Source organism: Eretmochelys imbricata, chromosome 15, assembly GCF_965152235.1.
Source record: "Eretmochelys imbricata isolate rEreImb1 chromosome 15, rEreImb1.hap1, whole genome shotgun sequence".
NCBI classification, from domain to species: domain Eukaryota; kingdom Metazoa; phylum Chordata; order Testudines; family Cheloniidae; genus Eretmochelys; species Eretmochelys imbricata.
The window spans coordinates 29,463,419-29,521,120 of NC_135586.1; the positions used below are offsets into that span (position 1 = coordinate 29,463,419).

At 42.0% G+C, this 57,702-nt stretch overlaps 2 protein-coding genes across 2 annotated transcripts in view; one reads left to right on the forward strand and one right to left on the reverse strand.

Annotated features, from left to right (window-relative positions):
* DAO (D-amino acid oxidase) overlaps positions 1–13,161 on the forward strand; it is a 13,975-nt gene extending 814 nt beyond the window's left edge. Inside the window, exons 2-10 of the mRNA XM_077835217.1 lie at positions 824–938; positions 1,337–1,413; positions 2,050–2,115; positions 5,958–6,012; positions 6,791–6,895; positions 7,517–7,599; positions 9,411–9,528; positions 10,829–10,927; positions 13,030–13,161. Coding sequence (XP_077691343.1) covers positions 824–938; positions 1,337–1,413; positions 2,050–2,115; positions 5,958–6,012; positions 6,791–6,895; positions 7,517–7,599; positions 9,411–9,528; positions 10,829–10,927; positions 13,030–13,161 — 850 coding nt within the window. The remainder of the gene's footprint in view (positions 1–823; positions 939–1,336; positions 1,414–2,049; positions 2,116–5,957; positions 6,013–6,790; positions 6,896–7,516; positions 7,600–9,410; positions 9,529–10,828; positions 10,928–13,029) is intronic.
* An 8,729-nt stretch (positions 13,162–21,890) lies between these two features.
* SVOP (SV2 related protein) lies at positions 21,891–51,997 on the reverse strand. The gene is made up of 16 exons (XM_077835088.1): positions 51,963–51,997; positions 43,718–43,878; positions 40,992–41,077; positions 39,702–39,800; positions 37,688–37,759; positions 36,978–37,102; positions 33,830–33,893; positions 31,999–32,124; positions 30,759–30,887; positions 29,540–29,613; positions 29,148–29,224; positions 27,354–27,461; positions 26,486–26,597; positions 24,928–25,009; positions 24,599–24,688; positions 21,891–22,141 (listed from the first exon to the last, which is right to left on the reverse strand). The coding sequence occupies exons 1-16, from the start codon at positions 51,995–51,997 to the stop codon at positions 21,935–21,937; spliced, it is 1,647 nt and encodes a 548-aa protein (XP_077691214.1). The 3' UTR covers positions 21,891–21,934.
* Positions 51,998–57,702: the final 5,705 nt, after the last annotated feature.

Here is a 57,702-nt window from a genome sequence, read left to right on the forward strand (position 1 = left end):
CATTGGCACTGCACTGATGGCAGTCCCCTGCAAGAAATTTGCCTGGAGGAGCTGAAAATAGAAATCCCACCTTCCGCCAGCGCTCTGCCTCATGAACAAAAGTGCTCCAGAGCTCAGACATGGGCTCTGAAACGGGGCACGTTGCCGACAGACAATCCCACAGCAGTTAGTTACTCAAATTGAGGTCAGGGCATCGATGGAGCAGAACTTCCTTTGTCTGGAGTCCCAATAGCCTCCCCTAGCCCCAGCTCTCCAGACTCCAGCCCAGGCAGGATGCTGCTGCTCCATATACAGGACGCATCTCCCCCGCCCTCCAGTCTGACTCAATGGCTCCTAAACTCCACCAGGAGCTGGGCTCAGCTTGCCAGTTGTTTTAATAAAGCCTTTTGTGGACTTGCCTCTGCCACCTTCAGGTACCTTGTCTGCCTCCTGCCTCTCTTCCTGCATTTGGCTAGCACCAGCCTCTTCCCTGCCCCTTCACCTAACCTCACCAGCCGTAGGCGAGAGCTTGCCTCTCTGCAGCTCCCACCACTTGCCTCCTTGCTCATTTACAATCCCAGAGGAGTTCATCTCTTCCCCACCTCCCATCCCCCTGGCTGGGCCTCTTCATTTCTCTCTCCCTCTGCTATGATTTAATGATGACTCTGGAACTGTAAATCCATATTAAAGGTGTGATGGTCTAGCCCTGCAAACCCTACTCAGGTGAGTAGATTGCCATCAGTCGAAGGGACCTGGGAGGAAGGGAGTGCCGGTACACGCACTGAAGCTGGTATGTTTTTAGGATGCCTTCTGAAAGATAAATCTGTGTGATATTATATTTTAGGCTCTGGAACAAAGAGACATTTGATTACCTGTGTGGACACCTGAACTCACTGGAAGCAGAGGAAATGGGACTCTTCCTACTTTCTGGCTACAATCTCTTCACACAGCCAGTTCCGGTAAGCAGATACAGACGAAAGGGACCAAGGGTCAATGGCTCAAGTCCTGCGGGGCAAACCTGTGGTTTTTGTTTACTGGAGTATACAGCTTTACCAGATCAGCTGACAGTTCATCTTGTCACCAGTTTGTCTGGACTGTGCACTTGCTGCACAGTCCAGTGATATGTAAATGTAAATGCCGGGCTAGCCATCATCTGGTGTAAACCGAAGTAGCTCTGTTGACTTCAATGGAGCAATGACAGTTTCGACCAGCAGAGGGTCTGGCCCTCCATTCCTCTGGACTGAGCCATGCGCTGGTGTCCCATGTCATCCTTCCCATGTTCAGCTACATGGACTCTAGGAATGTGTTATAGTGATTAAATAACGTTAACGAGCCTGGAACATTTTCCCCTCTGCAGAATCCACCTTGGAAGGACATTGTCCTGGGATTTAGGAATCTGACACCAAAAGAGCTTGAACTCTTCCCTGGTTACAGGTATTATACAATGCATAAATATACCTACACCTCCAGGAATCCCATGCACTGCACCATACAATAGGTATAGTGTACTAGACATAAAGACAGTGAGAAGCAGCATGATCTAGAGCAAAAAACAGGTGACCAAGACCCAGGACTCCTGGGTTCCATTCCTGCCTTTACTACTGTCCCACTATGTGACTTAATTTTTCCATGCATCACTTCCCCCGCGGAGGATAGTCATACTACCTATCTCCCAGGGATGTCATGAGGATTAAAGTGACAGAGCCGTGGCTGGCATGATTTAGTTGGGGTTGGTCCTGCTTTGAGCAGAGGGTTGCACTAGATACCTCCTGAGGTCCCTTCCACCCCTGATATTCTATGATTCTGTGAACGGGTTCAAGTGGATGTTAATAGGTAAGTGCGAAGCATTATTGAGTTATTATGGAGCTGTAGTTCTTTTCCATAAATAAGAAGGTGGAATCAACTCAGATAAGACAGAAGAGAGGGACATGTGGAGTTTTTCAGCTCCTTCCTCTGCTAAAAATATTTCAGGAGATGCCCTAAAAAGAGTAGACGTGAAAGCAAATTCTGTGCCAATAAGACGAGATCACGTGACGTTGCACGTCCATTTTTCTCTTCCTCTGGTTTCAGCTATGGTTGGTTTAACACAGCACTAATCTTAGAGGGCAAGAGCTATTTGCCTTGGCTGACCAAGAGGTGAGTGCCAGCCTATTATCTTTCTTCTGTTCTGCTATGAGTGGATTATGCCCCCATTTTCAGACGTGTGCAGTAATCTGTAGATTTAAGGGTGAATAAAAAACAGCTTTCTTTACTCAGTTCACCAATCAGCCTACTTATAAATAATTTTGAAAATTCCATTTTCATTCAGACAAAAGGGGGAAAAACACCAAATATTATTCAAGATTCTCCTTTAACCCGAAGTTGCTGGATGTATTTTAGATGGTAGTACTGCCAATGGTTAATGTTGGCTGACACTGTTCGTTATAAGACCTTGTTACAGTTGCTTGTAACTTTTCCCGACTTTAATTGTTTGGGATGAAATTTTCCATGCTGGGGTGTCTGCCTCTGGCTGAATATTTTGGGAACATTTTAGCAAAAACAGTTCAGCCATTTCTAAGGATGAAATTAGGGAAAAACATGTTGCTTTGCCTATGTTTAAAAAATGCATACATATTAGGGTCCAAATGATCAACTTCTTTTTCTTTTCTTTTTTCCAGTTTGTTCCTTAAAAAAATTAAGAAAATAGTATGTGATCATGAAATTAAAGACTATATCATAATGCAGCTTCTGGGGGGGCTGAATTAAGGTTGCATCGGGAACCTTAATTCTGGCATTTCTTAACTTTGAAGTGCTTAACTTTGCAGCTTTCACAATGTTCTTTTAATGGAGCTTTCTTAAAGGTCATAAGAACATAAGAGCGGTGTCATAAATTAAAGGGAAGGTTTCAGAGTAGCAGCCGTGTTAGTCTGTATTTGCAAAAAGAAAAGGAGTACTTGTGGCACCTTAGAGACTAACAAATTTATTTGAGTGCATCTGATGAAGTGAGCTATGATGAGATATAATCTATGATGAGATTACTGGTTCTGTGGATGAAGGGAAAGCAGTGGATGTGTTGTTTCTTGACTTTAGCAAAGGTTTTGACACGGTCTCCCACAGTATTCTTGTCAGCAAGTTAAAGAAGTATGGGCTGGATGAATGCACTATAAGGTGGGTAGAAAGTTGGCTAGATTGTCGGGCTCAACGGGTAGTGATCAATGGCTCCATGTCTAGTTGGCAGCCGGTGTCAAGTGGAGTGCCCCAGGGGTCAGTCCTGGGGCCGGTTTTGTTCAATATTTTCATAAATGATCTGGAGGATGGTGTGGATTGCACTCTCAGCAAATTTGCGGATGATACTGAACTGGGAGGAGTGGTAGATACGCTGGAGGGCAGGGATAGGATACAGAGGGACCTAGACAAATTGGAGGATTGGGCCAAAAGAAATCTGATGAGGTTCAGTAAGGATAAGTGCAGGGTCCTGCACTTAGGACGGAAGAACCCAATGCACAGCTACAGACTAGGGACCGAATGGCTAGGCAGCAGTTCTGCGGAAAAGGACCTAGGGGTGACAGTGGACGAGAAGCTGGATATGAGTCAGCAGTGTGCCCTTGTTGCCAAGAAGGCCAATGGCATTTTGGGATGTATAAGTAGGGGCATAGCGAGCAGATCGAGAGACGTGATCATCCCCCTCTATTCAACATTGGTGAGGCCTCATCTGGAGTACTGTGTCCAGTTTTGGGCCCCACACTACAAGAAGGATGTGGATAAATTGGAGAGAGTCCAGCGAAGGGCAACAAAAATGATTTAGGAGTCTGGAACACATGACTTATGAGGAGAGGCTGAGGGAACTGGGATTGTTTAGTCTGCAGAAGAGAAGAATGAGGGGGGATTTGATAGCTGCTTTCAACTGCCTGAGAGGTGGTTCCAGAGAGGATGGTTCTAGACTATTCTCAGTGGTGGAAGAGGACAGGACAAGGAGTAATGGTCTCAAGTTGCAGTGGGGGAGGTTTAGGTTGGATATTAGGAAAAACTTTTTCACTAGGAGGGTGGTGAAACACTGGAATGCGTTACCTAGGGAGGTGGTAGAATCTCCTTCCTTAGAAGTTTTTAAGGTCAGGCTTGACAAAGCCCTGGCTGGGATGATTTAATTGGGGATTGGTCCTGCTTTGAGCAGGGGGTTGGACTAGATGACCTCCTGAGGTCCCTTCCAACCCTGTTATTCTATGATTCTATGATCTATACGCAGTATTCAAGATGTGGGCGTGCCATGGATTTATATAGAGGCAATCTGATATTTTCTGTCTTTTTAACTAGCCCTTTTCTAATCATTCCCAACATCTTGTTCGCTTTTTTGACTGCCACTGCACATTGATTGGATGTTTTCAGAGAACGATCCACAGTGACTCCAAGAACTTTCTTGAGTGGTAACAGCTAATTTAGACCCCATCATTTTATATGTATAGTTGGGATTATTTTTCCCCAATGTGCATTATTTTTCTTTTATCAATATTGAATTTCATCTGCCATTTTGTTGCCCAGTCACCCAATTTTGAGAGCTCCTTTTGTAGCTCTTCACAGTCTGCCTGGGACTTAACTATCTTGAGTACTTTTTTGTATCATCTTCAGATTTTGCCACCTCACTGTTTACCCCTTTTTCCAGACCATTTATGAATATGTTAAATAGGACTGGACCCAGTACAGACCCCTCAGGGACACCACTATTTACCTCTCTCCATTCTGAAAACTGACCATTTATTCCTACCTTTTGTTTCCTATCTTTTAACTGGTTACCAATCCATGAGAGAACCTTCCCTCTTATCCCATGACAGCTTACTTTGCTTAAGAGCCTTTGGTGAGGGTCCTTGTCAAAGACTGTCTGAAAATCTAAATACACTACATCCACTGGCTCCACCTTGTACACATGCTTGTTGACCCCCTCAAAGAAGTCTAGTAGATTGGTGAAGCATGACTTCCCTTTACAAAAACCATGTTGACTATTCCCTAACAAATTATGTTCATCTATGTGTCTGACAATTTTGTTCTTTACTATCATTTCAACCAGTTTGCCCAGTACTGAAGTTAGGCTTGCCAGCCTGTAATTGCTGGGGTCACCTCTGGAGCCCTTTTTAAAAATTGGCATCACATTAGCTATCCTCCAGGCATTTGGTACAGAAGCTGCTTTAAATGATAGGTTACAGATGACAGTTACTAGACCTGCAATTTCACATTTGAGTTCCTTCAGAACTCTTGGGTGAATACTTATTGCTGTTTAGTTTATCAATTTGTTCCAAAACCTCCTCTAATGACACCTCAATCTGGGACAGTTCCTCGGATTCGTCACCTAAAAAGAATGGCTCAGGTTTGGGAATCTCCCTCATATCCTCAACCGTGAAGACGGATGCAAAGAATTCATTTAGTTTCCCTGCAATGGCCTTATCATCCTTGAGTGCTCCTTTAGCACCTCGATTGTCCAGTTGTTTAGTAGGCTTCCTGCTGCTGATGTACTTAAATATTTTTTTGCTATTACTTTTTGAGTCTTTGGCTAGCTGCTCTTCAAATTCTTTTTTGGCCTTCCTAATTATATTTTTACATTTCATTTGCCAGAGTTTATGCTCCTTTCTATTTTCCTTACTAGGATTTAACTTTGTATTTTGTATATGAAAAGAAATAAAATGGAGTAAGTTAACAATGCAAGATTGCAAATGGTGCATCGTTGCAGAAAAGGGTTTTGTTTGTTTTAAAATGTGTAATGAATGAGCCATTTACAATACATGTGAAAGTCTGGAATATGCTGTATGGTTTAGCATGATTAGTATGACTGTCAATTAGTGGTATCCCAGTGCATTAAAGAAATGAGGTAATGATTGGAGACCATTTAAGAGCCATTGAGAAAGACTGGGGTATATGGTAGTACATGAAGAGTAATAACCCTTCCCTGGTGGCTGGTTTGAATTGTTCTGTTGCTGTTAGTTGTCATTAACAAATGAACTTTGTTCTTACAGGTTACAGCAGAGAGGAGTCAAGTTTTTTCATAAGAAGATTGAATCCTTCCAGGAGGTTGGCCTGGAATTTAATTGGAGACAATCTGCCGGGGAAGGGCTGGCTGCACATTTAGAAAGACAAGTCCGAGACTCCTGAGTTGTGGCGGGAGGAGAGGAAGAGCATTTGCCTTGTGCAGGGGCAGGGCAGGGGAGACACCACACTGCATGAATGCCTTATTAACAGCAACCATGGTTCCCACAGCTGTTGGGGAGGCAACACTTCTATCTGGCGTGTAATCTGCCAGGCGCTCCAAGATGCTGTGGGGAACTACTTGCCTTCACTAGAATGCAACAGTCAGGGTAGAGAAGCAGTCTTAACTATCCCTGAGCGGGAGCCTCTTTCAGGCAGACCCTACTCCCTTCGATCATTGGACTGTGCTATGTGCATTGCAAGGAGGGGCTGGCACAGCACGCAGGAGAATATCAAATGAGCCGAGTGCTCTGGCTGTGCTGGAATCTCCTTATCCCTTTACCTGCGGATAGGAATTCAGTTACCATAGCCATCCCGGTCTCCCCTTCAGGGGAGGCTGTGACAGATCCCGACCTCATGTGCACACATGGGATTTCAGTGAGAGCTGTGCCTGAGGATCTGAGTGCCGGATTTGTCCTCTCTGCTTTATGGACTAGCGCATTCATTACTAGCTGAGGGTAGCAGTTCAGGTGCTTGGCTTGGCTTTGCCACCTGGAAGAGAACTGCAGAACCAATGGTAGGTGCTCCCCAAGTGGGTCTACGAGTTCCTCTGCCTCCCCAGATTGCATGTCCTGCTCATGGCTGTGCATCTCTCCCTTGTTAGATGGTTGCCAAGGGCGTGGATGTTATAATAAACTGTACCGGGGTCCATGCAGGGGAACTGCAACCAGACCCAAGGTTAATGCCAGGCCGAGGACAAATCATAAAGGTGAGGATGGTACTGGGGGGGCGGGTGCCAGATTTTGTTTCTTTTGCTGGATGATTGGACTCACGAGGCCCAGCTCATGGGATGTATGAATGTGTGTGGTCTGGTGGCCAAAGCACAGGACTAAGAGTCCTGGTTCTGCTGTGGACTCAAATGCCACCATGGGCTGGTCCCTAAACCTCTTTCCCCAACTGTAATGTGTGGGTGGTGGGTTTAAGGCTCAGTTGTTCATATATGTAACATGCTGTGAAACCCTTGGCCAAAGTCTTGAAGAGTTATTATTATTATTATTCTGAAAAAACACAGTAATATGAGGTGGGAAGCACTTGTACTCATCTTCCCACCTACCTACCATCCATCTGCCCCTCTGTCTTGACGCTGCATTATAAGAAATGCTGATGACGTGGCGTAAATATAATATAAATGTAACAAAAGAAATTGCGTGGCAGGACCCCTGCTCCTGGTGTTTACTAATGAGTGAACATTTCTTCCTTTTGTGTGTCTGGGCCAGGGGTTGACTTTCTTTGGCCTGTTCAATTTTCCATCCACCTGGGCAAAGAAATCCCTAGATGTTCAATTCCAATATCTGTGGATCTATATTGCTCTGTTTTCTTAATCTCTTAGGTCCTGGCCCCTTGGGTGAAGCATTTTGTCCTGACTCATGATCATGAATCTGGAATCTATAACTCACCATACATTATACCTGGGTAAGTAACAGTTAACAGACTGTCCTGGGATCCATCAGGTATCAGTAATGTTTCTACCAACGTTGCTTATAGAACAAAGATTCTAAAATGGCTCCCCACTGACATCTATAATGCAGAAATCCTGCAAGAGCAAGCCTCTGAGAAGAACACTTTAAATATTAAACCAGGGCTTAGATTTGTACCCTGCCTGATGTTCCTTTTATTAGGTGTGTGGGAGGAGAGCTGTGGGCATGCATGGAAAAAGCAAGGCAATTCCCAGTGTCTGCACTGACTTAGAGGGCTGCTTGCACAAGTTCACAGTTAAACTCCCCTCGGTCTAGCAAGGTTCAGGTTTGGCTCTGGAGCTTCCTGGGCTGGTAGGAGCTGGGGACACCAAGAAGCATTCATTGCACCTGCACAGCTCTTTGCCAATAGGCAAACCCTGCCGTCCATAGTCCTTACTTCAGCAGAATTTTGCCAGATCCTGAGAGGTGCTGAGCACGCCCACCTTCCATTGAAGCCCAGGCACTTTTGTGTGGAGCCTGTTCTTTTTCCACACTCCATTCAACACTTGTGCTCTGGGTCCTCGTTTTCTGTACAGCGCTTCGAGCAGTCACATACCCATTAACATCAAGGGCAGGATTGGCAGCATTCCCACTGACTTCAGTGGGAGCAGGTTTGGGCCTTTAACTGGTTAATAAATTGACTTCCCTAGAATTTTGCATTCCAACTACAATGAGAGAAATGTCGTCCATTCCACACCAGTCTACTTCGCAACATTTAAATTGCAGCTTTGGCCATTTGTTCTATGATTAAGGGTCTCCACCACTGGCAGAGATTTGCTTAGCTTACGTAACTGGCTTCCCTGTTCACTACCAGCAGGACCAGAAATGAGCCCTTGGGACAAACCCCGCTTGTGTCATCGTCTCCACATCAGTGTGAAGTTCTGAAATCTTCGCCTGATCCTGCAGTCGCCACTCAGCCAAGGTGCTGAATTCAGTGACTGGCAGGCCTTGGCCTCATTATACATCTAAAATCTTAGTTTTGTGCATGTAACTTGCACTTCCTAAGTGGCTCCGGAAGCGGAGTGTTCATGTGGATTTGGAAGCTAATTTCATGAGTCTGGAAGCTGCACACACGGAGAGAACTAAGCCTCAGGATAAACAAACACATGCTTGTTACATGGTCTCCACTTCTGCTGGAAAACAGAGACCTGGCCCCACTTTGGGAGAGGAGAGCTTTCTTAGCTGTAATCTGAATGCTACATTTCTGGGTACTTTCTTGTGCTCTAATATTTCAAGATTAGCCATAAAACCTCTGTGTAAATATGAACTTTGAACAACTGTGGCTCCCAAGTAAAGTGTTCCAAGGGGTGTCTTATCACCAGCTGCAGGTGTAATTCCTTCTAGTGGGTTTATTTCAGCTCTCAGCCATGATAGCTGGGGGACAAGGCAGAGTTCCAAGGGAAACAGCAAAGGTTTAAAAACTAAGAATAACTGCAAACTGTGGAGCTCTGAACGGCAGGTGCAGGTTCCAGGGAGAGGACACAGTTTACACAGTCGCGAAAGAACAGTGCCTCTGTTTCTGAGAGTACCTGGGACTAAGTGCTGTCATACTGATGAAGGGATTCTGGAGGAGAACTAGGTCTGACTAACCATTTGTGTTAAACTGTCCTCAGTATCTGGTCCTAGTGTGGACAGTCTGGTTTCCCTTGCACCAGCTGTAGAAGCTGAGCAGGGCAGTTGCTAGTAATATGGATGGCATCCTTGTCTGTGGTACCAGGCCACTGCTGAGCCCTCACTGTAAACCCTTTCCCTCTGCCCTTGTTCCAGGAGCAAGCTTGTGACCCTGGGAGGGATATTTCAGCTGGGAAACTGGAACAAAGAGAACAGCCCCCAGGATCACAAAACAATTTGGGAAAATTGCTGTAGGTTGCTCCCGAGTCTCCAGGTACGTTATATCGTCCAATGCTGATAGAACAGCTGTTGCCTTAAAAAGCTGATTTGTGTGTTGTGGCATATGGGGATAACGTAAGTATTAGACAATGGGCCAAGGAGAACTTCCCCCCATGGTTAAGCTGAATCCCCTGGGAAAGTGTTTTGAAGATGAACCTCTCAGTATAATTGTTATCTCAGTAATGCAAATTATCAGAGATCCAGCTTCAGCAAACTGGATGGACTGAATGGATTTGTTCAGGTGATCTCCCCTTATAAAGTAATGGCCATCTTACTTTCAAACTCATCAGTACAGTGTCGTAGTACTGTGGAGACCCTGGGTCAGTGTCTGATATTGCATGAGGGCATATCATAATATTATACATGTATATGGGATTGTACAGGATCTGAGAAGCAGGAGGCCAAAACCAAGCTAACAAAACAATATGTCCCCTTTAAGAAGGCTTCCAAATCAACTCTAGTAGGTGGAGATCTTGGTTCTCTTAGTGCTCTAGGAGGCATGCAGGCTTTCTTCCTTTCCCTTAAGCATCAGCTCTGGGGAGTAGCTTAACCCTGTTCATAAGGCCCTTTCTGCAGAGCCACCAAACATATGGTCAAAACCCAAAGTCTTTAAGGCTCAGGTCAGCCCAGTGATCTGGGACATGCTACCCATAGCAGCCTGCATGGCTTCTGCTCTCTAATTGCTCAGCTTCCTTTTCCTGTTTATATAGCCCAGCCCCAGAGGCAGGACAGGTTGCTCCTTGATTGCACCCAGGCTGTCTTGGCTATCGGCTCCTGTCTGGCCCTTAAAGGGGTAATATGCCCTGCTACAGGCCCCTTTCATCACAGAGCTCTGAAGCACTTCACAGACTTAAACTGATATGCAAGGCCCATCTCTGATATTACACGATGATAGCTGTGTTTCAATCCCCCATGCCCCTTTGCGGTGCTGTGTTAAGGAAAGTCTGAAGTTTAGATGTGGCAATTTGCATCGACTCACAGTAATGCTGCCAAATTACCTTGGGACAGCATGAAAAACAGCTCAGGGCACTGGCTGGCTCACACAATTGGTAACAGGACCAAGAGCCTTTTGCGTCTGTGAAACTGGCTCTCAAGTAGCCAAGACTGGTCCTGATCAAAAGTTATTCCTGTCTGATGGCCCTTGGCTGGACTACATGCACTGAGTTAGCAGGTAAGATTCAGTTCTGTTCCCAGTGGACAAGAGTCCACAAAATTCCTCACTCCAATTGGTTGTTTAATGCAGTTGTGTTACTGACATTTAACTGCTAAAACCAGTGACATGTTATCATCTCCAGAAGGCAAAGATTGTGGATGAATGGAGTGGCTTCCGCCCTGTGCGTGACACAGTTCGGTTGGAGAGGGAGGCAGTTCGTCATGGACCTTTAAAATCAGAGGTACACAGCATTCTGTACGTAGAAATCCGCTGGAGTCCTGAGTAATGGCACTTGAAGCAATACGTTTTGTCAGATCAATCACGCAGCTCCTCTACAGAATAACCGGTTAGTGCAAAACTAATTTAGCAGCTTTCATTTTGATGATGGTAATGAAGCATCAACATTCCACGCACATTGCTTTGTTTTCATGCAGACTACAGAGGTCAGCTCTGCTTTAAAACATGCAGGGTTGTTTATATTTTTGTGTTGAATCTAGTCCCTTAATGCTGAAAGTGGGTGTGTATACTCAGGGGCTGATTTTACAAAATTGGAGCTCAAAGCCTGTGGCATTTTTGCATGTGGACCTTATGTCTCCCGTCATAAAAATCTGACCCTAACCCAGCTGCTCAGGGTCTCAAGGATCATTATCCATGTTACCAACTTAAATGCCATGAAACGTCTGTTGTAAGAATTATCGGCCACCTTCAGATTTCTTCCAGTGATTCTCAGTTTAAAACACATCTAGTGGCTGAGTGGACAGGGACCCAGTTTACTCGAAATGTGGCACAGAATTGTAAAAATAAATGAATGAGAGTTGTAGTTACTTAGCACCTCTGAAATCATACCACTTTAAGTGCCTAAATGTGGAGTTAGGTGTCTAATTTTGGGCACTCTAGTTTCTAAAATTTGGCCTGTGTGTTAAAGGTTCACAAGGATAACATCCCTTGAAATGTACCTGCTTATCTGCATCTTGTGATAAAGGAGCTCTAGGAATCCAAGTTTATATGTGCCATCTGTTCTTAAGGCCCTCTGTGCAGCCCCATTTTGTTTATGCCCCAATCACTCCTCAGTGATTTCATTTTAATTTTCGTTGGTAGGTCTGTATTAGGACTCTGTGATTTGATTGGGTGTGTATGTGTGTAAAGCTCTGCAGAAGAGATTAAAGTTCTAATAGAGACGGCAACTGTGAAATGTAATTAAATTTGATTAAAATATATTCAATTTAGCTGGAGATTATTCCAAGTTAGGATTCTTGGAAAGAAACCAGCATATTAATTGAGACCCTTAGCATGGCGCAAAGCAGTGCAGTATTAAAATTAATTTATAGATCTCTCTGTTCTTTTATCATCACATCCTCTCTACATCATCTTGATAGAAGACAGACGTTTGGCTATCGATCCTGACCCTGAGTCATTCTCCTGCTGAAACAAAGTAATTTACCTTGGCAGGCACAAATAAGAAGTCGGGTATCACAGTTTGTACTTGCAGGAACATGACTGTAAGTGCCGTGGCTGCTGTTGTGATTCTAACTGGTGAAGAGCTGCACTGAGGGTAGCTGGTAAGGACCTGATCCAGAGCCCTCAACAGGACTCTCTCGTCTTCAGTAGGCTTTGGATCAGGCTCCGGTTGTCTGTGGCCAAGGCTATTGTGACTGCAACCAGGAGATTGCTGAATAAAACTGAAAACAGAGCTACATGTTGTGAACCACTCAAAGATCAGTTGTTCCCCTGCCCAAAACCAGATGCTGGCCCAATACATGGGGAGGGAGGGAACTTGCAATGAGTGAATTCACTATGCATCCCAAGGCTTCCAGATTTAAAGAGCGGTTGTAGTCAGGAAGGTGATTCTGACATGAGGGCTCTGTGGTAGATGCAGGCCCTGGGGTGAGGCTGGGCTCTCACCTATGCGGGACATCTCTCCAGAGTAAAAACAAGGGCAGCTGCAAGCTGCTCCATTTTATGTAAATTGGGTACAGCCCCCAGGCTCCTGGCAAGCTGCCACAGTAGCTCTCAGCTACACAAAGGCATCCCTGCGCTAGGCCATAGGGCCAGCTTGCAGCACTTGGGGGCTTAATCACTTTCAGGTGATGACAGGAGAAAGAGAAAAACTACTAACCGAGATGTGCTTTTACCTAGTATCCAATTCTGGTGCATACTGATGCAGTCCAGACCCTGTCATGTGCTGTCGTCCTCCTGCTGTGAAGCTCTCTTGGCCTCAAAACTATAACTGCTGATTGGACTCCTCTTGGACAGGTCACTGTTTTGCAGGGTTACACTGTGGCATCTGAACCCAAGTGTTTAGTTGCCAGGGCTTTTCCACATCCACATTTCTGTCTCTTTTAGGTGATACACAACTATGGCCATGGTGGTTTCGGACTCACCATCCACTGGGGATGTGCCATGGAAGCTGCCAGGATCTTCGGAAGGATTCTAGAAGAAAAGAAGCTGGCCCGACCACCACAGTCCCACCTTTGATTTAACAGAAATACTCTAATGATCAGCCACATTTCTTCCATAGCAAATCTGTGATAGCCCACAGCAATACTGGAGGGTGGATGGGGAGAAACTTGGTTGTGTGCAGGAATCACCCGTCCTACAATAGCACCAGTAGCTCAGACGTCACGGACAAAGGCAAAAAGAAATAACTCAGTGATGCATGTTTGCTGTTTGATGCCCTCAGCAGCTCCAAGACGGGTCTCTAGGGTACAGGTTTCGGATTGTTACCAATTAACTCCCTGTTGCTATTGTTTGCCAGGTGGCTGGCTCATCCTTGCTCTGTTCTCATATAACTACATCATGGAAATATACATAAATCCTGTGTTATTGTAAATGGTCTCTAGTGAAGCACCCAGACACTGCTAGGTCGGTCTCCAAAGGGCAGACGGAGTTCAGTTAACTCTTTGCTGGCCTGCAGTTCATCTCTGAGATGTGTTAGCATTGCTGGACAGGACCTGAAGCTGATCCAATGTCAGTTGAGGTCTTAGCTTGCTGTTCAGCCAGCCAGCACACAGTTAGATTTGTAAGCCTTGCCCAAGAGATAAAAGCTCCTTAATAGAAAGAGGCTCTTGAACTCCTGTGAAAGTAGCAGCGGGTCTAAGATACAAGCTGAAGGCAGAGGAGTTTTTCTTACATTGAAGTTGGGGCTAAAGCATTTGGCTATTGTACACATTCTACTGCTAGACATGTTCCCAAAGACGGGGTTTTCACATAATTTATACAGCACCAAAGGGAACATCCTAAGGGAACTCAGGCTGTGTTTGCCAAATTCTACATATAGCAGAGATGATAGGCAGAATAGCTGCACCTGCATCTAAAATAGACGTTGGCACTTCAGTCTCTCATTTCCTTTCACCTTGGTACATCGCTGGAAACATTAGCTTGTGAAAAGGTCTGACTCTTGTTAGCTTGCACCTGCTGTACAAATTGCATATGGGCTGCCAGGAAGTTACAAGGCCTTGGGATGGGGTATATCCTGTGCAGGAACTAGGGCTGTCATCAGCAAGGTGTTGTGCAATGAGTTGGCTTGCTCCGGCCTGGTCTCTCCTCCCTCAGTTTGGTCTGGTCAGGGTCCAGATCAGGAGGCATAAGAAGCAGGAAAGGTACCTTTTGGTCTCTTAGTGGTCAAGAGAACATGCCCCCAACTCAAAAGACCAGAGAGTGCTCAAAGGAGAGCACTCCCCAAGAAGGCTGTGTCCAGCATTCAGAATCACAGCACGAAGTCCCCTCAGAACCCAGGTCTGCTGCCTTGTCTACAAATATGGGGCCCTTCCCATCTTCAAGACTATTCCCAGTGGTTGCCATGGTAATGGGTAACCCCATTAGGGGTGTGGGGCTCTTCTCACTGTAATGCTGTCAGGCTGCATACTGCCAAGCCTAGCCCATTGGGTTTCATTTTTCATGTACATCTTCACAGTGTGGACCAGGGTCTCGTGGGTCACCGTTTACCTCCTTTAACTTAACAGTAAAAAATCTGAGAGCCACCAGCTCCCATCCCACGCAACACAGCTTGTTCAGGATGCCGGTTAGGCTTGTGCCACTTGACAAATGCAGGGCCGGTTGCTTTAAGACAGAGGCACCAGAACGTTTGAAAGGCATGTGGCTACAGCTCTGCCTCCTTTCTCTTTCTCTGCCTCTTTTAAAGGCCTATGCATGACAGAGTCACACGTCCCAGGTGGAGGAGAACAGCTGGATGTAATAAAAGATGCCTTTGATGGAGCACTCCCTTTGGAGAGGGAGGAGGTCTGAACATAGGCCTGGGAGCTAGGAACTTCAGCTCTGACACTAACTCCCTCCATCCCTCTGGACAAGTCATTTTACTTGTCTCAAGTGCCCCATTCGTACAGTACAGGGTGGTTGTGAGCTATAATTCATAGGGGAGAGATTTTCAAAGGCACAAATGGACTTTAGGTGCCCAACTCAACTGACTGTCAATCACAATCAGAAGGGTAAGATCAAGAGAGTTAAAAAAAATGAAACTGGTTAATGTGAATCCTAATGATTTGTGATGGCACTTCAACAGAAACCACCAAATGAAATAGTCATCTACTCAATTTCGCTTAGTTTCAATATGAGATATTAAGGACCAGATTCTGCTCTTCCTCAGACTGGTGTAATTCTGTAACAACTCAGTTGACTTCAGAAGATTACATCAGTGTAAATCTGCAATAACAAATCATCATATAGCCCTAAATAAATGTTGGGTTCATCAGAGCTTAAAGCACATGGGAGCTATTACTCTTCATTGCTTGAGATGACAAATGTGCTCCTAAGTTGGCTATTAAAAAGTATTAACAGAGCTGATTAGGTGTGTGATTCTATTTGCAGTCTAACAGCTTAAAGGCCAAATTCTAATATTTGTGCCTGCTAAAGGTTAGATCTAAATGTGCCCATGCATGATACTTCTCCTGTTAGTGATGGGATTGACAAGGTCTGAAGTGCTAATTTAACAGAAACACTCCAGATCTTCATTACATATTTCCAGTATTTTAGCTCTATCAATTTGTAACTAACATTTGATGAATTGCCACAATTCTAGGGCCTGGACAAACAGAAGGTTCTGAAACTGTATAACGTGAAATTACCTAGTTGGCTAAATCTTATTGCTAGTGGGCAAGTGACCATTAAAAACACAATCACAGCTGGCACTGTTTGGAACCCTGTGTAATTGAGATAATTTGTTCATTTCAGTGTATACAAGCTATACTTAAGCTCTAGGCTCTGCTAACAGTCTCAACAGAGATTCCCAGGATGAACAGAACTGGAGATTTTCCTTCCTACTTCAGGCTTGAGGCACATAAGCAGGGAAAGCGGGGTGGAAGCTTGCACTGCCGTGGTCCACCTTGTACCTGCTCTGTAGACGAAAGATCCCAATCTCCAGGGGCTGCCAATCAGCACTGTTTGCCTCTCAGTTCTCCACAACAATTACACACGGTCATGAAGCAAAGCCAAAAGTAGGTCAAATGTCAATAAATATGTTCCCTGGAAACAAAGGAGGGTCTTGCGCTGGAAGAAGTGATGAGAGAGCCTCAGAAATGGCCTGAGAGTCCAGTAAGTTCAGAGAAACCTCCAAAAGCTTAACCCTCCAGTCCACTCCCAGACACTACCATCACAACCCAGTCCCACCCTGTAGCTATTACTTACTCCTACCCCAGCAGATAGGTGTCTCCGTCCAGATGGGTTGTGGCTTCTACTGTAACTGCACATTAAGAATGTACAACCTCAGGTTACAGAGTGCTTGAAGCCCATTGGTCATTTTGACTCAGATATGAAGGAAATTCCATCTGTGAATTACCGGACAGCAGAAGGAGAATAAATCATTTGAGGGTTAAAGGGACATTGTCAGGTCAAATATGGCCTGAAATTTTATAAAAATAATCATTTGCAAAATCTAAAGCCAGTATGTTTCCATCAAATACAATCTGAATGGGAAGGTTTAACAAATAAACATTCCTTTGCAGTGTATGCAGCACTGAGGACATGAGAGTGGAATCTACTAGAAAGTTACTACAGACGGACAGTCTATTCTAATGCACAAGCTATGTGCATTTCAAAAAGTAAACAAAGATCTTAAATAATGAAAAGTAAATCAAGTCTTTAAAGCCCATTCAGTTTTCATAAGCTATGGGTTATTTATAAAGGAGTTAAGAAAACGTGTAATTTTTCACCTTACAGTATCCCTTCAAGTGTAAAACAAATACACAATTAAGGGTCTAATTTTTAGAACCTACAGATCCAGCTGAAATCAGTGGGAGTTTCAGATGTCTAGGATATCTAAAAATCAGGACACAAATATCCTGTGAAACTACTGACCCTTCATAACATCTGCAGTTATCAAGGTCCCATAATGGATTACACATCTAGGGCAGCAAAAGCATCATTACTGTAAAAACTATTCATTTATTCAACATAAAATATCAAGTGTGGAATCAAACTATCCAATGTTGCATTATTAACATAGGAACAAAAAGAATATTGTACAACAAGCTCAATATACACAAAGTTTTTTAAACATTAAAATGTATCCAGCTTAGAAACTGTACATTCAAACACAAGATAACATTCAATGTTCTTTCAGCAAGCATTTAGGAATACTAAATCACTTGTCAGAGCATGCTGGGAGAATTACGTTCCCCACAACAGCTCTGCACATTAATTAATTGGACAGTTAACGTATCTGTGAACCCCACAATTCTGTTTGCTCCTAAGTTTAATTCAAAATGATCTCATTTTATTTTATTTTTTAAAATGAACTAGCTATATTAATTCCTTCCCCAGTGAAAAATACACAACAGTGTTTAAAACAAAATCTTTGGAAGCTTAATTATCTACATTAATAATGTTGCCATATTAACAAAATATGACGTGACTATTTATAGGCTATAGTGCATCAACTCAAATGTTCTTCAGCTTTTCTCAATGGACATGCTGGAACATCCTCCTCCATTATTAACAACATTCAGGGACACTCACTTGAGCTGCTTAAAGGCCAGATCCTGCTCCCACTCAAGTCAGCAGCAAAACTCCTATTGACTTCAGTGACACAGAATCAGCTCTTAAGGGCCCAATCCTGTCCCCTTTTACCTGGAGTCTGATTCAAAGGGCATGGGAGTCAGTGGAAACACTCCTATGGACTTTAATGGGCTTTCCATCAGGCCTCAGGTAAGGACCACTGCTCTTGACTGAAGGCCTATGAATTATAGTTACTTCAGCAGGGCTGATCCTGGTATTTTTATAGCAAGGTACATTTTTCAATGCAGCATTTATATAAAATGAAAATCAAAAATGCCTCTAAATGGCTTTTTGTAATATTGTAAATGTCATAGGTTAAACAGGTACCAGCTTCTCAACAGGATTAAAAGCCTTTACATAGCCTATAAATATCTATTAAAATGAAATATTTTATTGGAAGTGTGTGTATATAAACACACACATATATATACACATACACACATACACTTCACATAAAACTCTCTGAATGCACATTTTGAAGACCATTGCAATATCATATCTTCAAACTGTTGAATGCTGACTCAAAAATCAAAGCAGTGTGTGCATATGACCATTTGAAAGGCAGAAGTAGATTTTTAAGTAGAGGAGGAGCTCAATAGCAAGCTAAAAGGCTCATTAGCTAGCCTGTTAACACAGCAATCCTGTGAGGTTGTAGGTTTCATGCATATGTTCTCTCCTCTAACACACTTACAATGAATCGAGTTTTCAAAAGAGTCTCCAATTCTGGGCATCCACCTAACTGCCAGTGCAACTCACTGCAAGCACAAATGATAGAAGTTGGGTGTCTAACCATGCTTACCATCAGGTAACGATCTAAATTCTGTCATTTATGCTTGCAACTGGTTACAGGTGCCAAATTACAGACCAGGCTTAGGCCCTGTATAGTGTTTTCATTGCAAGGTTCAGGGACCACCTTACACAGCTGTGCTTATGAATCCAAAAGCTAATAGGAGTTGTACTCTGGCTATCTGAATGTTACAATATGCAATTTAAACCCATTCAGGACTTGTTTCTCCCCTCAGAAACATGCTGTATATCTTGTGTACATTACCATGAGAGCCCCAGGTAAACAAGCAGGTGTGCTACATGAATTTGAGGGCAGCACTGAGCCACTCTAGTTGCATATTACATGAGGGAGGGATATCCAGTTAGAATCTGAATGGTGAGGAGATAAGAAAGAACTACTCCCATTGTCTTCTGATTAAGAATACTTTCTGTTCACTTTAGATCAGCGGTTCCCAAACTGTAGGTCAGGACCCCACAGTGGGTTGTAACCCCATTTTAATGGGGTGGCCAGGGCTGACTTAGATTTGCTGGGGCCTGGGGCTGAATCCCGAGCCCTACCGCCCAGGGCCAAAGCCAAAGCACAAGGGCTTCAGCCCTTGGTGGCAGGGTTCAAGTTACAGGCCCCCTGCCTGGGGATGTAGCCCTTGGGCTTCAGCTTGGCACCCCGCCCGGAGTGCTGGGGCTCAGGCGGGCTCAGGCATCGGTCCCCCGTCCTGGGGTCTTGTCATAATTTTTGTTGTCAGAAGGGGGTCATGGTGCAAGGACGTTTGAGAACCCCTCCTTTAGATTGATTGGAACTTTTAGCATATTGGAGAGTCAACACTGAATACCGAACTAATAGACAGGCAGAGATACTCATACCAATGTAAAGTGTTAGTATTAGAAATGGACAACATTCTCCTATGACATCAAACACATATAAAGCTGGATATCTCTGAACTGAATTACATTTTCATATTAACATTAATATGAAAATGTAACATTAACCTGTTCAGATCAGCCAGCTATTTCTGGAGTACTTCATTGTAACCACCATCTTTTAATGCTAGGTGAATATTTAGACTTTGGGTCCCTTGTCAGTCTTACACCTCCTGCACCATAAGACACCTCCAGGCAGAATGCCAACAATTGACTTGGCCTTTCCTGGTAATTTGGAGATCTTCAAATTCCTTTAAGGAATTTCCCATGTGTAATTTCATATAATGGTATAAGTTAAACAGCCTAGGAGTACTTGTGGCACCTTAGAGACTAACCAATTTATTTGAGCATAAGCTTTCGTGAGCTACAGCTCACTTCATCGGATGCATTCAGTGGAAAATACAGCGGGGAGACTTATATACATAGAGAACATGAAACAATGGGTGTTACCATACACACTGTAACAAGAGTGATCACTTAAGGTGAGCTGTTATCAGCAGGAGAGCGGGGGTGGGGGGGACCTTTTGTAGTGATAATCAAGGTGGGCCATTTCCAGCAGTTGACAAGAACATCTGAGGAACAGTGGGGGGGGGGGGGGGGAACATGGAGAAATAGTTTTACTTTGTGTAATGATCCATCCACTCCCAGTCTCTATTCAAGCCTAAGTTAATTGTATCCAGTTTGCAAATTAATTTCAATTGAGCAGTCTCTCGCTGGAGTCTGTTTTTGAAGTTTTTTTGTTGAAGTATTGCCACTTTTAGGTCTGTAATCGAGTGACCAGAGAGACTGAAGTGTTCAACTAGTTTATAAATGTTCTAATTCTTGACGTCTGATTTGTGTCCATTTATTCTTTTACGTAGAGACTGTCCAGTTTGAGCAATGTACATGGCAGAGGGGCATTGCTGGCACATGATGGCATATATCACATGTAGATCATGTTCTCTTATTTTGCACCCATCGGCATACTCAGTGAACTATTTCAGCCCCAGAGAAAAGGCCTTTGTAGGGAACGGCTTGATCCACCATGTAGTTAAATATGGTCTTGTGCAAAATCCATAGCATGCACAACCCTATATTTCTGTGAAACGACTGACCAGACATATTATGGAAAACACATGGCTTCCCACAGCCTAGCGACTAGAATTAAGTACCTCTCAGTTACATCTGATGGTGTATTCCATAGGCTGGATTTCTGGAAAAATACCAAGACCCATGGATGATAACTGTCTGATTTTGTTACACCTTTCTTTGCTTTACATCCATCAAGTTTTGAAATCTGAATCCCCATTCTCAGACAGATTCCTTACAAACCAAAAGGCTACACAGATAGTACATATGAATTGAGTTGTCCTCACCTGAACTATACCACTCCCTGAGGTGAGAGAAAGAACTGTATCAACTACACCAAAATTGCTAGGGGAGAGTCAATCTTCTGCTGATGACACTGGTATAGCTCTTCCCAGGACTTCTTCTCATTTAAGATATGACGCCAGTTACATTCCTTCATAACTTGCCATTACATTCCATGTACAACTGGCAGCTACCCTAGAGCTCTACCCAGCTGACAGAGAACCTGCTCCTGTTGGGAGACACATGAAGGCAGTTCCATCGAAAGTGCTACAAGCAGCTGTTCAGATTAAGACATTTGTGTCATAGGCATTGGCTACACCACTATGGGAATGTACTTACGCAAATTGAACAGAAACATATCTGGACCCATGCAGTAAACCACAGCGTGCATCTCCACACACACAGAGACATCAGGACAGCTGAAGCAGTCTTCACCAATGCAACAGACAGAGGGCTCAATGCTTCTTGCAAAAGGTAAATTCTGTTCCAAACCGCTAGAATTTACATTTCTTATATAATGTCCCATCTCTACATCCAACAGCACTCTTCACAGATTCAAAGTACTCTGCCTTGAGGAAAGCAAACACTCAAGATATGTTCCAAACAACCTTCTCAGTGCCTGGTAATTTCCAAGGAACAGAACTTATAGGCAAGGGAACTGGAAAGCATTGGTTGGTTTGCTGTTACAACATGTTGTTGTTGATGACTAAAAAGTGCAAGGCAGGCATCTAATTTAAAAACCCTATTCTGTAGTGTATGGAACCCACCGTGTGCTATGCCAGGTACACAGTAAATATTAATCTTTTGCGTTTAGGCATCAAAAGTAGTTTTTTTTTAAAATTACAGCTGATACTGAATTGCATTCAGTTAGCTATTTGCTTGACACAGGACATTTTAAGCTCAGTATCTGACCATGCAAGCACAACAGACTATTAAAAATCCCCTTCTCTCTGAACTTCAAATGACATCCTGATCAAATGTCTCTCATTACACAAGTAAATTTTTATGAGTGTGAGCAAAGAGTAGGAAAAACACAATTTGCTTAGGTCCAAATCAAAAGTTCCTGCTTTTTGACACATGACATTGGCAGTGACAGCACGGTCGGCTTTATACGCTTGGTTTTTAAAAATACAATTCTTGCTTGTTTCACCCTTCCTTGCAAGGGGGCGGGGGGGCTCATGTCCTATCATTCCTGTGATCCAGAATTTGACCTGGTGACTCCCATGTTGTGGGATCCTCTCCCAACCATCTCTTGTCCCCATTCTCTGTGGCTGGACTCCTGCAGACCACGCCCTTTGGTTTCAATGGGCAAAAAACAGGAAGCCAAGGCTGCCAACAGGCAGCATCCACTGTAAACCACCAGAGTTAAATAGACTGAAGATTCCAGCATCACCTATGGGAAAGTCAGTGAAAGGGTAAGAAAGGACGAACTGAATCCATTGCTAAAGAAAACAAGACTGGGGTAGAAATGTTAACTCCTTTAGGGGAAAACATCACTTTTTAAAAGCCACTATATTACATACTTTTCTTTCTTTTTAGATAATACTTATCCCTTAAATACACACAGAATACCTTGGATTAAGATTCACATCACCCATCTGAGATAGGCTAATGTTATTCTGACTTCATAGATAGGGAAACCATGGCAGAGAAATTAACTGACTTGCCCAAGGCCAGTGTCAGAGCTAGGACTTCCTGGCTCCCAGTCCTGTAGTCAGACCACTAGGCTACCCTCTCTCTTAGGAGTCTCATGAAAGTGATTTGCAACCATGCAAATAAAATAAGGAACAGAAAATAGCTTCTCAGACTTCACATACTGACCCACTTGTCAGTTCTGTCATTTTTACTGTCTCCCTCCCTTTTGAATGGGTCCTTCAGTCTTTTCCTTCTCCAGCAAGTCCTGATGGACAGGAATGAAAACCCCATATCTGAACAATACCTGCTTTGGGAAGGTTCAGCTCTGAACTTCGTGGCTCAGATCCATTGCTAACAGAAATATATGTCAGTGTCTGGAACTCATCAATAGTCTCCACTTCAACCACTCTCTGTGCCTGCTTATTCCATTTGTTTTTGTTATTGTCCTTTGAATGAAAAAATCTTGCCTGAGCTCCCTGCTTATTCTGATTTTCTTATTCTTCAGATTTTATCCACTAATCCTGATCCTCCGGCTAGTGTGAAAAATGCCTCTTTATTGACTTTAATATTATATCACTTTAAAGTCTCCTATATTCCAGTTCAGCTTAGAAAAGAGACAACTAAGGGGGGAAATAATAGAGGTCTATAAAATTATGAAGAGGGCGGAGAAAGTGAATAGGGAAGTGCTGTTTATCCCTTCCCATAACATAAGAACGAGGGGTCTCCCAATGAAATCAATAGGTGGCAAGTTTAAAACAACAAAAGGAAGTACTTCTTCACACAACGCACAGTCAAGCTGTGGAACTCCTTGCCAGGGGATGTTGTGAAGGCCAAAAGTATAATTGGGTTCATAAAAGAATTAAATAAGTTCATGGAAAATAGGTACATCAATGGCTATTAGCCAAGAAAGTCAAGGATGCAACCCCATGCCCTTGGTGTCCCTAAACCTTCAACTGCCAGACGCTGAGATTGGATGACAGGGGATGGATCACTTGAAATTGCCCTGTTCTGTTCACTCTCTCTGAAGCATCTGGCAATGGTCACTGTCAGAAGACAGGATACTGGGCTAGATGGGCCACTGGTCTGACCCAGTCTGGCCGTTCCTATGTTCTTATGAGAAATGGATCATCTCTCTCAAGGTTCAAAGATCAGAAAAATGTGGAGACCTGTTACCATCTTGGTTGCCCTGCACACACCCTCTCCAGTGCAACAATCCCCTTTCAGTGGTGTGGTGACTACTACTACAGATGGAATCCACTTCCGGCTCAGTGACACTCTCAGAATCCGCATCCCTTGGGATAGCATGGGAAGAGGTAGGCCACCCAAGTGTGGGTTTTTGAGTGCATTATGCCTGTGGAGACTCAAGAAGGTACAGTGCTCCTGGTATGCGGTGGGGAGAGCAGACATCTAGCTCAGATGAAGCACAGGTCTCCAGTCAATTCCCAATGTGTAGAGATAATGGGGCAATGGCCAGGCCCTACCCTTCTAGCCTATGTCCTCCTGAGATACTGATCACTATGAGCAGTGTTAATGGCACCCTATACTGTCATGTATGGGTCTCTACTGTGTGGGAGCAATGGTGGGAAAAGGGCACTACATTAGGGGCTAACCTCGTTTGGCTTCAGGTGCCCCCACTGCTTCAGTTTCCCTTCCTCCCCAGTTAGTCAGACCTCTCCCTGTGGGTATTTTCACAATAACCCTCCCCTTTAGCAGTCTGATTTATTTAGATGAAGTTCAAAACACCACAAGTCTTCCATGCAGCCTTCTGTGAGGGCACGGCCCTTGGTGCAGGGTTCTTAGTCCTATCCCTGCTGAGGCTTGTTTCCCACCCCAGCCTTTCCTAGCTGGCTCCTGCTCCCTGCAGGTTTGCACTCTGCAAGCCACCTGCATGGAACCACTCACAAAGCCCCTTTACCTGCTTTGAGACTCTCCCACAACTGACCTCAGACTGTCCTTATATCCCCCAGCAGGCCTGATTCCTACTCACATGCTCCCATCATGTGACCCCTGGATTGAAAGGTAAATCAGTCACAGGAGGGGCTGAGTCCAGCTCTCCCTTAAAGGGCTAGCTCACCCTCTGACAGGCACCAATGTACTTCCTCCACTCCAACATACTTGGGTGAGGGCTGCCATCAACTGGCCCTTAATACAGAAAGGCCGTTTTCTCTATCGCATTCCTGTGCTACCAAAATGTTTGGAAGAGAGGGATTTTTACCTGTGCAATAAATGGAGTTATTAAGGCTCCCACTCTGGCCATTCCACTGCATGTTCCTAGGCCCAGAGCACGAGTAGCTGTTGGATAAACCTGTAGACAAAGCATCAGCACATTAACCCTAGGATACAGCTCTCTTCCTACCTTACATCTCTTTATCAAAGAGCGATACTAAATGTAAGTTCTGCCAGGTCTATAACTCTCAGACAACATAATGGCTTAAGAAATTGTAGCCTGTATAAGGCCTATTATGAGAAGATCATAAAATTCAGCTGTCCCACCAGGGCCTCATTCCCATTAAACCTTTTTGTTACAAAAATGACCATACTCACCTCAGGAGTGTAAACATAAGCAGCCTGAAATCCTCCTGAAATGAAAGCCCTTGCGATGAAGAGCAGCACAGTAAGAACATTTCTGTGAGAATAAGGAGAGCAGGGGTTGGGTTGTTCAGTTCAGTCTTTATTTGAATTTAGAGACAAGTAGCAATTAAAAAAAGATGCTAAATTTTATTAGCTAGATCCATTTTATTTTTTATTGACCCTCCTCCATTTTTCTGGACCTTTAATACAAGGATGGTTCAAAAAAGTCTGTTATCACTACAGACACCTGGGCTTTTCTAAGAGTCTGCATTTCGACAGAGCACTATCAACAGCCAGTGACCAGTGAAGTAAATTACATGTACTAGTCCCAGCCTAAAGATATTTGGATGAGGAAAATATGCACTAAATGATTGACCTTACATTAGTCTGACACTGGGATAACTCAACTGGAGCACAATTGGAGTAATTGAGATCAGAATCAGGCTGTGGGCTTCCTGTGTAAAGGTGTGAAATTGGACACACTTGGTTATGTATTCATATTGTTAGGATTTATTATTATTATTTATACAGTGCCTGAAAGTGTTCTAGGAGCTCTCTCTACACAAAACAGTCCAGCAACAACTAAGATGCCATTTCTGTGCCCCCCACCCTCAGCCCCAGAGTAGAGAAAGAACTGTGCACAAGTGACAGGAAGGCCAAAATATTCCAGAAGGCCCAACACTCATAATCAGAGGCAGATTTTCCAAAGAGCTCAGCGCCCTGAGTCAATGGTGGGTGCTCAGCTCTTGTGAAAATCTGGCCATAAGTGTCACAATGGAAGACGCTGGCTGCTGTGAACTTTGGAAAATCTGGCCTCAGTTGTGGGTTCTGAGCAGTCAAAAATTTAGCCCTGAGCTCTTTGGAAAAGTGGGCCCAAACTGGCTGCAATGCCAAAATACAGGTTCCTTCCAGCAGTGCAATAATTTCTAAATTCTTAGGTCAAATGTACCAGTTTTCCAGGCCAACACCTCAACTTCACTAGTCAGTGCCTATCGCTTGCCCTATAATTGCACATTCTAATCCATAACACGGCTTAGACTGCTCTGAACCCCAGTCTTACAATTAAAGGCCAAGCTTTGCTGCGAATTGGCACGAGTAACTGAATGGGAGGCAGGTACACAGCAGTGGATTCCAGCCCAGAGGTACATCATTCATTTGGCAAGGGGGAAACCTAGATAACTAACTGCAAAACTAGAGATACCAGCATCACTACATGTAACGGTAGTTGAGACCCACTGCACAAGACTTGATTTAGAACTTTTTTCAGAGAGCTATTTCCTACTTTGATGTCAACTATTACCCCCTTTGGCGTATTCTGAACACCGGACTTTGGAGAAGACAGGCTTTCTCCCCACCTGCCTCTTTTATTTTTCTTCTAAACACTCTGTAGAGAAAAGCCTAACTTTCCTTTGAAATCTTTTCACAAATTAACTTGGTCAATTCTTGACTCTTAAAACCATCACCTTCAACCTATTGTCCCATATGGAAGAGTAAATGAATCAGGGTTTAGTTTTCACTTTGTGTTGCGTACCTTCCAACGCAGAGAAATAACAGAAGACTACAAAACGAGAAGACAAAAAAGGACAGCGCCATGGTTTTTTTACGGCCTATCCGATCAATAATCCATAGGGTCACCAGGACACCTGTATGGGAAGAGAAATTGATTGGCCCACATCTGTGGAATGAGTTCAGATTGAGCTGCAGCATCCAGCAATTACCACACAATGTTATTTGGCTTTGTAATTTATTTCCTTTTTGTGTGAACCTCTTGCAAGGAAAGGAGTCAGACTGGCGATCCAAGGGAAGTGGGTTCTCCATGGACAAAACGTGTATAACACAGGCAGTGAAGCTGCACTCACACCAGAGCTGGATTTCTCTGAGCTGAGATTTTAATCCAGAGCAGTGATAATATGCTGAATCACTGCCTTGTGATATGCCATCTCAAGCCGATTAATACCTAGGGATATAGTTATAAGTCTAATGGAACAATATTCATATTGCTACCATATGTCACCTATCTTTCTTGCTCTATCGTCACACTGCTCATTTAAATAATGGTGACTTTAAAAGTCATGGCTCTGATGGTGTGCAAGGCTGTGCACAGAAGGGGTTGAAGGAAGCAGGTCCAACACTGAGTAACCATACCCAGGATCCTTTAAAAATAATTCTGGAAAGCCAACACCTGGAAGAAAGTTTATATGACTCTGCTGCTTCAACAGAAATTAATTGGATGATAAAATCCTATTGAATTGTTACTCTGCCTCAGAATACATGGCACGCAGTTTGGATTTGGAGCCATAACCAGACTGGCCACTGTGGCTTCTCAAGACTCTTTCCAGAGACGGCTTCTGCAGTAAGCCTCCATTCAGGGATGCACCGGCACTTATACGGTCACTTACCTGGGAACTCTGACAAAGTGGTCCACAGCAGATCAGTGTAGTCTTCCTCTGTCAGATACTCACAGGCCAGGCTGCATTTTGCCTTAACTGCTTTCCTTCTACTGGAAACTGTGGGAGGAGAAAGAAGAAACACTTGTGATATTTTAAGTAATCTCTTCTCTGCTGACCCGCCCATACGCCTGCTGTGCTTTTGTGATTCTGTAAACTTGCTGCTGAAACCAGTGGAGTGGATGTGGCTGGAATTCAGCAGCACAGCAGGTGCACTTTACCGGACTATGCGGAACACCGAGCCAAAACCAAACCGTTCCTAAGCAGTCTTGCTTCTAGTAGGATGCAACCCTGACCTGCAGACTGATGATTTACACTATTTTTTAAATCAGAACAGGCTTCTGTTACCTCAGGCTAGTGATGTCGGTAATCTCAATTGTAAAATGGGGATAATAATATCTTACCTACACCACAGGAGGGTTGTGAGGGTTAACTCATTAGGATTCATAAAGAGATTCAAGAAGCTTGGATAGAAGGTGCTACAGAAAAGCAAAGTATTATGATCATTTATTCTATTGCTTGAAACAAGATCTTGGCAGGGGGTTAGACTACACCCTTGCGGTCCCTTCTAACCATATGGTTCTATGATTCTGAGATCCACAGACCAGGACTCCTGTTTGCCCCTTTAACCCAAACTCATCTCCTCTTCCTGGTTCTTATTGCCAAACCCTCTCTCATGATCCTTCCTTTTAAAATACAAGGTCAATGTCAGTTGTCTACAGTGTTTTGTATTCCCTTTCCAAAGGTCTTTAACCTTCCTCACATTCACCCAAAACATACAACACATCATACTTGTATAGCGCCTTCTAGCACAGGATGTGAGTGATTCTCTGTAGCACAAGCAGGTGTGCTCTACCAGTACAGACTCCTCTGCTTTGCCAGGTAGGTCAAAATTACAAGTGGGGAAACTGAGGCTTAAATGGTGAAGTGACTTGTCCAATGCCTTACAGCAAGTTAGTGACAGAACTAGGAAAAGAACCAGTAGTCTTGTTTCCCAGACCTGCATTTTAATCACCAGACCACACTGCCTCCCAATAACTACCCACATTTTTCTAGTATCCAAAGTTAGATTTCTCATTCTATTCCCAGGCTGCTAGGCAAACCCTGAATTGATACCTTCTCACAGCAATACCCGTCCCCTTTGTATAATTTCCCAACCACCAGGGTGTGTTCCCTAATTTAGTGTGTTCAGAACACAGTAACACTCTCCCTAGGGGAATCTAATTTTCAAGGAGTTTTAAAGATCTTCTTTATACAGTTAAAACACTGACAATAACACAACAAGCAACAGAAAAGATGCCGAATTTCTATGCAAATCTTTTCCCCCAGCAGTTCTTTACATTTCAAGCACCCAGAAGCCCTATGGCAACTGGCAATTTTCTCTATTTCAGACCTAATTAGGCCTGGGAGTGGCAAATCTGGAAAGTCACATTTATGGAATCACACTTTACTCAACAAGAATAGATACTTGTCTCCTTTGCAGGCTCCACTGCTATTTCACAACTTGGATTTGGGGAATCCTTCCTGTGGCCACCACAGAACCCCTATGCATCAAGCAGCAAGCATGATACAGGAGCTGACTTATGTTCAAAATTAACAAACTCTTAACAAAGTTTCCTAAAGTGTGCGCTAGAAATTGTGACCCTTTCCAAGCCTTCAGCAAAAGCTGGTCCAATAAAAGGAATCCCACCTTTTTTTTCTCATCTACAGGGCATATTTAGAAAGAAGAGAAGAGCTAATACTCACTGCTGCAGACATCCCCTGCTTGAAAGAGCTCTGTCGTTAATAAAACTAACCCATAATAAGAAAAGGCATTGGAAAACCTGCGAGGAAGGAAATGAGAGAGGAAGTCTGAGATGGTCAGACATATAATATAATGAGCAATGTGAATCAAAATGGAACCTAACGGAAGTGAGGACTTCCATTAAATACTTTCTTAAAGTATGGTTCCTACTTCCACCCAGAAAATGAATAGGCCACTGGATCTTGAGTGAATGTTATTTGGTGGTTTAAGAAATTACAGTGTCATGCAGGTTTGAGGGGAGTGAGATTTTCTCCATTTTAGCGATATTGTAAATGCACTCATTGAAAAACATACATAAGCATGCTGGCATTGAACAGTTTATATCTCCTCTTACCATATAAACCAAAGCAACAATGTTGTCCATCTAAACTGGGGTGTGAAAAGGTCCCTCATTTTCCCCCGGTCTTCCTGTTTTGAAACAAGCAAAAATACAGCTGTTTGATTTGGTTTCTATTTAAAATTGAGTTCGGGTCATAAAGAGTCAGAGGAAACTTGATTGCATGGAATCACATGCTTCCACTCTTATGTCGGGCCATCTGATATATATTACACAGCTTACGGCCAGATATTCAGTCCCTGTTCAGGTCCCTTCATGCACACGAGCAGTATAAAGGAGACACAATCTGGTCGCAGCTGCCAAGTTAAGAATTCCCCTGCCAGAAGAAATTCTCAGCTGGTGTAAAGTCATCAGAGCTGGCTCATACCACCCTAGCACACGGGGAGGAAGAGAGAGTGTCAGCATGTAGAGAGGGACACAGCTCTATTATGCCAATTCACAGGTGGTGTATGATCTCTTAGGGATGACAGCTAGTAGCTGCTGTAAATTAGAACAGCCTCTAGATAGCTCTAATTTAGGTTGGGGCTGAGGCCAAGGCAGCTTGAGAGTCAAGGGGCTGTAAGCACCTCCTTGATGACTCTCCTCCCCATCTCCTGTGCAGGATGGATCTTGGAACAGGAGAGCATCTGATCCATAGTTTTGTGGTTTAGAAAAAACATTTTGAAATCCAACCCTAAAAACCAAACCTCCAAAGCAAGCAAAGCATTTCTTCACTTCTCAGCAGGAGAATTTTGGCTGGCCCAAGAATTTCTGAAGGACAAAGAGGCAAGCCATCCTGTGCAGAACTTCCCCAAAGTTTGGGGGTGCTCTGGGATTTGGGGTTGTCTCATTATAGAGAAGGGGGCTAGCTGCAAAATTCAGATTCAACTTGGGATCCAAAATTCCACATATAGTTCTGAGGTGTTTAGATCTGGGGTTCTGATTTGGGCCCTTCAGTATTCTCATGGTCTGAGTCTCAGTATAAAGAAGCCTAAAAGTGAGCGTAAATGTAATTTATGCCCATTTTAAAGGCCCCTTTACACTGCCACCATTTTTAGTATAAATCAGAATGAGGCCCTTGGTGTAATTCCCCATTAATTTAGCATATGTGATCACTTCTCATTAGTGTTTATTACTGGTAAAGATGTGAAAATTAATCTTAACACTGATTACTTGTGAAAGTAGCACAGTTTCTATTATATCCAGTATTGTTAATATGTCTGTTTCCTGTACTCACCTGTCTGGAAATGATTAATTTTCCCAGAGGCATTGGAGCTCCATTTTCTGCTGCTATCCGCTTCAAAGTGGCAATAGCCTTCTCCTGGTTTCCAGATAACACATCATATCTTGCACTTTCTGGCAGCCACTGTGAAAGCAAAGCACAGCAGATCAGATCAGACACAATATTGTCAACGACAGGACAATAAACTGACTGGGGCAGATGTGAGTAGTCCCATTAACTGCAATGAGATGCGAAGGCTTGCAGAACCAGCCCTTGATGAATTACAGATTTGTCTTTCTGCAACAGGCTTTAAGAAATTCCAGATATCACTTTCATCATATCATCAGGCATCCATCCCTAAATCTATTCCACAAGAGGTCTCCTCCATTAGTTGCTTTTTATTCTTGAAAGATTTGACTATATCTTTGGAATTTTTTGGTATTACATTCACAGCAGGAATGGCAAAACAGTCAATTAGTTAGCAGGAGTCTGAAGATATTCAAAATTGTCCATTTTTAAAGTTTTTTTTTAATACATAAGATTTTAAAACATCTGTGTAATTATCTGGAGAGATTCCTGAAAAACCAATGACAATGGCTAAAAAATAACAGCAGCCAAACAGTCAAATTATTACTCAGACAGGAGTGTATATATAGCTTGTAAGGGAATGGGTTGCCATAACATATACTTTCATCAAACAGGGTAGACAAGTTCAAGTGTCACTAACATGTGAATCTGTTTAAGAATCTGACCTGTAATATATAAATAGCATATCATGCTGAGATTGCCATGCGCTCTGAGAGTTTTTAATTGACAACAGATTAGATGGAAGCTGTGACTTGCAGTAAAATTATTTAAGGGTACCAAGATGAATCAGAAAATAACTGATTTTAATAAGAGTAAGAGGTTGATTCCACTGAATTTGACTGAAACTACATGAGTAAATTAGAGAGAGAATCCCAGTTCTGACTGATTTCACAGAACTCCAAACTACCAGCGTTCTTTAGTAAGGCATCAGATTACAAGCATTACATCATCTGAACAACTCTCATTGAGAAGCCTACTATTACTAGCTGTTGAAACAGCATCATTTGAAGCAGTATCATTTACATCATAATTTCAGATTTATTAACAGGGTACCATCAGGAAACTCATTGCTGTCACATTCCACTCAGTCATGCTCCATATTAACTATATTTTTATTGTGAAATGTTAGATTTGCTGCACAAACATCTCTCCAGTAAAGAATACCTACAAAACATAAGATGGCGAACAGCAAGAGTGGAACAGCAGAAAGAATGAGCAGCCAACGCCAGCCAAGAGTGGGCATCACAAACACTGCAAGGAGGACTTCAAATACAGTCCCAATGGCCCAAAAGACCTGCAAAAGCAAAAAGGAAATGGTCACAAAGGGGGATAAAAGAATTCTGAGATGCATGACTGATAACAGCACAGTAACTAAAAAGGAGAAGGACCATCTCTATTAATGCCCTCTTCAACCGGAAGTTCTACAATCAGAGAATCATAGGGTTAGAAGGGACTGCAAGGGTCATCCAGTCTAATCCCCTGCCAAGATACAGCATTTGTTGTTGTAAACTCTGTACCGTAGAGATTGGTGGTGAATCAGGGATGAGACATGTAAAATGTGCACAGATGTAAGCCAAGAGAAATCTTGCCATTTGTGAATGGGATTTTCTCTCATGTTCCACGAGCTCAGCTCTGAAAACTTATTACCAATGTTCTCTGGAAAGCCATGTTTAAATGTAGACGAATAAACTGGTATCAGAGGCAGCTTCTTATATAAAATAGCCTCATATTTCATATATGGGAGGGCTTTTCTATATTTGTATACCTTTTGTCTTCAGACTTTGTCCATAACTCTCCCTATGTTCCAAGCATTTTGTAAATCCATATTCCATTCTAAAACTCAGGTTACTGAAAACTTTGAGTAAGGAAAAAAAAAAGGTTTCATATGATGGGACATTTTCTGCTACTCATGTTGGTGGTTTCAAACAGTTAAATTTCACCTTCAGCAAGATCAATGTGCTGTATTCATTTATTACAGCAGAACTGCAGACAGGTAAATAATGAGTCAACACTTAATTTGTGGTTGATGGGCCAAATTCTGCTCCAATTTACAGGGGCTGCCTCAATGATGTCACTTGACAGTAGATTTTGGCCACATATACTTCACATCGCCTACAGTTTCCTCAAAACAGCTGCAACTTCTTTATGGTGTGAATGATTAAGACATGATTCTAGATCCCCTTCAGTTGATACCCGGACATAATAAAGTAGCTTAGGATAACAATAATCTATCTCTAAGTATAATTCTTATAAACTGCTGTGAGATCTAGAGTCCTGTTCTCCTTACATAGGTAAAACTATCAAAACCAACAGGAGTTTTGCCTGCAAAGGAAAGGAAGGAATTGAGACCCTTATTAGTAAGGCCAGAGCTGGGACACTCTGTCATGAAAGCCACCAGGTCCAGCTGATATTTTCTTCCCTTTGATTTTTAGTTCCCTCAGGGACTAATTTCCTTTTTCTGTTAACTAACTAGTCAATGCTTAGGATAAATTTCTGATTCCACTGGGTGACTACATGGATCCAGAATGCTCAGAACTAGCCAGACCAAGAAGAGGGTAAAAGAATACCAGCACCATGAAAGAGAGTTGCTCATCTACTGAACTCTACTTAGTGAAGGTCAGGCAACGAAAACTAATTCTAGGCAGCAATTATATTGGAAGATTAATTTTGTTAAAAGGCTATTTGAATTCAGGGAGGACAAGATTTCACAGGGACAGCGCTTTCAAAGCTGCTGAGTGCAGATCAAGTAACAGTTCTCTCAACAGTAACACCTGGCTGCCTTCAAACATCCATGAAGCAGTCATACTTTTTTCCATTTTAAGACTTTATGGGCTACATTCAGCTCTCTCTGACGCTGGCATAGAGAGCTGAATTCAGCCATCTATGTGTTGTAGCCGGTTTTGAATTTTCTAAGGTCAGTGGGATTGAATCGACACAACTGAAAGCAGAATTTGGGCCTCCAAGTCTAAGGACCAAGTACAGCTTGCTACACCACTTACCTCTATTAATAAAATGCATTTTGCTCTAGCTTTCATTGGAAGGAATTCAGCATATAAGGTTACTCTGTAAAGATAAACATTGAGAAAAATGTCATGTTATCACACTGAGCTATATTCAGGCGTTTGATTTGTTTCCTATTAAAACTGCCAAACCACAGTGACAACATAAAAACCCTTCCCAGCCCACACAGCCAGCAGTACTACAGACACTGGATGAGAGTCTTCTCTCATTTACACCAGCACAATCTCATTTACTTTAATATGGATTGCAGCAGTGTAATGGAGGACAGAATTTGATCCTCTCTGTGGTTTCGTAACCTCGGACTCAAACCTGCTAGATCTAGCAGACCTTGATGTGTATTTGCTTAGAGCTCTGGTCTGGACAGGCATTCACACAGTGGGATTCAATGCATAACTCCTACAGTTGCTGGGCAAGGTAGTTCCCCAGGGCTTAATTAAATTGGTTAGGAGAATTTCACTGCTGGTCACTCATCTTTGCTAGGTTTCAGTCCTCCAGGAGATGAAAACCCTGAGGCTGTGATTGTTATTGCTCGTATAAAATAATTTGCATTCCTTTATTAAGCGGGAATTTCAAAAAATTGACTTGATTCTCTGCAATGCCTTTGTACCCCACTGTGCCAAAAGGCAATACAGTTGAATTGCACAGTTGTTGTGTGAGTGTTTCCTGAGGATTAATGCAAGGGGCAGAAGCCAATCAAAGGTTTGTCCTGTCTGTTTTAAACAGTCTGTTAGGACTTGTATTTCTCTGCTCCTACCATATTTGTATTCCATTGACTTGCCAGGCCCTGTATCTGCTGCTGAAACACCTTTAGGGTCCAATACTGCCACCTTTGAAGTCAATGGCAAAACTCCTACTGATTTCAGAGGTGCAGGTCTGAGCTCTCAGTGACTTTGCAGAGCTCAGTTAATCAGTGGATAACACTGCAAATATCAAATATTAAATCAGTGATTAAAAAACAGAAGGAAATAGAGTCAAGTGTAATAAAATGCAGAGCATTCCCCATATAATGTAATAGAGTACAGTGATTACAGTTGTGTGTGGGTTGTTCTTTTCCGGGAAATGCTCCGCATCTCCTACTTTTGTATCTATGGGATGCTGTGAATACTAATAATTATGTCCTATTCAGTGTCACATACTATCTCATAGAAAGATTCCCTGGGAGGCCACTGATTCCTATATACAGCTCATGCATATGCAGATAAATGTGCTCCTACATGTAATATGTTAATTTCTAATTATACAAAGCATTATTTTAAACAGCATCTTTCATAAAAACTCTATCCCAAAATGTATTACAGAATGCAATAATACAATCATGTGACTCTACGGACTAAATCACTCTACAGAAATTCTGCCTCTCATATGCAATATTGTAGCTTGTCTAAGACTATTAAAAAAAACAAACCCCAGCTCTTTCTGCCGCCGTGAGTACATTTCTCCATTTGCCAATCAGACCATTCAGAATTAGAGTCCGGGCCAGGGGCTCACGAGATCTGAGTTCTATTCTGACCTCTGTAACTGGCTCACTTTGTGACCCTGGGAAAGTCATGTGCTTTACTTTCTTCTTCTGCAAAATGGCATTAATTGGGACTTATCTCTGCATAAGTGTTTGCCATGCAAAGCATTAACTCTGATGCTGTGCCTCTTTTGCTCTTCTGCCCCATTCTAGTAATGCATATTGGGAGCTGTGTGGTGGAATCTGGCTCATACTTAATAAACATGTGGCAGATTAATGACTTTCCTAGTTTACACACATACTGCTGTCATTAGCAGTCTTACTGGAGGGAGGCTAAAGAGCAATGGAAATATACTAATAGTATTACAGAAGCCTCTCAGAGCAGTGGTTCCTTTATTTGGATTTGTGGGAATGGCACTAGAAAAGCTGCAGCCATCGCAGGATATTGACTCATCTCGTAAACAAATCCATGAGCCATCAATCTAAGTCAGGCTCCTCTGGCACTGAAATAGCACCTCTCGCGGTGCAACACATCAATTATTAATGAGAATACAGTAAATGGGAAGGGGAGAGTAAACAGCTACACTCATTCCCTTCCATTTACAACTAAAAGGCTACAGCAGGGGTCTTCCCCCTGAAAATCTGGAAAGCCTCTTCCAAAGTGAGGGGAGCCTCAAAGTCATGGAGTTATGTCCTGATTCTCTGTTCTGACCAGAGATGGGCCTCATCCATGAAGCTATTCAAACTGTTCCAAGTTGGACGCTGTTTGGATTTGGAATTCCAGTTTGGATCCATTACACAGATGGGCCTGAGGCTCAAAGTTTAGGCTCAGATTTGGATAGGAATCCAAAGTTTCACAAAGTTCAAGGGGGCTCCAGGTTGGCCCTACTTCTAATTAGTAGTGTTCATGTCATGATCTGGTATTGTCACAATTCAGCATCATCACTTATTGGCTCAATTTTATCATACAAACATGGAAATGCAATGTCAAGCCATTGCTATTGGGTTATTTTACTTCTCTTTGAGAGTTTCACACTATCTGTTCTCTCTTCCCTGCTGCTACAAGAGTGGGATGCTAGTGCCTTTTGCCTTCACCCCATTTCCTAGACACTTGAAGGGACAGAGAACGATCCAGTCTGTTCTGCTCTGTCTGCTTGTAGGAGGCAGAACTCCAATGATTATCACTCCACTTGCTCTGTGTAAAAGCACCAAAATAAGCGGCTGATCTAACTCACTGACTGCTTTAAAGTCTCATCTCTAAGATGCCACAAGTACTCCTTTTCTTTTTGCGGATACAGACTAACACAGCTGTTACTCTGAAACCTGCTCTAGATCTGCAGACTGAACATCAATGACTAATTGCCTTAGTTTAGTACAGGAAAATCCAATAGAACTTACAAGTATGTAACGCTTCTGACCATATTAAATTCAGACACCCAGTTTGTTCAGAAGGATGTGTTAGTCATCAGGGGTCTAATCACCTCCTCACAGAAATACTGTGCATTTCAAAAGCCTTCCTAGAGTTTAATACATTCGTGTCAACACCTTTAGAGGAACTTAGTTTCAGAAGGCCTCTACACAGAGTGACATACACAATTCCACAGGAGCATTGATTTCAGTGTTAAGAAAAACGGGAAAGAGAATATTTTGAAACGTGAATATTTACTTACGACTGAGGTACCCCTCCAATCCCAAAGCCCACCAGTCCCCTGAGCACAAGGATCCAACTGTATACTGGTGCAAAACCACTGAGGATCCCATAGTACAGGGTCCAGAACACACTGATCTTTAGCCCCTGCATTTAACAAACAACAGAAAAAGGATGATGCTGTAACACAAATTAGAAAATTATAGACTAATGCCCAGATCTCCTAAATCAGGAAGCATAGAAAGTACTCTAGGAGAATAGTTTTGTGAAGCTGGGAGCCAAGGGTTTCATAAAGCTAGGCCCAAAATAGTTAAAGGAGACTTCAGAACTGTATGTGCAAATGTTGCGTGCCTGTGGCCCTCATTAGGCAAAAATCCCTGTAGTTTGCACAAGCAAATAAGTATACTGTGTGCAACATGGACAATTACCATGTGCTTTAATGCATTGCTGAACCTGAGCCCAGAATATCATAAAGACTCTCTTTAAAGAAAACATGCTTCATTTCATAACACAGTCAGACAGTTATTTACTTCATTCTTTATTTTTTGTCAGCTCTCATTTACTGTTACAACCCTGTTGCCCTCACTGGGAGCAGAAACTGGGTTGGCTTTGGCCTGCTTGATTCTTGTACAAGTATGTGGATTATGCAATTCAGCAATGTTATGCACTGAAGTGGAGTGCATTGTAACTGTGTTATAATGGCACCTATTTCAGTAAAAGTTGGAGGCTTACAGTTTTTCTGCCATACTGGTCTGAAATGTTTCCCCAGAGTGTAGAGCTGCACATCATTCCCACAAACACCACCTGTGGAAAATCAGAAATAGTCTTCCTCTTAACAGCACGTATAAATTTCCAGAGAAGAGCTCAGAAGAGAAAGCTGCACAACTTTACCATCAAACCAGAAAATTCAAACATTCATTGTCACTACTGTATTATGTTAAGGTGCTGTGGGTCCAGTTTCCATTAAAGGAGATTTACATATACAAAGTAGGATTTTCAAAACCACTCAACAATGGACTAATTCAACGCCCACTGATGGCAATGGAAGTTTTACTATTGATTTCAATGGGACCAGTTAGACTGATGCTGAGTATTTCTGAAAACCCAACGCATATATTTTTGATAAACAAAGTGATAATGAATTATGAGACAACGACTAGTTAGTGTAAGTTGCCAATAAATGAAAGGTCATTAAGGCCCTGTCCACAGAGATAATCTGCGACTGACATTACAGTGTGCATGCTGGTATCCTACTCATCTGAGGCTCGATTCTGCAAGATGCTAAGCATCCTGGCTCAGATCCTGTAAAGCACTGAAGCATACGTGCATGTGCAGTCCTGTTGACTTCAGTGGGGCTACTCATGTTTAAAAGTAAACATGGCCTTAAGCTTTTTACAGAATCAGGCCAGAGTGCTCAACACCTTGCAGCTTTGAGCTCCTCCGGATGCCTGGTGACACTAGGTATGTCTCACTCAGCTCTTCTCTAACCTCTGACAGTTTCACCAGCAATTTGTGTGAGGTTTGGTCTCACAGGTTATATAACCGTCCTTGAATGGAGACATAATTAGATTTTACAACTTCAGAGAAGTCAATTAAAAAGATTATAATGTTAAAGAAAAAACTGTACCTTTAGTAATAGTGATACTACAGGAAATATAGCATACTCCACAAATAAACATAAGGGTAAAATCCTGTCCCATTGAAGTTAATGACAAAAACTACCAGGTTTCACCCACGGGTGAGATCCTACAGTCTTTACATGGCCAAAAATCCCATTGAAGTCAATGGGAGTTTTATCTAAGAAAGAACTGCAGCCTCAAGCAATATGTGGTGCAAGGAAGGGTCCACTTCTAAAAGTTATACATTTACCAGCTTTCATGTCACATTTGATGATACTCCATCCTTTTGACCTTTTACACACTGAGATCAAAACTGTGCTATGCTGAAACACTGGCTAAGGTCCTCCTTTAGCTGGGCTGGTTTGAGGTCAGATAGGTGAAAGGCATGATGTTTACACTGGCTATTTGATTTAAATGTATTTAGCATATTTACAAATTTGTGCAATATCGGTATAGTTCAAAAATGCCATCAAAGGCCATGGGAGAGAAAAATGTTATGGGAATTTGAGAGTTAAGCTGTAGGCCACAAAGAAGCAATAATTGTAAGTAGAAGGTATTCACACTCATCCATGTCCTACACTCTGGTTTTCTCATCCCTAAAGCCCATCTGCATTTCCAGCACTGTTGCACCATTCTCTGAGGGCTCTACTTTCAGGATTATTAGAGAGCCCAGCTCAAACAGAAAATCCCACTCTACCCCAGGGCTCCCACTCCTTCCATGTACAAAGGAGCTTAGACTTTCCCAACAGGGTAAGAAAGCAGGTCCTCTGAAAAGATGATCAAAATTTACAAACCCTTTCTGTGAGTCAAGGTGGGGCGTCTGAGTTTTTTTGGGATGAGCCTGGGTCAATTTATAAGTTTGGCTGGAAATTACATTTAATGGGAAACCCACATAAGGCAAAATCTGCGGTTCTGGCTGAGTTTCATATTTTCAAATTCTGTCTCTTAAAAAGAAAGGCTCCTACAACACCAGTGAGCCAAAGTCAGAGAGATCCATACTAGTCTAGTCTCCTCCCCTTTGCAAAGGCCATGAACAGATTTTACATTGTGATATAAACTATAATGTCTGAACAGCAATGAGTATAAAAACCTTACAGAATACAGGAGCTGTCAGCTATTTTTCCTACCGATGTAAGCAATGCAACCTGCCAGCTTGGTAATCGCCACTCACAATGAAGCTGAGGAGCTAGGATACTTAGAATCATCATTTCCATTGCATCTGCCATCTAGAAGGGCAATAAAGAAAAAATAATGACTGCCTGAATAGTATCATTATAACAACCAATTATATTCCTCTTTTAAGTTAACACCTCCCTGCTGAAGCCATTCCTGCTGTGGAGGTAAAACATGGCAGTGCAGTTTGAAAGACAGATATTGCATTGCAGATTTGCACAGTGCAGTGAAATAAGCACTGTATTTTCTGAGCATTAGCTTTACACTGGGATATGAGCACTTCAAAACTCATTTCTCTTTGCCCCCATAGCCTTGGAATGGTCTGCTATGTTAAAGTAGTTAAGCCTACGAGATATCAGAATTTTTAGTAGGTAGGATTCAAAGAGCCAAATTCAGAAGTGGTGCATAAGGTGGTGTGAGTCTCAGGGAGTCTAAGTTATTTTAACTCCTTTTTCTGGTTACTTAGCAAGATTTGTATTAGCTTTAGACTCCCCTGAAAGCAGACTGAGTTAGACCTACTTATTGCCATATAACTTATAACCTCGATAACTTATAATCACCACTGGTTTTGGTCCAAATACTTTGAGAAATTATCTATGGGCCAAAATCTACCTCAGTTACCCACAGGGATATAAATCAGGGCAGACTGTAATCCTATATATAGACAATAATTAGAAAATGAAGGATGTAGACATGTTTAGCCAAAAAATATTACAGAGGAGGGGCATTATAGCTCTTTATAAGTAAAATATTGACAATTAAAGAATAGAAAACAGAATCATTTGCCCTGGATACCAACCCCTAAAAGCACTGGGCTGATGTGCAACAGGGATATATTCAGCTATCAGGAAAACCATGTTGATGATGAATTCACAGAGAATATAGAACACTTTGCCTAATGTGATAAATATGGAAAATCTCTAGCTTGTTTTTAAAGAAAAGTGAGCTCAATTTACTGTACGTGTAATTTGGGACCCTTCCTACCTGAAGCAAAGTTTTGGAGTACAGGATCCAAATGGTTCCTTCCAGCCCTGTCTTATAAGACATACAGAAAAAGCCTAACCAGCTTTCTCCTCACATGCTAGGTCTCATTCTGGTAGTTATTAACATTTCAAGTCCTTGTTCATTACATTTTTGTTTGTTTGTGTTTGTCCCCGAGCATGAATACATCATGTGGATATTAGTGTATTACATGGATTCCTTGAGGGGCTGATATGCCATTGCCCTTGGCAACAATTACTTGCCCATGCTAATCCAGTAAGAACAGAGAGCTTCCACTGGAATTTTCCAAACCCGATGGCTTCCACCGCATCTTCCACCATAAAAGTATCTAGAAAAGAATCAACAATTCTGGTTCAGAGCTGCATTCCTTTCCCTCCTACAAGAGCCATACTCTAAGATAGAGCTTCTAATAATACATCTAATTAATAATAATAATTTAATAATGGGCTAAATCCTTAGGGCTTTATTTAGTTTTTATTCAATTCTTACTCAGGCAAACTTCCAGTCTCTTCAAGGATTTTCCCAAATACAATAATTCTAAATATTAATATAATGTCTTACATTTATACAGCACTTTTATATAAATCAGTGTAGTCCCAATGACTTTGGAGGAGCTCCAATGATTTGTAAAAGCTGAAGACTTGACGCTAAGTTTAACGGGGACACTTCACCCACCACTGAAATGCAGCATTCTTTGGAGTGAAGCACAGCAGCTGTTTAACAGCACACAGCAATACTATACAAGAGGACAGGAAGTGAAGGATATTTTATCCAATTAAAATTACAGAGGGAATCTAAGAAGGCAGAATGTAATGGTTTGAGTTGATAATTTGGCCAGGACACGTGGACAATTACTGATACTGTTTCTAAAAATGCCCCCAGAGTTTTGAATCTTGCAAATGGTCATGCTTTGGACCACAGTTTTATGTCTCATCTGAAGACTATCAAACATCTCCAGTTTACTATCTTGGACATTACAAACCACATCTGTCTAAAATTTAGAATAAAAAAGATGTCAGTATAAATGCATTTTTATTTTTGTAGTGGTTGAAATCAGTTTAAGTCTCAAAGTTTTACCAATACCAACTATCAGTAAATATAAAGTCAACTTCTCCATTAAAATGCCCTCATTGAAGAAAAAGTAAAACTTCAGCTAGTCTTGTAATACACTGCTGGAAGTCAGGTCCCAAATAAACCAGTGCTGAGATTTTTCAGAAAGTCAGTATGTGGTTTCACATCCATGTGTCTGAGAGACACAGTGTTGCCGTAGGTTGTATGTCTCTTCAATGCTTTTGAGCTTTCCTTTAAGGCAGATCGCGAACAGAAATTCTCTCCATATTAATGCATGTCCCAGACCTTCCCTGGTATGCTGAGCTCTTTGGAGAGATTCACCCAGGTTTGAATATTATTTTGGGAAACTTAGAGTAAAATAAATAAATAGAAAGGCACAACTGTGCAACAGAGAAAATGCACAGTGAGCCAGAAAACCCCAAATAAAATACTCTAAAGAAGGAGGGCATATCACATTATAATTCCATCCCACTTCTTCCACCATAACTGAATGAGAAGAAACAGAAAAGGGAAAAGAAACACAGCCCATACTATGCAATCAGTCTACAAGTCACTCCAAGTGCTACAGTGCATTCAAATTACATCAACCTCTTAAGTAAATAAGCTCCCTTGGCTGGCAATTGTCCCAGCAGACAAAAGCTGGAATGCTCAGCTCAGTTTCTCCCTCTGGACAAGTGGGAGCCAGCAACACTGCAGAGGCTTCATCCTCAGGCCATGTGTTACTGCTCTAGTGAGCCCTGCAAGATGATTTAGGAGCAGCAGTGATCAGTTCTAAAGGGAAGTTATCCAGCCCTCTCAAACAGAGGAAAGATGTGATGACCCAAGACCCAGTTCCAAGGAGGATGGAGGGTTACAAAGGCAGTAAAAGTGCTTTTTTGGTAGCAAACAGGTAATTCTCCCATCTTTCCCCTCCTGGAGGCCATGGTGTTCCTGACTGGTGTTGTGTTCTTCTCATTATGGATATAGAGAGAGATGTGGTGGGAAACGGTAAGGAAAAATACTGAACAGAAGTGGATGAACAAAAAATATCCAGCTACACTGTGATTGTTAATACTAGGTCAACAGAACATTTTGAATTAAATTAGTCACATTTATATTGTGTTATCCAAAGGTAACAATCAAGTACCTAAAGAAAAATGTGCACATTTAGTATTCAGTGCTGAAATGTCCCAAACAAAGAAGCTAGGAGAAATTCCACTAAGTACTCAACTATCTGCATCAACTCGTGTCATGCAGGCTACCAAACAACTGTCAGATGCCATCAGCTTTCAACCATCATGTAATTGAACGTATACTACAAAATTAACATACCAAGTTAACTATCCTCCATCTTCCTGAAATAGTGCTGCAAGGGCTCAGTCCAAACCCACTGATCAGGATCAAGCAATAAATCCTAAATATGCTTTTATTTGACCTTTTGACTCATCTGAACTGATCAGTATGTCAGTTGTATTGCCCTATAATCTACAATATCTAGATATGGGTTTAAGATCCCAAATTCAGATCCAGATCTTGAACAGTCCATAATTTTGGAGTGTTTGGATCCAGAGTTTTGGTTTGGCAAGCTATGAAGACAGGAAGGATTTGGAAAATATGGAACCAGTTCTGGATTCATACTTTGACCATCCCCTAAATTCAGGTGTGTTTTGATCTGAGAATTGCTTTGGCTCCAGTTCTGATAACATCAAAACAAACAAACAATCCAATCCCCTCAGAAGACGGTTTAGTTAAATGGTGACGTATCAGCTGCATCATAATTAATCCATATTGTTATTTATCACTTTGACCTGCAGGTTTTCTAGTTCTCTAAAACCAGTAGGCTCAGGCTTGGCTGCAGTTTGAGTGAAATGTAGAAGCCACATCCCTTTTCTAAGAGGAGAACCAAAGTCCTGCTTACCATCAGTTGGATTGGCAAATTCCTTTGGTACTGCAGCTCCATCCTCTAGCTCTATAGCCTCTAGCTCTGTCCGAACACCTTCAATCTGAATTTCATGCTCTCCTGAAATGGCATCTTCGTCTGACCTGGAACTTTCCCCTGTTCGGCGAAACTTGACCACCCTAAGAATATAGAAATGAGAGTAAATTCTCCTGTGGGTCTTTTCTCGGATAGTAATATGATTTGCTGAAGCTTCATTTAGTTATGTTTTATTAACTATTATTTTACTAACTTCTATAGTGCCTGTTGCTGTGGTAGCAGGACCCTTTGAGATTAAAGCACAAACCAAAACCATTTAACCAAATACTAAGCAAAACAAATGTGTCTTGTATCATGCTTTGAGGTGTAAGCCCAGCCACTAGATACAGAAGATCTTAATTTTAAAACTAACCTCCTGTTGTCTCCCTACCTTTTGCATCTACAATGGATGAGCATTTGGATATCTAACCACCTGATTGAAATCACATAGTTGGCCATTGAAATGTTAAGCATTCATATTTAGGTTCTGAAAGTGGATGTTTCCTAGCCTATCTTAAAACAAGAGGTGAGCTATCAGATATCCAAGTCGCATATCATTCAAGGCTTTAAAGACCATTAGTGATGCCTTGAATTCAACGTTTGTATTAACAATTTACAAGGTTTAATCTTTTTGACAGCAAAGTTTTCTTAATGCCAATTGACTCAAAGGATAGGGCTGCTGCATATACAGTTAACACTGCATAAAATCACTTTTTGACAAAACAAAAACGAGTGTATGAATTTAGTGCAGGCAAAAAAGTGCCAGTTTGACAGCACTGGAGACTGAAGTGCTCTGTTCACAGAGTAGGTGTAACATGCGTCACATAAGGGAAAGGTTTCAGAGTAACAGCCGTGTTAGTCTGTATTCGCAAAAAGAAAAGGAGTACTTGTGGCACCTTAGAGACTAACCAGTTTATTTGAGCATAAGCTTTCGTGAGCTACAGCTCACTTCATCGGTAGTATGCAGTATGCATCCGATGAAGTGAGCTGTAGCTCACGAAAGCTTATGCTCAAATAAATTGGTTAGTCTCTAAGGTGCCACAAGTACTCCTTTTCTTTTTACTTAAGGGAAAGTATCCCCACAGTCTCCTATAAATTTATCTCAACCCTGAACTGGAAGGACCACCTTCTGAAAGTGAGAAGGAAGTTCAATTTTCAGGACTCATTCAATCCTCAGCCTTGCTGCTGAGATTACCAGCAAGGCACAGCCCAGTTAGAAAGGATTATGATGGCAAATACAGACACTTGACTACTGGGAACCAAAATGAGAATCACCAAATTATTTCACATAGGGTACCTTACAGCCATCAGAGAGTAACAATATCCATTCACTTTCACAACTGACTTGGGATGAACATGAGGTAGTGACCAAAGTAAAAGGCTGTCACATTACCAGTCTCGCTAGCCATTTAGCATCCCTCGGTTCATTTTTAAATATTATCATTCATCACTTCACCTACTATATTGAGGTTCCAGAAACACACAGATAACACAACTACTTTAATTCAGATTATTTATTTGAATAAATATATTTAGACAATTCCATAATGCTAAAGACACAAGCTCAGTTTAAGACAGTAGCATGTAAAAGCAATCAGATTTGTAGTCACAGATCTATCACAGTGACCATCTAGAAAAAAGAAAGTAGTCAATTTAGTGCAGATAGCCAGTTGTTTTCTAATATTGAATTATTTTATGAATCCTGCTTCATTATGTAATATTTAGCTACCTGCCAAATTTCAAGATTTCTAATTGTCCTCTGGGACACAAATCAATCTTCTGAAAACAAACAAGGACAAAGCATTTGAAACTAAATGACACAACTTTATTTAATCCATGTGCCTGTACGCATGTAGACAGACAGACAAGTAGTCAGAAAGAAAATCCCTGGCAGAAAATAACTTACAATTCTGTGCTGTTAACATGAACAACTATATGTAAAGTTATTATTTGGTTGCTTATTAATTTGGTTGCTCTGCAGATCCATCTTCTGATATTGTGACAGGGAGCAAACTATTTTAATATACTTGTGATTTTATTAAGTTAGACCATGTATATGGAATGGAGGTCCAATCTTGTGGCTGGTTACCTCCCTCAAGGTGTGGGGAATCTTCAACTCCCATTGAAGTGTATGAGATCTCAGCACCCCAGAGGATTCAGGGCACACTTATATTGGCCAGTCATTTTCTTAATCTTAATTTATGTGGATAGTATGGTTATAATCAATGTAAACAGTTAGGCTGAAAACATCAAACATTACTTACCAAATCCAGATGTCCTTACTCGGTTTTCACTCAGTCTTTATTCACTCCTTACTTTGGCATACTTCCAGGGATTTGCCTGAGTAAGGAATGAGTAAAAACCAAGTAAGGACTTGAGTATTTGGCCCTGAGCTGAGTTGATGGGACAAAATCTGCCCTGTGTTGTGCAGGTATCACTTGTGGGGGGAAGAGAGCCTCTTCTACTTGATGCAGCAGCAGGACAAGATTGCAACCCAGAGCTTAAGAGAGTTCTAGGGATTAAGACTGCTTGTACAGGCTGCTACAACACTGCCCTAAAGGTTTACTGGGCATTCTGATCACACCAACAACCAGCAAAGAAACAGGTCCAGAAAGTTTTGCATGCAGTTGTCCCTCTGTTTCCTCTCATCCTGGCTCCCTAAAAAGTAACCCCATTTGTGAGACTAGTCAGCAGAGCAAAGAACCACAGTGAAAGTCTCTGCATGTTAACAGATATTAAGCAGTATTTTACTTTTCTTGCATACAAACAAATACTTCATTTCTAGAAAGTTTGACATCGTAAATATATGGTAGCTTCTTTTGCTGTTATTATATGCATAGCAAAACCTTTGAATTCTTGATTCATAATTTTAGATGATTCCTATAGACTGCCCCAGAAAAGATAAATTCACAACTGAGAAATATAGCAGTGAGAAACTACTGTAATTGCCTGCCATTTTGAACTTTAGCCTCTTCAAGTTTTCCCCAAAGAAAGGTAGTCAAGATTTGGCCATTTTTATTCATGTACAATTATTTTAGAAATAGATCCCATTGGGATAAAGCTGCTTTCAGAAAGGAGACTTGCTCAGGACTATAAATATTCACAACATACAACAAAATGGAGGTACACATGACTGTAGTAAAGCAAATGAAGAATAAATGTGCTATCTCCGGATTTACAGATTTGTGATTTACATGCTGTTTATAAAAAACGGAAGGAAACGTTTAGTAAAGTTCCTTATTTACATAATCATGTAGGCAAAAGCCATTGGAAATCAAAAAGACTTTTTTTGCACCCTTCTTGGAAATTATTTTGGACTTATTATCCTGGGGAATAGATTTTCGTTGAGTCTTTTGAAAGAAAACATAACGCTACAGCACTTATTTCTTATTTCAATGTACAAGGTTATTATCTAACGTGCAATAATCACTTCCCAACTCTAGTCATTAAGAGTTTGGCCCTGCACAGCACAAGTGCAGAATAAGCACACGGTATCAAGCGATGAGTAGGGAGTACAGGGGAACCCAATCCTGCATTAATGAAAGTGCTGCTGCCCAACTGCCAAACGACTCCTGCCTAGCAGTAGAAGAGAGGCTGAAGGAGCAGCGAGCACATCGTTCAAAAAACGTGCACATCCTGCTGTGCACTGTTAAAGAACTTGCAGAATCAAGCGCAAGTATTCTTGAGAGGGACCAGTTAGCAAATATATATTGTTTTATGGCCCTGGTCTCAGATCCGTGCATTTTTCTTTCATTGGTTTGTTGGACAACCAAATACTTGTTAAGGAATCAAAATTCTCTCTTTTATCACCAGGTGTCCCTCCTACTCTTTGGATGCACACTGTATGCTACCATGGAAGTGGAAGGTTTCCTACCCTTCCTCCTATATACAAGGTGGTGCCAAAAATAATTGAGAATAGAAAGTTAAAACTGTGGCGTCTGCCTATGTAAAAGTCAATCACACTGGAATCTGCAGTATATGTCAGAACACTGCTCACAAGCATTTCCATATTCATTTTCATAATGGCACTCTCTGTAGTCACAATTGTATCCCAGGCCTCTCTATGGCTTAGAGCCAAGAGCGATCCATCTTATTACCTTCACATGTGTGCCAAACAATCAGGATACAGCTAAAGGCTAAATATTTTGTAATAGTTCTATTCAAAATGCACAACTAATGTCACAGAGTCCTCAAACCTTTTTTCACTCTATCCCCACCCTTTGTAACACCTGTGTAACTTATAGAGCTTAGCCACTGACACCCTCTTGTATTTCAGTGTAATATGGTTTTTTTGTTTTTTTTGTTTTGTTTTTTGGAGAAACTATCTTAGCCTTGATTGTGTCTCTTCCAGTCTTCAGTAACTTAATATTTTTAGCCTAGAATAAAGATTAGCTGTGATGGTCTTTATCTTATTTAATTTCATTTTCCTTCTCTTTAAGGGACAACAACATCAAATACCCACCAATTATCCTTACATGCTGCAGCTGCTGCAGTCAGACATGCACATATGACAGTTTTAAAAGGTGAAGTGAAAGACTTTATAGTTGGCAAGCCTGATGTCATAAAAATAAAGGGAAGGGTAACCACCTTTCTGTATACAGTGCTATAAAATCCCTCCTGGCCAGAGGCAACATCCTTTTACCTGTAAAGGGTTAAGAAGCTCAGGTTACCTGGCTGGCCCCTGATCCAAAATGACCAATGAGGGGACAAGATACTTTCAAATCTGGAGAGGGGGAAAAGGCTTTTGTCTGTCTGTGTGATACCTTTGCCGGGAACAGATCAAACATGCAAGCCCTCCAACTCCTGTAAAGTTAGTAAGTAATCTAGCTAGAAAATGCATTAGGTTTTCTTTGTTTTGGCTTGTAAAATTTGCTGTGCTCGAGGAAATGTGTATTCCTGTTTTTGTGTCTTTTTGTAACTTAAGGTTTTGCCTAGAGGGATTCTCTATGTTTTGAATCTGACTGCCTGTAAGATTATCTTCCATTCTGATCTTACAGAGTTATTCTCTTATCTTTTTTTATTCTTCTAATAAAGTTCTGTTTTTTAAGAATCTGATTGGGTTTTTTGAGTCTTAAAAATCCAAGGCTGGTTTGTGCTCATCTTGTTTATTCTCAAGCCTCCCCAGGAAAGGGGGTGTAAGGGCTTGGGGGGATATTTTGGAGAAATAGGAACTCCAAGTGGTCCTTTCCCTGATTGTTTGTTAAATCACTTGGTGGTGGCAGTGTTTACCTAATCCAAGGGCAATGACTTTGTGCCTTGGGGAAGTTTTAACCGAAGCTGGTAGAAATAAGCTTAGGGGGTCTTTCATGCTAGTCCCCACATCTGTACCCTAGAGTTCAGAGTGGGGAAGGAACCCTGACACCTGAGTTCTGTATTTCTTCTGCAAAAGCTGATGACACCACTAGACCTAAAATAGGGCAAAGTGCTGGGGAATCAGCAAAGCTCAGGTAAAAGGACTTTGATCCATGAAAAAAACATCAGGGGCTGAGCCTCAGCTCCATCCCACCAGAGTGTCTGTGCAAGTGGGCCACAGCCACTAATACAGGCCATGGAGAGGAGTAGTGAACGTGGCCTGCTGTTTCCCTATAGTGCAGAGTTTTGGTTTAGTGGAATCAGGCAGTACATAGACCACACCATATTGCTGACCCATCCTGGCACATGCATTATTTCTCCCACTACACCCCACTTGAAGACCTGTAGTCATTCATCACTAAAATCTGTGCTGCATATGGGTAGTGGAAAGGTCCAGCATCCACCTGTGTGGGAATATCACTGCTATTGCTCCCTTGAACAACTGACTTGCAAAACATTTTAAGAAGTTTTGGGGTCTTCTTCGGGTACTCAGGGTATCCCAGGATTTGATCCACTGCATAATAATGCATCCCTTGCATTAATTCCTTGCATTCTTTATACTTCTTTAGTAATGCTAACAGCTGCAACAGGACAAACAGAGCATCTGGTCTAAAGGATTTAGGCCTTGGCAGGTAAGCAAAGGAAGAACAGATGTTCATCAATTTTTGTTTTAAAATACATGCATTTGTAAATTTGAAATCTAATTATATAAGACCAAATCCTGGTCCTGTTGAAGTTAATGGCAAAAGCCCCATTGACTTCAGTGGAACTAGGAGTTAGCCCATGTTCTGTTAATGATGTGGGATATGTAAAGGATTTTTGCATTCAGTAGAAATAAAAAAGGTTCTCAGTTCAGCTTTATGTTCAACTCCATTTGCAAATTTAATTCTAAATTCTCCCAAATGTATTTTTACCTCAGTAAAACCAGAATTGCTTTGAATTTTCCTTTGCTGGAGCTAAAACATGAATGAAATAATTTACTACTTTCTTACATTCTCTTGAGAATTGTCATTATAACAATGTCAGCTTGTCAACAGAATGCATACGTAGTCATCATATGATCTACAAAGCATGTATGCTCGCAAACACATACTGAAAGTTGTACTTCAGTAAGATTTTTATTATCAAAACGCAATTAATATGAATGTTCCATTCGTATTTTATGTACGAAAGCTTTATGAGCACCAGACTTAATTATGTGGGATGTGAATTGACTTGTTTTCTGTTGTATTTTTGCTATTTTTAGCAGCACCATTATCTGTATAGTAAATCCACATGCTAGAATTTCAGCACTCCCAGGGCATGACCCCAAGTCCTCTGAAGTCAATGGTCATACTTCTATTGACTTCAGTGGGCTTTGGATCGGGCCTGTCGTACCCAATTTCTCTTTGAGGTTATAACTGAAAATTGTTCATACAACATATATAATTATTTTACAGTGTATTATTAGGTTTCATACAAAATATGTGCTAATAAATACCTGTCTCTTAATAAAGGGCCTGATCTTGAACCCCACCTATTAATAATTATTTATTATTATTTAACAAGTATATTGAGGTAGTACCTAAAGAGTGACCAGTTTGGGGCATCATGGTGCTAGATGCTGTACAAACATATTGTAAATGATCAACAAATCCTATTGACTTCAATGGGAGTTTTGCCTGAGTAAAGACTGAAGAACCTGGCTCCAAACCTCATTGTAAGGAATAAAACACAGCTCTTGAACAAAGAACCTGTGAAACTATTTGAAACAGAAGAAAAACACAGTGATGAGTTTACTGATGCATACCTCGGAAATTCTTCACTAATGAAGAACCTTGTAGAGCTGCATTTTTGTGCAAGACCCCACAATACTGAATAAATCCAATTATTCCTACACTGTAAGGCACTGTAGATAATTATTAAGTACATTAAAATAACAGAATAGAAAAAAGATGGCCTAATGAAAACATGCATCATTTCTCTTCTGAAAAGCAGAATTGCACCATAACAAATGGTTTTCAACACAGCCTGAACTTCATGTCATTGTATAAGCCTAACTGATTAAACATTTAACTAAATTATTTAATTTACATCATCTCAATGTTATTTTTAATTCAGTTCAATCCTTTATTCTCTGCCTCCGTGAGTCAATGTTTTATAAATATGGATGTGTTTTAAGCAACAAGGCAACAAAGCATGGAGAAAATGTAATTATTAAAGGATACCTCTCACATTCAGAAGAAGTGAAACCATTTCAAAATGACAAAGCCAGCAATCAGGTTGTTATCAGCTCTTCGCACAGATCTAGCATTTAGGTACAAACAGCAAGGAGTTTGTCATGCACAAGCATTCCTTGTACAGCAATGTCTGCATCTTCAAACCACACAGTTTACAAACACCAGTGGCCCTCGCTGCAAACATACCCTTTGAAGAAACGTTGTGATCTGCAATCAGTTGGCTGCATGAAGTAGAAGGCTAGGGAAGATGCCTACCTTGGCACGATGTTATTTACAGATGCAATCCACATTGCAAATGCATTGCTAATGTTTCCTCTCACTAGAACGCTTTGCACCCTCCGAGATTATATAACCACCTCCCACATGCACACCCACCCACCCGAAGTTCAAGTAAAAATAAAAATTGAGTGACTTAATAAAGCAAACAGCTCCCTACAGCAGATCCAGGGATCAAGGATGCTGAACCTGGGCAGACAGACTAGGAAAATGGCCTGCTTCCTGTGGCCTGAGCCATTTCCCAGGAATAGTTTCAATTGAAAAAAATCACTGGGATTCGCATCCTGCAGTTTGTTAAAAAAAAAAATCCCTGTGTGTCTCTGTCTCCCCCTGCTACTTACGGCAGCTGTCTTAGCTGGAATAAATCATCCTCCATTGCCAGGCTGGGTTTGGTAGAGCTGTTCTCATTGCTCTTACATTGTGGTTAATGGAGAGAGGCTGGGATTTCAGGAGCGCTGGCTGCTGGACAGCTCCCTCCGCTACAGCAGCAGCAGCTGCACCAGCAGCCACCGAAACAAAGCGGCAGCCAAGAGGGAGTGGAGGAAGGGAGGGGAAAGAAAGAGAAGACCTGGGGAAGAGAGAGAGAAGCTGCTGCTGCTGGAAGTCCAGGGCAGGAGGTTGCTCTGGCCACAGAAGCTCACAGATTCCTTACTATTATTTTAGCAGGGTGGCTGCTGTATTTTTGCTTTAGTATTTTACCGGATTCTATGAGGTTGCAGTCCCTGTGATCAATATTTAGTGTGAAAACATCTGCTTATTAGGAAGATGTCGTCTCAGGGAATATTAAACACTACAGGAAAATGCAGTTAACATTCTAATGAGGAGTCACAAATAGAAGGAGGTTCAAAGTTATCTGGGGTGAATCTACTCACAAAAGGGGCAGCAGAGGGTCCTTAAAATGACTAGCTATTAACTGGCTGAGCTGTCCAGCTGCTTCCTTTAATGGGGGTTTCTCAGAAAATGAAATTAATTTAGATAAATAACAGACAACACCTACACACATACTTATGATGGTAGATAGATTAGAGTAAAACCTATTTTGTGTGACCCTGGGAGTTGGGTGCTTGACCCTCACTGAAAATCAATGGCAGTTAGGTGCCTAACTCACTTAGGCACTTTTTAAAATTCCACCCTAAGGCCTTGAGACTGCAAACATTTATGTGTGTGAACTCACTGCATGCTGTTCACATGAATGAAGCTTGCAGGCTCAGGCCCTTAATTTGGAGATACATTGGAGCAGTCTCTTAAGGCAAGAGATTGCCTAGTAAAGGTGATCTGCTGTAGAGGTCTCACAATGTTTACATGTGTGTGCACCTGTACTTGAGTGAAGTTGTGCAAAATATGTAACTTCATTATCTGAGAGAATGCACCATCAACCTAGCATACCTTTTCCTGTTGATATTCTCCTTCTACAGGATTTTCCTATAGATGGAAAGGGTAATTTAGCTGTGTGTGACTGGATATATCTATTATTCCTTTCCACAGAAAGGCCCAACAGAAAAAAATACAGGAAAAATGTTCTAGGAGGATGATGAAGAAACAGTATTGCTTTCTCCCCTTGGCAGGGTTTGTGTAGGCAGAAGAAGCAAGGGCATGATCACTGAACAATGTTGACTCTGAGGATCTATGGAGAATCCCAGCCCCAACGCTGCATATGTAGGAACATCCAGGTTGAATGCCTGCCTTCTGTGTACTGACCAGCCTCGCACCCCTCGGATGGCTGGTTCAGTGGCCATGTTGCTCCTAACCCCCCTTCTATGCCTGTTTGGAACTTCATCTTTCAAGTGCGGTGAAAGCCAGGGGCGGGGTGCTAATACTGCAAGGAACAGCTGTGGCGAGAGAATCCTATGGGTAGCAGCTGCCCCCTAACTGCTGCTCTTTGGCCAGCCAGTCCCTCCAACCATGCACATACTTTAAGATGTGCATTGCTGATACAGAAGGGCTGCCAGGAGTTATATAGCAGGAGATACATTTCCCATCTTCTCTAGGGATGACACAGTTGCTCCCTAATTCACCGCGGGACTCTGTTACTGTGAAGTCACTTATTCCTACAAAATAACTTGAGGGGTTTCCCTATAACCAGAATTGGCAAATTTGCATACTGTGCACTGAAACAATTTGGGACTTCCCCTCTCCTCCATGGGAAACAATGGGCTAGATTCTAGCCTGCATGTCCGACAAGATGCAGCACAGGAGTCAGAGCCTAGGTGGAAGAAGTGTGAAGGTGACTTTAAACCCATCTCCATAATTCTGGGCAGCTCCAAGGTCTGATGCCACCCCTAGCATTAGGTAAAGCAAGCCCAGGAGCCAGTGTAATTTGAGGCAGGCTTGCATAGCTATCTATGGGCTTTTCCATAGCCTAGAATAGCCAGAGCACAGAGTATTCTAGGCACTTCTCCTCTTGCCCCTGGCATGATCCTATGCTAACAGCTGCACAGGAGCATGTCATAAGGCTACTTACATGAGCCCTACACCACTGTTGTGCTATGGAAATTCCCTAGGAGCCACTCTGTCTCCTTTATGGCATAAAGAGGTCACGGCAAGAGACAGAATCTTAAAAATGTAGGACTGAAAGCGGCCTTGAGAGGTCATCAAGTCCAGCCCCCCACCCTGAAGCAAGACCAAGTAAACCTACACTATCCCTGACAGGTGTTTGTCCATCCTGTTCTTAAAAACCTACAATGATGGGGATTCCACAACCTCCCTTGGAAGCCTATTCCAGAGCTTAACTACCCTCATAGTTAGAAAATATTTCCTAATATCTAACTTAAATCTCCCCTTCTTCAAATTAAGCCTATTACTTCTTGACTTCCCTAAAGTGGACATGGAGAATAACTGATCATAGTCCTCTTTATAACAGCTCTTAATATATTTGAAAATAGTTATGTCCTCCCTCAGTCTTTTTTTTTTCAAGACTAAACATGCCCTGTTTTTTTAACTTTTCCTCATAGGTTTTCTAAACCTTTTATATTTGTTACTCTCCTCTAGACTCGCTCCAATTTGTCCACATCTTTGCTAAAAAGTGGCTCCCAAAATTGGACACAGTACTCCAGCAGAGACCTCTCCTAGAGTTTTGAAAGATACATCCTAGTTCACAATAGTGGGTTCATCTGTGCTCACCCAACCACCCACACTATGGGCTAGATTCCAGCTAACTCCTATGTGGGTGTGCACTGGCAAGTAGGAGTGAGGAGCTTCCTCTCTCCTTGTGCAGTCCATACAAGGGCCAGGTAGAATTGCAGTCCCTGTGCTGAACGGAGTGCAGGGACTGCTCCCTAATTAGTAACAGCTCCCCTAAGAGGAAAGGAGGAATAAAGAGTAGGTGGAACCAGTGGTTCTCCCCAATCTCTGTGCTGGCCAGCATTGTTGTTGGCCATCTGGTAGGGAATATGCTGCAGTGCTTCCCTTAAAGACTCATAAGACAAAGGCCAAAAGAACAAAGGAATCAGCAACAAAAGATATTGCTAGAGCCAGACAATATTTCCTGTTAGTGTTTGCTGGCTAATAGTTTAACCCAGTACTGATTAATTCTTGATCACTGGCTAAGATTTTAGATTTGCTGCTTTCTCATATTAAGAAAGTAGAGTTGGCAGTAATTCTTGACAAGCCGACTGGTTCTTAAGTCCTGGCTATAGAGACAAGATGAAAAAATAATGGCCAACAAAGGAGAAGCAAGGAATTATTCTGAGGGACTATTAAAATAAACCAGCATCCCTCCACACACCCCTGTCATGTGACTTGAACACTGGAAACATTCAGAGGCAGTGACTGATTCAGCACAGAGAGATGAAAGAGGTCTATAACCCTGGAATAGAAAGATTCTCAATGTTTTTTAAGGCAATACATTTATTTTAATAAAAGAAGATAATAGTTCAAGACAGAACATACAGAGTTAAAGAGTCTTCAGCAGACAGGATTGACCACCCGACAAAATTTAATCATAAATTTCAAGAAGATTTGTGTCTTCTCTTCGGAAAATCCAGGTTAAGGCAACCACAGTTCAATTCATTAAATGATCCAAGAAGGCTGCTATGTTCCACAGAATAAAATGCTGCAGATAAATCCACTACAATGAGGGGAGTTATTGAACTGAAACTGCTAAGGGAAAGCCGTCATTACAGCCCTTAACCAGAATTGGCTCAGCAGGGCAGACTGACCTAATCCCAGAGTGAAATTTATCCACAAAATTGTCTCTGACAAGATGAGATCACAGCAACTGTATGTAGCTACAGCTTCTTCCAAAATCTTGGTAGTAATGGCATTTTAAGTTAATGTCCTATTTGAAAAAAGTCATTCTGTAGCAGAGAGAACTTTTTTTTTAAACAATACAGTAACTACTCTACTCCTTTACTAAGCCAGGTGCCTCTGGATAAGACAATTTATGCAATAAATTAAAGGTCTAAAATAGCAATATAAGGTTCCCTACACCAGTGCTACTCAAAGTGGTGGTCCGCGGACCGGTGCTGGTCTGCGAGCCATCGGCTGCCGGTCTGCCGCACACACTGGAAAAAAAAATTGCCGGTCCCCCACATCAGATAACTTGAGAAGCACTGCCATACACTGTCCCTCTCCTCCTGCACTAAGCATTTAATAGGCATTAGACATTTATGAGAATGACACATTCAATGTGCACCTTACAGCTGCCAGGCCTAGGTTTTTGTTTTTTTTTAAATTTCTTTCTCATCTTCTCTCTAATGCTCCCCTGGTTCTATCAACCCCCTGCTGTCTATTCCCCCTACCCTTCCAGCTGCTCTCCTTCTCTCTAACAGCTGCTCCCCTGTCATTCTGCCATGCACTGAATGATCTCAGGCAAATAGGAGCTCGGCCTGAAAGACATCTAATATGCCAGACATTTGGCTAACAAAAGCCCTTAGAATCAATTTAGTAATTAGTTGAAAACGAAAATGACTGTTAACTGCCAAGGCCCGTAATAATGAGTGGCAGCTGCCATCTTGAGGTGCTCTCAAAAGTCTCAGTAGCATTTCCTGAACAGATCCACTGCCTTTCCACAGTCTGGGAGGATTCTTCCTCTATCTTCTTCCAATGGCTGCTGTGCCATGCATGCCTGTTTATTCTGGCTTTGCACAGCAGAGAGGATTTGGGCCTAACTGAATTAGGGTTGCCAACCCTCCAGGATTGTCCTGCAGTCTCCAGGAATTAAAGATTAATCTTTAATTAAATACTGTATCATGTGATGAAATCTCCAGGAATACATCCAACCAAAATTGGCAACCCCAAACTGAATACACGTGAAGATTTCAAAATTATTCATAAATATTTATTGAAAGAAAAGTGTTCCGTATCAGTTTCTGTCTGGCTGACTTGTTAAGCCCAGAGTTCTATTTTACCTTTGCTAGAGTGGATGATAAACATCATGTCCCCCTAAAGCAGCCTAAGGAAAGTAACTCCTGCCCTGCTTTAGACATCTGTGACATCCCTGACTTGCAAGACAAACACAGAAGTCTGTGAACAAGTGAAAGCCCTTCTGTTCATCTTTATAATCTGTGATTTTTAACTGTTCCAAAGTATTCTATTAATATTACAGTAACTCTGTTTTTCAAGATTTAGTTTAAAAAAACATTTACTCATTAAATTGGCCTATATTTTGTCACATCCACTTACATTATCGATAAAACCAAAAGCCAAATCATGTTCACTTTACTCACATGAGTAACTGTTCAAGTTAACGGCACTCACTCTTAAAATCAGTGGGACTACTCCTAAGAGGAAGGTGAGCAGATCTGACTTTTAATTTTTCCTCTTGTCAGCTCTTCGGAGCCAATCCAATTATAGGAGAATGAGCTGGAGCCTCTATTCTGGAGGCCATTAATCAACATGGACAGCTAATTTCCAACTGCAACAGCTTTACTACTAGCAGAGATGCGTGAAACAGATAGAACTCAGCTTGTCTTTAGATCCCAGTTGAGTAGCTTGCAGCAATGGCAGCTAGAAAACTCACCTGTTAACTTGTAAATTAAGTCAGTTGGCTCTGAAATTTATTCAGAGTGAAATCCACCCACCAGCTTGGGGAACACAAGCAGAGCCACGCCAGCGCCACCACAGTCTTGCCGCTGTATGAGA

Coding starts and splice junctions, on each gene's coding strand:
- SVOP (XM_077835088.1), bottom strand. CDS start 51,997: ATGGAGGATGATTTATTCCAGCTAAGACAGCTGCC. Junction 32,125..33,829: donor AATGCATTTTATTAATAGAG/GTAAGTGGTGTA, acceptor TTGCTTTTGCAG/GTCTTTTGGGCCATTGGGAC. Junction 27,462..29,147: donor AGCAGGGGATGTCTGCAGCA/GTGAGTATTAGC, acceptor CTCCTCCCACAG/TTTCCAGTAGAAGGAAAGCA.